General features: G+C 40.3%; 1 long non-coding RNA gene across 2 annotated transcripts; it reads left to right on the top strand.

Moving 5' to 3' along the window:
- Positions 1–31,188: 31,188 nt before the first annotated feature.
- Positions 31,189–62,798, top strand: LOC133537355 (uncharacterized). 2 transcript variants are annotated; one of them, XR_009802673.1, is made up of 4 exons: positions 31,189–31,319; positions 47,111–47,185; positions 58,964–59,034; positions 62,147–62,798. It is a non-coding gene; the product is annotated as an uncharacterized LOC133537355 (long non-coding RNA). The 2 variants fall into 2 exon arrangements; XR_009802674.1 differs by having other exon boundaries at positions 62,144–62,798.
- Positions 62,799–72,089: the final 9,291 nt, after the last annotated feature.

Raw genomic sequence — 72,089 nt, 5'->3', positions numbered from 1 at the left:
TTCTTCATTTAGCTATAATTTAACAATTTTAGTTCGCACTGTGTAATTGTATGCAAATGTAATTTTCATTAGTTTTTATGAGTCTTTTTATTTGCAGTACTGTATTTTACGGACCATAAGGCGCACCTAAAATCCTTTTTTTTTCTCAAAACCCGCCCGTGCGTCTTTTAACCCGGTGCGTCTAATGTACGGAATAATACTGGTTTTGCTTATCGACCTCAAATCTATTTTATTTGGTATATGGTGTAACGATAAGTGTGATCAGTAGATGGCAGTCAAACATAAGAGATATATGTAGACTGCACTATAATGGCAGTTACACACAAGAGATACGTGCAGACAGCAATATGACTCAAGTAAACAACACCAACATTTTATATATTCCATTGAAAATATAGAGCATTACACATGGCACTCAAAAATGTATCAAAATGTTTTAGTACAACTTTGGTAAGCTATGATACTGCACCATTCGATGGATTGTACTGTGCTTCAACATACTTAGACTTAAACAAACTTTAATGATCCACAAGGGAAATTGTTCCTATACGAGTATTATTAAGGTGTGTGTACAAGGTAAGACATATTTTCTGGCATTTTGTTTTGCAATATTATGCAAAAGCAACTTTTCTTACCTTCTGGTACCTGCTGATCTGTATTTGGGGTCTGCATGAGTCCTGAAAAAGTCTGTGCGACGCCGTAGTCGATAAGCCTTTTCTTTTTCACTATCTTCTTGTTATGGGACATTCCTTCTCCGCTGTTACCAATTTTAATATAAAGTAGTGTAAAGTTTTTACTTATATCTGTCAGTAAAATCGCCATGAAAGCGCTAAAACATAGTGAGTTTATATTATTCACCCAAGGAACTTAAGTTATTAGAGAGTTCTGGTCGGACGTTTTTTCACAGGACACATTTCTGGCGGATTAGGATATGCTGCTCCGTTATTTGACATTTCTTCCACTCCCGTCCTTGCACGCTACACCGCTACAACAAAGATGACGGGGATAAGTCGCTGTCGAAGGTGAGGCACGTAAATAAGAGCGCCCACAAAACGGCGCATCCGGAAGCAACTGTCAGAAAGCGGCTTGAAGTTGATCTGTAAAACATAATCTATGAAACATTTTGACCAAAGAACCACCATTACAGGTTATGTACACCACAAGAAGTATGATCTTTTTAATGCGCTTTATAATCTGGTGCGCCCTATATATGAAAAAAGATCGAAAATAGACCATTCGCCTTATAATCCGGTGCCCCCTATGGTCAGGAAAATACTGGATTAGTGTTTCATTTTATAATCAGCCTGAGTTAAAGGCCTACTGAAATGAGATTTTCTTATATAAACAGGGATAGCAGGTCCATTCTATGTGTCATATTTGATAATTTCGCGATATTGGCATATTTTTGCTGAAAGGATTTAGTAGAGAACATTGACGATAAAGTTTGCAACTTTTGGTCGCTAATAAAAAGCCTTGCCTGTACCGGAAGTAGAAGCCGATGTGCGCGTGTAGTCACCGGTGTGAGGGCTCCTCACATCCGCACATTTATTACAATCATAGACACCAGCAGCGCGAGCGATTCTGACCGAGAAAGCGACAATTTCCCCATTAATTGGAGCGAGGATGAAAGATTCGTGGATGAGGATAGTAAGAGTAAAGGACTAGAAGAAAAGAAATAAAAAAGACGAGGGCAGGAGCAATTCAGATGTTATTAGACACATTTACTAGGATAATTCTGGAAAATCCCTTATCTGATTATTGTGTTACTAGTGTTTTAGTGAGATTATAAAGTCATACCTGAAAGTTGGAGGGGTGTGGTGACCGCCAGTGTCTCTGAGTGAAGCCATGGAGGGGCCAAGAAAGTCGCAGCTGCCTCCTTGACAGCTGCTGCAGGAAGAACGACACAAGCTCTGCTCGTGTTTACGGTGAGAGCCAACTTATTACCACAATTTTCTCATCAAAACCTGCCTGTTGACATGTGGTAGAGAAACATGTTCTGTTCCATATTAAAGCTTCACAACAAACAAAGAAACACCGTCTGTGTTTGTGTTGCTACAGCCGGCCGAAATACACCGCTTTCCACCAAATGCATTCATCTTTGTAGTATCCATTATTAATCGAACAAATTGCAAAAGATTCAGCAACACAGATGTCCAGAATACTGTGTAATTATGCGATTAAATTGGACGACTTTTAGCCGTGAGTGGCGCTGGGATAAAATGTCCGCTACAACCAATAACGTCACAAGTACGCGTCAACATAAGCGTCATCATTCCGCGACGTTTTCAACAGGACACATCGCGGGAAATTTAAAATTGCAATTTAGTAAACTAAAAAGGCCGTATTGGCATGTGTTGCAATGTTAATATTTCTTCATTGATATATAAACTATCAGACTTTGTGGTCGGTAGTAGTGGGTTTCAGTAGGCCTTTAAGCCTTGATAACAATATTTGAGTATGGTATGGTTTTACATAATTTGACAAGAAGGTAAACTGTAAGTAGGTTATATATATATTTATTGAATACCATTAAAATTAAGAGTGAAATGACTATTTCTATTACTATATTGAATTACTAATTCAGCTTTCAATACAGCCCCTCTGTAGTGGAAAAGTTGGGCCCCAGAGTCAAAAACAACCCCTGATCTAATCCGATACCCATCAATGAACAATAATAATAATAATATGACATTGCGGCAAATTTGATCTCTTTCTTTGGACATGCTTAATCTGGGTTCAGTTGCTTGATTTGACTTAGTTACCGTGCTACAGCCACACAACTATGTGCAAGTGTGTGTCTGTCCCACAGCTGCCCTGCTGATGAAATACTACTCAGGGTTTACATATTGCCGTACAATTATGGGAGCGACCATTGAACAATCAGCGTGTTTGCTGTCACCCGCTGCCAGATAAATGTAATTGCACGCAGATGAACACATCCCAGCGCAAGAAAGTCACAAAGTTGCACAATTACAGAGTACAAAGTGGAGGAGGTGGTGCCCAACAGCTGTGACAGTCAGCCAGCCGCTGGAATTATCCCAGCTAAATATTTCATCAACACATTTGGCAGAAAAATATGAGTGTGCTGTCATTTCCGCTCAAATTGGATCCCGCCAGAGAGGCTCTGTGATTGGACGAGGCGTGTTTGCTTCAGCTGCTTCTGATGAGCGCACGCAGGCTGCTTGTTAACACACCAAGGGATAATCATATTGTCGAGCATGGTGACGGGAGCGTCCTGGCCTGAGCATGCATGAGTGCTGCCGGCACAGGGGCAGAGCTGCGGTTAAAGGGGAACATTATCACAATTTCAGAAGGGTTAAAACCAATAAAAATCAGTTCCCAGTGGCTTATTTTATTTTTTGAAGTTTTTAAAAACATTTTTTACCCATCACGCAATATCCTGAAAAACTGCTTCAAAGTGCCTGATTTTCACCATCGGTATATCCACCCGTCCATTTTCCTGTGACGTCACTGCGTGATGCAAATACAAACAAACATGGCGGATAGAACAGAAAGATATAGCGGCTTTAGCTCGGATTCAGACTCGGATTTCAGAGGCTTAAGCGATTCAACAGATTACGCATGTGTTGAAACGGATGGTTGGACTGTGGAGGCAGATAGCGAAAACTAAATGGAAGAAGGAACTGAAGCTATTGAGCCATATCGCGACAGACAGCGGCAACGAGGACTAATTTGGCGATTACCTTCTGATCAACGATTTCATCTTTTTATCACTGGTGCAACTTAAATCCGTCAATTGGTAAGTGTTTGTTTGGCATTAAATGTGGATGGAGGGAAAGGCTGGAGGCAAATATAGCTACAAATGAGGCATAATGATGCACTATGTACATACAGCTAGCCTAAATAGCATGTTAGCATCGATTAGCTTGCAGTAATGCCGTGCGCAAATATGTCTGATTAGCACATAAGTCAATAACATCAACAAAACTCACCTTTGTGATTTCATTGACTTCATCGTTGGAAATGCATCTGCTTTGAGTGTCGCAGGAAATCTACACAACTCTGTCGTAACATCGCTATCGTCGGTTCCAAACGAGGGACTTTCGCATCTTTTGACCACTGGTGCAACTTGAATCTGTCGATCGGTATGTGTTTGTTTGGCATTAAATGTGGGTGGAGGGAAAGGCTGTATGCAAATATAGCTACAAATGAGGCATAATGATGCACTATGTACATACAGCTAGCCTAAATAGCATGTTAGCATCGATTAGCATGGCACGCTAATCGATGCACACTCAATGTAGGTCAACTTGAATCCGTCCCTGTTCGTGTTGTTACACCCTCCGACAACACACCGACGAGGCATAATGTCTCCAAGGTACGGAAAACAGTCGAAAAAACGGAAAATAAAAGAGCTGATTTGACTTGGTGTGTGTAATGTGTTTGAGAAAATGGCGGATTGCTTCCCCTTTGTAACGTCACCGGTGAAAGGTCATCGCTCTGACAGCGAACAATTGAAAGGCGTTTAAATCGCCAAATTCACCCTTTTAGAGTTTGGAAATCGGTTAAAAAAACATATGGTCTTTTTTCTGCAACATCAAGGTATATATTGACGCTTACATAGGTCTGGTGATAATGTTCCCCTTTAACGGAGGCCAAACATGAATTCCAGCACATGTCACGTATAAACCACAGCTCACCAGTGACGGCAGCACTAATGCGGCCTCAGGCTATAACCTCGCTGACACCATGCTCGAATTGCTACTCTGTTTTGTTGTTGCCTATTTAGACCAAAATAGCTGTGTGTTAACTTATTTTCAGTGGAAAGTAAATGTATAACACACTACAAGCTGTACACTGACTACTCTGAAGTATCCATCCATCCATTTTCTACCGCTTATTCCCTTTCGGGGTCGCGGGGGGCGCTGGCGCCTATCTCAGCTACAATCGGGCGGAAGGCGGGGTACACCCTGGACAAGTCGCCACCTCATCGCAGGGCCAACACACGTAGACAGACAACACTCACACTCACATTCACACATTAGGGCCAATTTAGTGTTGCCAATCAACCTATCCCCAGGTGCATGTCTTTGGAGGCGGGAGGAAGCCGGAGTACCTGGAGGGAACCCACAGATTCACGGGGAGAACATGCAAACTCCACACAGAAAGATCCCGAGCCTGGATTTGAACCCAGGACTGCAGGACCTCCGTATTGTGAGGCAGACGCACTAACCCCTCTGCCACCGTGAAGCCCATTCTGAAGTATATTCAAGTTTATTTTTACTATACTGTAGTCCTTTGACAAGATATACTGGACCGAAAACTGCCACATGGCCTATTTTACCCAGGAAGGGGTTGTGTTCTACTTCACAGCCTTACAGAAAACTGATGTTTTCCCTCGACGCACCGCAGCTCCCAAGTGATGGCAGCACTCATGCGGCCCCAGACCATAACGCTGCTGACATCATGCTCAACTGTAGGAAACGTACTTGTGTTTTACCGTCTACTTATACAATGCTGCTATGTGTTGACTCATTTTCAATGTGTGGGAGATCTATATTGCTGTACAAGATGTACACTGGCTACTCTAAAGTTGTTTATTTTCTTTGACAGGATATAATGGACTAAAATTTGCCACACAGTGTAGTTCTCCATGAGTCTTAAAGTACATGCTGGAATTAATGTTTGCCCTCGGTGAACCACAGCTCACCGGTGACAGCAACACTCGTGCAGCCTCAGGCTATAACAATGCTGACACCATGCTAAAATTGCTACTCAGTGTTTTTGTTGCCCATTTGGACAAAAATGGCTGTCTGTTGATAGTAAACAGTAAATCTACAGTATACTTCCCTACAAGCTGTACACTGACTACTTTAAAGTAGTTTAAAGTATATCCGTGTTTATTTTATACTTGTCGCGTAGTCCTTTGAAAAGAGACAGTATAATGGACTAAAAGCTGCCACGAGGCTCTGTTTACTCAAGGGAGGGGTTCATGTTCGCCGTCTGTCTCACAGTACATGTTGGAATTCTTTATTATTTAATTTTTTTTCTGGTGAACCGCATCTCCCCAAAAACGGCAGCACTCATGCTCGGCTGCAACTTGCTTGTGTTTTTTATAAGTTATACAGTAAGGCTATGGGTTGACTCATCAGTGGATGGGTAATAGATATTGCTGTACAAGATGTACACTGGCTACTCTAAAAAAAAAATCTAATTTTCTTTGGCACGACATATTAATAATAATTATGATAATGGCTTGGATTTATATAGCGCTTTTCTCGACTTTCAAAGCACACTGAAAACCATTGGACTAAAAACTGCCACACAGCCTAATTTACCAAGGGTGGAAATCATGTTTTGTTGCTTATTTTGACAAAAATGGCTGTGTTGACTCATTTTCAGTACACTTCTCCACAAGCTGTACACGGACTACTCTAAACTATATCCATGTTGATTGATTTTATACTTGTAGTATAGTTCTTTGACAATATCATATAGTATACTGTATACTTTTTTTCTACCGATTATTCCCTTTGGGGTCGCATTGGGCGCTGGTGCTTATCTCAGTTACAATCGGGCGGAGGGCGGTGTACACCCTGGACAAGTCGCCACCTCATCGCAGGGCCAACACCCATAGACAGACAACATTCACACTCACATTCACACACTAGGGCCAATTTAGTGTTGCCAATCAACCTATCCCCAGGTGCATGTCTTAGGAAGTGGGAGGAAGCCGGAGTACCCGGAGGGAACCCACAAATTCACGGAGAGGACATGCAAACATATATATATATATATATATATATATATATATATATATATATGTGTATATATATATATATATATATATATATATATATATATATATATATACATGAGCGGTATTGGAAAAAATCGATTTGAATACGTTAAGCGATTCAGAATCGATTCTCATTTTTAAAAAATCGATTTTAATCAATCCAACAAAACAATACACAGCAATACCATAACAATGCAATCCAATTCCAAAACCAAACCTGACCCAGCAACACTCAGAACTGCAATAAAGACACAAACACGACACAGAACAAGCCAAAAGTAGTGAAACAAAAAAATTATCAACAACAGTATCAATATTAGTTATAATTTCAGCATAGCAGTGATTAAAAATCCCTCATTGACATTATAATGAGACATTTATAAAAAAAAAAAAAAAAGAACAATAGTGTCACAATGGCTTACACTTGCATCGCATCTCATAAGCTTGACAACACACTGTGTCCAATATTTTCACAAAGATAAAATAAGTTATATTTTTGGTTCGTTTAATAGTTAAAACAAATTTACATTATTGCAATCAGTTGATAAAACATTGTCCTTTACAATTATACAAGCTTTTTACAAAAATCTACTACTCTGCTAGCATGTCAGCAGACTGGGGTAGATCCTGCTGAAATCCTATGTATTGAATGAATACAGAATCAGTTTGAATCGGAAAAATATCGTTTTTGAATCGAGAATCGAATCGAATCGAAAAAAATCGATGTATTATCGAATCGTGACCCCAAGAATCGATATTGAATCGAATCGTGGGACACGCAAAGATTCACAGCCCTAATATATATATATATATATATATATATATATATATATATATATATATATATATATACATATATACAACTGCCACAAGGCTCGGTACATGTTCGAATTGATGTTTTCCTTTGGGGAACCGCATCTCCTCAGCAACGGCAGCACTGGTTAGAGTGTCAGCCTTGAGATCGGTAGGTTATGAGTTCAAACCCCGGCCGAGTCATACCAAAGACTATAAGAATGGGACCCATTACCTCCCCGTTTGACACTCAGCATCAAGGCTTGGAATTGGGCGTTAAATCACCAAAAATGATTCCCGGGCGCGGCCACCGCTGCTGCCCACTGCTCCCCTCACCTGCCAGGGGGTGATCAAGGGTGATGAGTCAAATGCAGAAAATGATTTCGCCACACCTTGTGTGTGTGTGTGTGTGTGACAATCATTGTTACTTTAACTTTAACTTTAACTTTAACTTACTTGTGTTTTACCTCCTATTTATATAATCCTGCTATGTGTTGAATCATTTTCAGTGATTGAGTAATCTATGATGCTATAAAAGCTGTACATTGACTTCTCTAGAGTAGTTTATTTTCTTTAACAAGAATTAATGGACTAAAAACTGCCCCACAGCCTAGTTTACCAAGGGAGATGACCATGTTCTACATCAGTCTCACATTATATATTGGAATTCAAAGTTTCCCTTGGTAAAGCGCATCCCACCCCCAGTGACAGCAGCACTCAAACCGCTGCCGAAACCATGCTTGACTGTAGGCAATTGCTACTTAATTGTCTGGACTATAATTGCTTTGTTGACTCATGGATAGTAAATCCAAACGGCTATACAAGCTGTAGACTGACTACTCTAAAGTTTATTTTCTATACTATCATCCTTTGACAAGATGTAGTAGAGCTACAACTGCGAAGTTGCCTAAATTACTCAAAGGAGGGGATCATGTTCTACTTCAGTCTCACAGGACATGTTGGAGCTCATGTTTTCCCTCAGTGGACCGCAGCTCCCCAGTGATGGCAGCACTCATGCGGCCTTAGACCATGACATAAGGGAAAAAATCCCGACTTACTTAGACAATAATGGCTTTGCGTGACTAATTTTTAGCGGAAGGGAAGTCTATACTGCTATGCAAGCTGTACACGAACTACTCTAAAGGATATCCAAGTTTAGACTAATTGAGATGCTGAAATGTGAGGGGTGTACGGACTTTTTTAAGTTTGTTTAGGACACAAAAGCGCGACTTTTAATGCACTGGGAAAAGGAAATATATGACGTTGTCGGCTAATCTCATACATCCTATATAGTTAACCTTTCACACTCTAGGAGAACCTCTCACATTTGGCGCTTATTGTGTGTGGGAGAGCGCTCAGCCAAACTAGAAAAGGTCACATTAAATCAGCCGTTGGTTGGAATGAAGAAATATCACATCCCTTTTGGGTCTGTTCATTTCGGCTTTTGCAGAGCCTCCATGGACTGTGAGTACAACACAGCATTTTAAAGATTATTCCAAAAACAAACAAAAAAAAAGCACAAACAAGAAAAGAGCCTTGTTTTCAGACATTCATTTTTACTACCAGATACTAAATTCTTCTGCATCCAGGACGGCATGGTGTTAATATTTTAAAGGTCCCTTGTATTTTAAAATTGACTTTTTGATGTTCTAACAGCGATATTTGGCACAAGAGCGTGTTTATGAGCACGAAACAAGAGAAATATCTATATCATCTCCCTCGCTTGTTTGCTCCTTTTTTAAGAAAACACTCCCTTTTGACGTGGCGGCTATCTTACCCTGCCCTAAGATAGAGGAGACCACAGAACACCTTTGGGGAAAAAAGGAGGCTTCACTACAAATCTTAAAACAATGGGCGCTGTAAATTTGATCGTATTCTTTTTCTCTTTTTTTTTTAGCAAAGAGGCTAACTAAGCATGATGTTCCCGTTAAAAATGAGGGGTTTCCCGATTTGATATCAAAGAGGCTAACTAAGCATGATGTTCCCGTTAAAAATTAGGGGTGTCCCGATTTGATATCGAAGAAGATAAAAAAAAACAAAAAAAAAACATTATCAAATATTTGCTTGCATTTTAATCTTCGATATGAAGTTCCGATACAATCAGTCCTGCAGTGCCTCCTTCACTTGTGCAAAGTTAACAACTAATTGTCCTCTAATGAGCACACAAGGTTGCATGTCTTTTAGTGAAGTCTTTTCGTCCTGTATTTGGAGCTAGCAGCTACACAACAACCAAGCACACAATAGCACACAAGCTAGACATACATAATAAGTGTCCCAAACTGTACAAAATTGCAGTCTAAAACAGCATATTTGTCAATATAAACAAATATCAAATCATTTTGGTTGCACAATAAATACAGCTGCAAAGTGTCCAAGGCAAAAAGCATGTTACAAATGCTCCAGTAACAAACGTGTTCGCATTAATCAACCTAAAGCGCCATGAGCTTTGTATTGCGGATTATATGGTTGGTTATGGTTATGGTTAGTTTGTATGTTTAGCACCTAGCAATGTTGCTGATGCTAGTTGTAGGAGCCTAAATGATGTTTAAGTTAATTTACATTTTATGTAAGGTGCTTTATGTTTATTAAGCCAAAATGGGACTATTTACTTTATTTGCATAATACAAAATTGTATATATTGCATGCTTAGAATAATTATACAGTACACTTTATTTGTAATTATCAAATGTGTCTGAATAATTTGATGACGCACTGTTTTATACTGCTTTAATACAGTGAAGATTACGTAACTGTTTGATTGCATGTATGGCAGAAGGATCTGTGTGGTAAAATGGTTTGGACGCAATGTATTTTGGCAGGGGTGTCCAAACTTTTTCCACTGAGGGCCACACACGGAAAAATTAAACCATGCAGGGGCCGTTTTGATATTTTTCATTTTCAAACCATAACAAAAAAAATGGATTCTTTTTTTTTTTACCTTTACGACTCCCAGGGACCATAGAGGGTCTACGTCATTAACATGTTAAAAATAAGTAAAATTATTATTTTCATTTTTATGTAATGCTTCCAGTAAATGTCTATATCAACTTCTGGTTGATTTAAAGTTAAAAAAAAAAAGAAAAAAAAAGGTTTTATGCCTTTTCAGTCAAAGAAAACTTTGTTTTTTATAGTAAAACTGAAGTATGCAGTATTTCCCTCATTGCCCAAAACATTCAGAAAGCAGTGTTTGATCTGAAGTAATTGGAACCCTAAAAACATCAATAATGCAGGACACCAATGATTTAAATGTATTATTATTTCTGAGTAATCGCAGTGAAAAAATCAATAAAATCCCACTAAATGTCTTTGGGATCCAAAAGGTCCCCCACTCATAAAGTGATACATTTTTATTATTATTTGTTTTACTTTCAACACTTAAGTTACGAGATCAACTTCAGATATACAGTATCTGTCGATTTTACGTTTGAACTATTATTTTGTTGGTTTTAAGCTCTTTTGTTAAAGTAAACACTGTTTTTATATGGCAACCACACAGTGTATGCACATAATATTGTCCACATAAAACATTATAAAGGGAAATATTCAAAGTAATTGGAGCCTTAAATAGGTCAATAATTTGTAGTACTTTTTTATTTTTTATGTTTTTTTAGCATTGGCAATAAGAGCAAAATAAATAAAAACAAACAGCCTGCATGGCAGCTTTGTGTCAACATTGCAACTTTTCCCCGTTAGAGTTCAGCTCATTCTCCATTTTTGTAGTGTTTTTATTTTTATTTTTGCAATAGCATTTCCAGAATGTGTGGCGGGCCACTAAACAATTAGCTGCGGGCAGCAAATGGCCCCCTGGCCGCACTTTAGACACCCCTGTATAATGGGTAATGGCAGTCAGGTATGGGGAGAATCGAGGCACACAGTTTTTTGACCTTACTCTTACATTTTCTAACTCTTTCTTACTGTAACAAACTCGTTTTATTTTGGCATTCATTTGTTCCCACATCGTTATTGTTTTACGTTTTTGAATTATTAAGTTCACAAGTAAACGATACAAAACGAAGAGGAGCGTCTGGAGTTTTGTTTGTTGTTGCCGCAGCAAGCGGAGCATGAGAAAGTGGAAGAGCTCCAAGCTAAGGCTTCATTAGTGATCTACACTAGTGTTGCAATTATACTGCATCCATCACTCGACTTCTCATCCTCTTTGTATTCAGGTAGAAAAATAGAAGATCCTTTTCCCCCCCAAAGTTATCGATGTTGGCTCTCACAAAGTTTGCTTGATTAGCATCGTTGTTGATGCGGATGGGCCCTGAGATCACGTGACTGGTTTCCTCATTAACTCTCAACATGGCTCGGATATCTCTGTGAGATTGATATTATTTTAATCGTATCTACAATTCCCGTTTCCATATGAGTTGGGAAATTGTGTTAGATGTAAATATAAACGAATAAAATGATTTGGAAATCCCTTTCAACCCATATTGAATTGAATGCACTACAAAGACAAGATATTTGATGTTCAAACTCATAAACTTGATTTTTTTTTTCCAATTAATAATTAACTTAGAATTTCTTGGCTGCAACATGTGCCAAAGTAGTTGGGAAAGGGCATGTTCACCACTGCGTTATATCACCTTTTCTTTTAACAACACTAAATAAACGTTTGGGAACTGACGAAACTAATTGTTGAAGCTTTGAAAGTGGAATTCTTTCCCATTCTTGTTTTATGTAGAGCTTCAGTCGTTCAACAGTCTGGGGTCTCCGCTGTTGTATTTTATGCTTCATAATGCGCCACACATTTTTGATGAGAGACCGGTCTGGACTGCAGGCGGGCCAGGAAAGTACCCGCACTCTTTTTTTTATGAAGCCATGCTGTTGTAACATGTGCTGAATGTGGCTTGGCATTGTCTTGCTGAAATAAGCAGGGGAGTCCATGAAAAAGACGGCGCTTAGATGGCAGCATATGTTGTTCCAAAACCTGTATGTACCTTTCAGCATTAATGGTGCTTTCACAGATGCGTAAGTTACCCATGCCTTGGGCACTAATACACCCCCATACCATCACAGATGCTGGCTTTTGAACTTTGCGTCGATAACAGTCTGGATGGTTCGCTTCCCCTTTGGTCCGGTTGACACGATGTCGAATATTTCCCCCCAAAATTTGAAATGTGGACTCATCAGACCAAAGAACACTTTTCCACTTTGCATCAGTCCATCTTGGATCTCTGGCCCAGAGATGCCGGTGGCGTTTCTGGATGTTGTTGATAAATGGCTTTTGCTTTGCATAGTAAAGCTTTAACTTGCACTTACAGATGTAGCGACCAACTGTATTTAGTGACAGTGGTTTTCTGAAGTGTTCCTGAGCCCATGTGGTGATATCCTTTAGAGATTGATGTCGGTTTTTGATACAGTGCCGTCAGAGGGATCGAAGGTCACGGTCATTCAATGTTGGTTTCCGGCCAATGCCCCTTTCGTGGAGTGGTTTCTCCTGATTCTCTGAACCTTTTGATGATATTATGGACCGTAGATGTTGAAATCCCTACATTTCTTGCAATTGCACTTTGAGAAACGTTGTTCTTAAACTGTTTGAATATTTGCTCACGCAGTTGTGGACAAAGGGGTGTACCTCGCCCCATCCTTTCTTGTGAAAGACTGAGCATTTTTTGGGAAGCTGTTTTTATACCCAATCATGGCACCCACCTGTTCCCAATTAGCCTGCACACCTGTGGGATGTTCCAAATAAGTGTTTGATGAGCATTCCTCAACTTTATCAGTATTTATTGCCACCTTTCCCAACTTCTTTGTCACGTGTTGCTGGCATTAAATTCTAAAGTTAATGATTATTTAAAAAAAAAAAGTTTATCAGTTTGAACATCAAATATGTTGTCTTTGTAGCATATTCAACTGAATATGGGTTGAAAATGATTTGCAAATCATTGTATTCCCTTTATATTTACATCTAACACAAGTTCCCAACTCATATGGAAACAGGGTTTGTATTTATCCGCAAACTTCGAAAGTATTTTGGTGTCATGAATTACATATATAGGATAATAGCTTCAATATAGAGGTAACTTGTTTTTCCACTCTACTGGTTCTTTAAAGCTACGGACGCACAAAACGGCGTGTTCCCAGTAGGTCTCATTAAAAACACGTTAAAACTGCCTAAATTCAAGCATCAAGGCTACATTTTGGACAATATATTCCTAATACACTACTGTGGGACCTCGGACACTTTGAGTTAGTTAATAGTTCAGTACATTATATCAATATTTGATGATATCCACCAATTAACCTTGAACTGTCTGCTCGCGGTAGACGAACGCTCCCTGATGCCCTCAGGACACTGACTGACTGGCACAGGAAGCTCCCTCACCCCCGTCCTCCATCTGTGATTGACAGTATTTTAAGAGTAGCGTTTGAGGCGGTAAACATGACTGAATATGTTTCATGCCTTTTGTTCATGTCGAGTGTTTCTCCTGGTAGCCCGCCCCCTCATTTTTTTTTTTTTTTTAAATACAGACTTGAGAGTGAAATGAGACGATACCGCTAACTGACAGTCTTTCTTTCATAGCCGTGTCTGTGCTCGCTCTCAGCCCTCAATTTGGAGATACATATTCCGCTCTTGTCATGGAACGACGGGAGGGAATATTTGGGTCTGGCGCAGCGTGACACAAAGACAGGATGGCGTCACGTCACACTGTCACTTTCACGGGAAACATGAAGGGAGACGCGGGACAAGCAGGGAGTCCATCAGTCTTTGGAAAGTGAGCCCGGACAAGTTGCTGTCTAAACTTGCATGGATATTAACCAACTGTGCTGTTACAGTCGGGAAGGGATTTACAAACCCCGTTTCCATATGAGTTGGGAAATTGTGTTAGATGTAAATATAAACGGAATACAATGATTTGCAAATCCTTTTCAACCCATATTCAGTTGAATGCACTACAAAGACAAGATATTTGATGTTCAAACTCATAAACTTGATTTTTTTTTTTGCAAATAATAATTAACTTAGAATTTCATGGCTGCAACACGTGCCAACGTAGTTGGGAGAGGGCATGTTCACCACTGTGTTACGTCACATTTTCTTTTAACAACACTCAATAAACGTTTGGGAACTGACGAAACTAATTGTTGAAGCTTTGAAAGTGGAATTCTTTCTCATTCTTGTTTTATGTAGCGCTTCAGTCGTCCAACAGTCCGGGGTCTCCTCTGTCGTATTTTACGCTTCATAATGCACCACACATTTTCGATGGGAGACAGGTCTGGACTGCAGGCGGGCCAGGAAACTACCTGCACTCTTTTTTTACGAAGCCACGCTGTTGTAACACGTGGCTTGGCATTGTTTTTCTGAAATAAGCAGGGGCGTCCATGATAACGTTGCTTGGATGGCAGCATATGTTGCTCCAAAACCTGTATGGACCATTCATCATTAGTGGTGCCTTCACAGATGTGTAAGTTACCCATGCCTTGGGCACTAATACACCCCCATACCATCACAGATGCTGGCTTTTGAACTTTGCGCCTATAACAATCCGGATGGTTATTTTCCTCTTTGTTCCGGAGGACACCATGTCCACAGTTTCCAAATATAATTTGAAATTTGGACTCGTCAGACCACAGAACACTTTACCACTTTGCATCAGTCCATCTTAGATGAGCTCGGGCCCAGCGAAGCCGGCGGCGTTCCTTGGTGTTGTTGATTAATGTCTTTCGCTTTGCATAGTAGAGTTTTAACTTGCACTTACAGATGTAGCGACCAACTGTAGTTTCTGACAGTGGTTTTATGAAGTGTTCCTGAACCAATGTGGTGATATCCTTTACACACTGATGTCGGTTTTTGATAAAGTACCGCCTGAGGGATCAAAGGTTCATAATATCATCGCTTACGTGCAGTGATTTCTCCAGATTCTCTGAACCTTTTGATGATTTTACGGACAGTAGATGGTAAAATCCCTAAATTCCTTGCAAAAACTTGTTGGGAAATGTTGTTCTTAAACTGTTCGACAATTTGCTTACAAATTGGTGACCCTCGCCCCATCCTTGTTTGTGAATTACTTAGCATTTCATGGAAGCTGCTTTTATACCCAATCATGGCACCCACCTGTTCCCAATTAGCCTGCACACCTGTGGGATGTTCCAAATAAGTGTTTGATGAGCATTCCTCAACTTTATCAGTATTTATTGCCACCTTTCCCAACTTCTTTGTCATGTGTTGCTGGCATCGAATTCTAAAGTTAATGATTATTTGCAAAAAAAATAAAAAATGTTTATCAGTTTGAACATCAAATATGTTGTCTTTGTAGCATATTCAACTGAATATGGGTTGGAAATGATTTGCAAATCATTGTTTTCCGTTTATATTTACATCTAACACAATTTCCCAACTCATATGGAAACGGGGTTTGTATGTGGATATCGCGTGAGAGGAAGAGGGCGGTGTTAAATCATTTTGCAATGCAGTCTGCTGAAAATGATGGAAAGCGCCACTCTACACAGTGACTGACACTATGGTCAAAGTTGGAATTGCCACAAAACCCATTTTAGAATATTCAACACTCTACTGCCATCTGACGGCCTACATGGATACCGCACCTCAGCAATTTGTCACGTTCCATGTGTCAGGTAAACCGTGATGTAAATGAAGCCACAGGAATCCCCCTTCCTTCTGTATACCATCTTAACCATTAAGGCAGGGGTGTCAAAGTCATTTTAGTTTAGGGGCTGCATGGAGGAAAATCTATTCCCAAATGGGCTGGAATGTTAAAAAAAAATGTCATGATAAATTACAACTAAAAACAACTCCAAATTGTTTGCTTTGTTTTACTTTGGCCAAAAATAAAACAAGCACATTCTGAAAAACGTACGTTCACAAATAATCCTCTGGACCAAACACTTCAAGTTTGTTGACAATTTTGAGGAAATTGGTGCAGCTTCAAAACTTCATGATCTTAGACCTTGTCTCAGTGTATCTACAAAGCCAGGATTAAACTTTAAAGGCCTACTGAAACCCACTACTACCGACCACGCAGTCTGATAGTTTATATATCAATGATGAAATATTAACATTGCAACACATGCCAATACGGCCGGTTTAGTTTACTAAATGACAATTTTAAATTTCCCGCGGAGTTTCTTGTTGAAAACGTCGAGGAATGATGACGCATGCTTGTGACGTTATTGGTTTCGAGGGGACATTTAGCACCACTTACGGCTAAAAGTAGTCTCTTTTCATCGCACAATTACACAGTAATTTGGACATCTGTGTTGCTGAATCTTTTGCAATTTGTTCAATTAATAATGGAGACTATAAAGAACAATGCTGTTGGTGGAAAGCGGTGTATTTCAGCTGTCTTTAGCACCGAGACACAGCCAGTGTTCCTTTGTTTGTTGTGAAGCTTTAACACAGAGCGGTCAAGCGAAAATGTTTCTCTGCGTCAACCAGCACATTTTTGGATGGGAAAATTGTGATATATATCTTACCGGAGACATCAGTGGATTATGCGTCCTCCTACAGTAGCTGTCAAAAAAGGCATCTGTGAGCTTGGCTCCTCGGCTTCTCTCTGAGACACTGGCGTGTTCACCGCAGCCATCCGACTTTCAGGTATGTCTTTACAATCTCACTAAAACACTGTTAAAACAATAAGCAGATAAGGGATCTTCCAGAATTATCCTAGTAAATGTGTCTAATTACATCTGAAACGCTCACACTGCCGCCGCCCGGAGCCGTCGCTTTTTATTTATTATTTTTTTTATTCTTTATTTTTCTAGTCCTTCAATATCAATATCATCATCCACGAATCTTTCATCCTCGCTCAAATTAATGGGGAGATTGTCGCTTTCTTGGTCCGAATTGCTCTTACTGCTGGTGGCTCACATTATAAACAATGTGAAGAGCCCTCACACCGGCGACGTCACGCGCACATACTTCCGGTAAAGGCAAGGCTTTTTTTATTAGTGACCAAAAGTTGCGAACTTTATTGTAGATGTTCTGTACTAAATCCTTTCAGAAAAAATATGGCAATATCGCGAAACGATCAAGTATGACAAATATAAGTGTGTCATAGAAGTGTGTTTTTTATTAAGTCTTTCTGAGATTGAATAAAAAACACAACATGTAGACACTTCTGGGGAACAAATTCCTCCCTTGTCATGTCCATGTATCAATTCAGTGCTAACTCAACAAACTGTAGGAAACAGATGTAAGAACTATTCAAAAGTGTTACGTTCACTTTTCTCCTGTTAGACATTTTGGGGCAAGGAGGGTGGCAAATGACGATGTGTTCGGAGCAGAGGACGTCACCCTTTACTGTGCATCTCCTACTTGGCCCCGGTATAAACCGTTTGCTTGCTTAACAGAATTGCTATTGTGACATCCAGTGGACACTTTTAGAACAGCAGTTTCTTTCGTTAAAAAAAAAAAAAAAAAAAAAAAAATAGCAGCTAATTTTTATAAATGTCAAACGCAGGCCGGATAAAACCTGTTCGGGCCGTACGTTTGACACCCTTGCATTAAGGTAATTAAAACTCCCATATGGTAGTATTCATCAACCTTTTTGAATTAGTCTCAAATAGTGGATTGTCCAAAATGGAGCCTTGATGCTTTAAAAGTATATTCAGTAAACCTGACGTCCGCTTTTAACATTCCACTCAAATCAGTGCCATTTGCATCCCATGGAAATGTATAAAAGCACAATAAAATGTAAATATTTTTTATTTTTTATTTAAGCATAGTATCCTGCACATTGTTCTGATTGCATATTTAATATCCACAGTTTAAAATATTATTTTATACTACCTTGAACACTCGAAAAATAACATTTGTTGCATGTCCTCAAATTAGACCTCGCCATGAAATATAGTCTCAGCCCAGTCCTGTTACCTTTTAATGTGATCTGTTTATGTATTAATTTTTTTCTTAAATCACTGTAATATGTTAAAGGTGCTATTTGCAACTTCCTCAAAGTTACATTTTTCAAAGCAAAAGCACCACCGGCTAGCTCATGTTACATTAGTGGTTTACCAGAAAACTCTTCATAGGTTTTTTACTTGTAAAAATTAGTTTTTTACTTCTAAATATTTGTTTTTTTTAACTTGCAAATCGTTTTTTTAATTACAGAAACTTGTTTTATTTTACTTGTGAATTGTTGGGCGTGAATAAAAACATTTCTGCGTGTTTGCGGAGATTTGACAATAATTTCACTCCATAGTTGCTCCTTATTTTTAAGCAACACATAAACACTGTTGCTTTAAAAAAAGACCCATTATGCAAAAGTGACTTTTTCATAATGTTTTAGTCCATAAGTTGTTTCCAAATTCCATTACAAAAATCCGGCTTCTCTACACATCTTAAAGCAAAGATAATTGTTTTTTTATTTTTTGGTTCCGAATCGTTTTTTTTACTTCTTTTTACTTGTAGAAATATTTTTTTTAACTTGCAAATCATTTTTTAAATTATTGATGATTGTTTTATTTCACTTGTGAATAGTTGGGTGTGATTAAAAACATTTCTGTGTGTGTTTGTGGCGATTTGGCAATAATTTCAATCCGTTGTTGCTCCTTATTTTTAAGCAACGCATAAACAACACTGTTCCTTTAAATAGATCCATCATGCAAAAGTGCCTTTTCTGTTTATAATGTGGTCCGTATGTTGTTTCCAAGTTCTGTTATACAATCAGGCTTCGCTACACATCTTAAAACAAAGAAAACGTTTTTTTTTTTTTTTTAGTTCCTAATAGTTTTTTTTACTTGCAGAAAACAGTTTTTTATACTTGAAAATCGCTTTTTACTTGTAGAAATATTTTTTTACTTCACACGTGAATCGTTGGGCGCGAGTAATAACATTTGTGCGTGTTTGTGGTGATTTGGCAATCATTTCCCTCATTGTCGCCCCTTATTTTTCAGCAACACATAAACAACACTGTTCCTTTAAACAAGATCCATTATGCAAAAGTGACTTTTTTGTTATGTTTTGGTCCATAAGTTCTGGTATACAATCTGGCTTCGCTACGCATCCTAAAACAAAGAACATTTTTTTTTTTACTTGCAGAAAATTGCTTTTTAACTTGCAAATCGTATTTTTATTTGATTTTAAATAAAGTAAAAGGTTTTTTTGGGGGCGGGGGGTGTAAAAACTTTGTGCGTTTGTGGAGTTCTGGCAGTAATTTCACGTGGCTCCCTATTATTATCAATTCATGTAATTCAAGTTGAATTGTGATTAACAATAAACTTTTATAAACCAGGCTAACCAGTTTGCTGTAGCGTGAATGGTATGTCAATAACCAAACCCCACCCTCATTATCCATACACTTTTGGAGGATGCTAACTCCCCCCTCAAAAAAAAAAAGAAGCACAAAGTAATTATTAGATTTATGCGCGAGTAGAGAAGGAATGCCGCTATCGCATCATTGCAGCATCGCCCCACGGAAACACTGAACATGTATTATGGAGAAGATCGGCCGTTAATACCCTCCCAGCATTGAAATGAGATGGAAAACAAAACAATATTCCAGTCCAGAGGTTTCCAGTGACACAAATCAAGACTGCATTGTGAGTGCAGACTTTTAATGAGCTCTGCAGGGATTCTTTATTATTTGTCTTAATGCAGGAGAGCACAGAATAGTCCCAATCATGGCACTTTTTTTTTTTTGGTGGTGTTGTTGTTTTTTGTGCGAGTGCGCTGCTGGGGAGTTGTTATTCTTGTAATCCAGCTTCTGGAAACGTCTCTCGGATATGTTGCGCTGTCCTGAGTAGGATTAGCTGACGCTACAAGTCTGCAGAAGGCGAGACCGCAGGGAAATGAGCTCAACTGCTTTCGTCTACTGTCAACATCGAAGGAAAACATTAAGAAGACAGTGTCCATCGTCTCTAAAAAAAACACTTAACCAAGCAAAGAGTCCACAAACATTCACTGTTGGCTTGGAAAATGATGTAGCACATTTTGGCTGGGTACAGTTTGATCCAAAAGGAGAAAATAAACCCCTTTCATGATGAACATTCATCCATTTTCTACCGCTTATTCCCTTTGGGGTCGCGGGGGGCGCTAGTGCCTATCTCAGCTACAATCGGGCGGAAGGCGGTGTACGCCCTGGACAAGTCGCCACCTCATCGCAAACAGAGAAAATTAGCAAGGGGAAATCAAAACATATTTATGTAGTAACAAATGAAAGAGCTACAAAAACATTAGTTGCGTAGTATAACTAGCCTTGATATGGCGCCCCCTTTATTGTGTGACATCATCTACAGCAGCGTTTTTCAACCACTGTGAGATATTGTCTGATGTGCCGTGGGAAATTATCCAATTTCACCTAATTGGTCGGAAAAATATTTTTTGCAAACCAATATTTAGAAACCGCAAATAATGTGCCGTTGTAAAGTGTCTGTGCTGTCTGGAGATCAGCAGAGTAACTATGTAATACTCTTCTGTGTATATGCATGTGTGTATGTATGTGATTATGTGTGTATATGTATGTATATATATATATATATATATATATAAATTGTACATGTGTGTATATATGTGTGTGTTGTGTATATATGTGTGTGTACATATGTATATATGTAAGTGTGAGTGAATTTAAATGTATTATATATAGATAATATATAGCAGGGGTGCCCATTACGTCGATCGCGAGCTACCAGTCGACCGCGGGGGGTGTGTCAGTCGATCTCCAGCCAGGCTTTTAAAAAAAATAGACCTAAAAATTAGTGATCATCAATCTTCACCAAGACGTCACTTAAATGACATTCACGGTACTGGAGGGTCTTGTGAGATGACGCTGGCTGCTGCAAGATCATTATTATTAAAATATGACCGAGAGGAAGGCGAGAAACACTTTTTATTTCAACAGACTCTCGCGCCTTACCTTCCGTCAAAACTCTAAAGGCCGACTGCACATTTCCTATCTTCACAATAAAAGCCCTGCTTCATGCTGCCTGCGCTAACTAAATACAGAGTCTCGGAAAACTGGCGTGCACAAGCGATCCCTCAGAAAGCTGGCGTGCACATCACTTGTGCACGCTAGCCTTCCGAGACTCTTATTTTGTTAGCACAGGCAGCATGAAGCAGGGCTTTTATTGTGAAGATAGGAAATGTGCAGTCGGCCTTTAGAGTTTTGACGGAAGGGACGGCGCGAAAGTCTGTTGAAATAAAAAGTGTTTCTCGCCTTCCTCTCTGTCATTTTTTCATAATAATGAACTGGCAGCAGCCAGCGTCATCTCACAAGACCCTCGGGTGCCGTGAATGTCAGTCAAGCAAGCTACGGAATTTGCCGCCAATGTTTTTCTTGTAAAGTGTATGGAAGCTGGATGAATTAGATGCCAAAAACCAACCACTTTCATGTGGTATTGTACAGAAAGGACAACTTTTTTTCTCCTCCATTCGAAAATGTGGGCGTTATCATCATTACTGTCTGATTCCAATCAATGCAAGTCATCAGAATCAGGTAATACACCAACTTATATTCTTGTCTTCGTGAAAGAAAGACATCTATATGTGTTACACATGCTTGTATTATCATTAAACACATTTAACTTGTTTACAAAAATGTCTCTTTCATAAATAAATAAGTATAAATGATATATATAAATGAGGTAGATCCCCTCGAGTTGGTCAATTGAAAAGTAGCTCGCCTGCAGAAAAAGTGTGGGCACCCCTGATATATAGCATCTACGCAGCAACCACTGAATTGAATTATATTATATATATTATTGTATTATATATTGTATATATATATTGTATATGTATAGGGGTGGGACTTAATAAGTTTACTTCTTCCCACTCCCTTTTGAGCCAATCTTGACATCTACAAAAGATTAGTCACACGTAATGTTTTCAATGTAGGTGTAAAAATAATGTATGAATATATTTCTTTTGTATTTTATGTCATTCTCTTGTTTTGTTTGCATGGTTCAAAATAAACCATTCATTCATTCATTCTGTACAAGTAGGCGGCAGCAGGTAGCTAATTGGTTTTTTAAGTGTAAGAGTTAGTTTGTGACGAACCCCAAGATGCAGAGAAGGAGGCAGGCATTTTGCAGGTAAACATGATTTAATCTTTAAATACTAAAACAAAACCAAACAAAGAGTACAAACAAAAAGCACGGACGAGCCGGATGACAAACTAGCCTATGAACAAACAAAACTGGAGGCAGGGAACAAAAGACAGTAAGCTACACAAAGCTACCAAATATAGCTTACCGCTACACTGCAACTTCACGGCACGACACGAGCGACAGGAGCGACAATACATGACAATAATCCAGCACAGACTGGAGGAGAAAACCGGTCTAAATAGGAGCAGGATGATTGACACCAGGTGTGGCCAGGTGCCAACCATCCGTAGCTGTGGGGACACACCACTCAGGGAGAAAGACAGGAAACCAACAAAATAAGAGCGCTGACAGGAAACACTACACACACAGAGGAAACAGAGGAAAAAACTAAAACATAGTCAAACTGTCAGGGACAAGCCGGACAGTAAGCCTACTTTGAGACAGGAGAATTAATGATGGTTATGGTTTGAAGTCATATCAAACATTTGCGTCAAGTATTTGATGAGAACCACTTTGTATTGTCGATATAGGCTATTGAGTTTCGTTTTTAACATTTTCTGCTGGTGGTGTCTGTCATGTATTGGTTTCTCGGGTCACAGGACAATACCAGAACCATTGTAAGGGGAACTTAAGGATATGAGGACATGTATTGTGTGTTGGACACCTGGAAGTGGAAAAAGTAAGAGTGGGAATTAGTGTTGTAAGGATAACATTATTTTGGTACCGGCACTAAAATGTTTTCGGTACATTTCTAAATGAAGGTGACCACGAAAAAAAATGCATTATTGGCTTTATTTTGACAAAAAATCTTAGGGTACACTAAACATAGGTTTCTTATTGCAGTTAAGTCTTTAAATAAAATAGTGAACATACAAGACAACTTGTCTTTTAGTAGTAAGTAAACAAACAAATGCTCCTCTAATTTATTAGTCTGCTGACATTTGTAGTAACATATTGAGTCATTTTCCATTCTAACATTTTGTCAACATTATTAAGGACAAGTGGTAGAAAATTCATTATTAATCTACTTGTTCATTTACTGTTAATATATATATATATATATGTATATGTATATATGTGTGTGTGTGTGTGCGTGTGTGCGTGTATATATGTGTGTATATATGTGTGTGTGTGTGTGTGTATATATATATGTATATGTGTGTGTATATATGTACATGTGTACATATATGTATATGTGTGTATATATGTATATTTATGTATATGTGTGTATATATATGTATATTTATATATATATATATATATATATATGTGTATATATATGTATATATATGTATATATATATATGTATATATATATGTGTATATATATATGTATATATATGTGTATATGTCCAGCTCGGCTCGCAGCCAAATTTTTTCAAACCAATGCGGTCCAAGAGTCAAAAAGTCTGGGGATCCCTGTATTAGCCGAACCGGACTATAAGCCGCAGATATACGCAACAAGATTTTGTAAATATTTATTTACATACCTTAACTGTCTCCAAACGGTGTCTGTAACACGGCAGTAAAACGGCTGACCAAACAAAACAGAAGGCATTGTCATAGACCCACTAGCTGCGGAAGCTAGCTCTCCAATCACCTAAACAGGCTCAATAACTCTACGGTGATGTCTTGGTAAATTTACTGAGGAATTTTTGAAACTGAAACAATACAAAAAGACACAGACACTCGTAAACGTGTTAGCATATTAGCTACTGCAAATGGCGCTAGCTCCATTACATTATGATAGCATATTCAAATATGCATGAAAACACCCTTACAGACATCCAACTTGGGGGGACAGTTTTGTAAGTGTATATAGTTTTAGTTATATTGCAAAACTTACTAATGTTGCTTGGAGTGATGAATGAAGAATCCATATGAGCAGCAACGCTATGGAAGGCTAGAAGACCGAACTATTGTACTTCTGGTTGAATGCTTAGGAAGGCAATGCAGGAACTGCAGCACAGGGAACAAACCCGTTCAAAAGATGTCCCCATAGCACAAACAATAGCACATCTATTCATTGTATTTGCTTTGTTTTTTTTTAACCTTTTTGCATTATTGGTGTCAGCGAAGAAAAATCCATAAATTTGCTGCACCATTTTATAAGCCACAGTGTTCAAAGCACAGGAAAAAAGTAACTGCTTGTAGTCTGGTATTTACGTTACTTCAAAACTGAAATGGTTAGCACAACATTTTTATATATGTAAAATAATCACCATTTTCGGACCTCCCTGCTTTTCCATAGACCCCATAGCCAGTTTCCTCATGGTCTTCTAGCATTTCCTCAAGTGTCTGCTGGGAACGTCTGGCAGAGTCTCCTGTCAGACAAAGTTTCAATTCCCACCTCCGGAAGAACTTTGAACATGTCACGAGGGAGGTGCTGGACATTGAGTCCGAGTGGACCATGTTCCGCACCTCTATTGTCGAGGCGGCAGATCGGAGCTGTGGCCGCAAGGTAGTTGGTGCCTGTCGGGGCGGCAATCCTAAAACCCCTTGGTGGACACCAGCGGTGAGGGATGCCGTCAAGCTGAAGAAGGAGTCCTATCGGGTCCTTTTGGCTCATAGGACTCCGGAGGCAGTGGACAGGTACCGACAGGCCAAGCGGTGTGCAGCTTCAGCGGTCGCGGAGGCAAAAACTCGGACATGGGAAGAGTTTGGGGAAGCTATGGAAAACGACTTCCGGACGGCTTCGAAGCGATTCTGGACCACCGTCCGCCGCCTCAGGAAGGGGAAGCAGTGCACTATCAACACCGTGTATGGTGCGGATGGTGTTCTGCTGACCTCGACTGCGGATGTTGTGGACAGGTGGAAGGAATACTTCGAAGACCTCCTCAATCCCACCAACACGTCTTCCTATGAGGAAGCAGTGCCTGGGGAATCTGTGGCGGACTCTCCTATTTCTGGGGCTGAGGTCGCTGAGGTAGTTAAAAAGCTCCTCGGTGGCAAGGCCCCAGGGGTGGACGAGATCCGCCCGGAGTTCCTTAAGGCTCTGGATGCTGTGGGGCTGTCTTGGTTGACAAGACTTTGCAGCATCGCGTGGACATCGGGGGCGGTACCTCTGGATTGGCAGACCGGGGTGGTGGTTCCTCTCTTTAAGAAGGGTGACCGGAGGGTGTGTTCCAACTATCGTGGGATCACACTCCTCAGCCTTCCCGGTAAGGTTTATTCAGGTGTACTGGAGAGGAGGCTACGTCGGATAGTCGAACCTCGGATTCAGGAGGAACAGTGTGGTTTTCGTCCTGGTCGTGGAACTGTGGACCAGCTCTATACTCTCGGCAGGGTTCTTGAGGGTGCATGGGAGTTTGCCCAACCAGTCTACATGTGCTTTGTGGACTTGGAGAAGGCATTCGACCGTGTCCCTCGGGAAGTCCTGTGGGGAGTGCTCAGAGATTATGGGGTATCGGACTGTCTTATTGTGGCGGTCCGTTCCCTGTACGATGAGTGCCAGAGCTTGGTCCGCATTGCCGGCAGTAAGTCGAACACATTTCCAGTGAGGGTTGGACTCCGCCAAGGCTGTCCTTTGTCACCGATTCTGTTCATAACTTTTATGGACAGAATTTCTAGGCGCAGTCAAGGCGTTGAGGGGTTCCGGTTTGGTAACCGCAGGATTAGGTCTCTGCTTTTTGCAGATGATGTGGTCCTGATGGCTTCATCTGACCGGGATCTTCAGCTCTCGCTGGATCGGTTCGCAGCCGAGTATGAAGCGACCGGAATGAGAATCAGCACCTCCAAGTCCGAGTCCATGGTTCACGCCCGGAAAAGGGTGGACTGCCATCTCCGGGTTGGGGAGAAGACCCTTCCCCAAGTGGAGGAGTTCAAGTACCTAGGAGTCTTGTTCACGAGTGAGGGAAGAGTGGATCGTGAGATCAACAGGCGGATCGGTGCGGCGTCTTCAGTAATGCGGACGTTGTACCGGTCTGTTGTGGTGAAGAAGGAGCTGAGCTGGAAGGCAAAGCTCTCAATTTACCGGTCGATCTACGTTCCCATCCTCACCTATGGTCATGAGCTTTGGGTCATGACCGAAAGGATAAGATCACGGGTACAAGCGGCCGAAATGAGTTTCCTCCGCCGTGTGGCGGGGCTCTCCCTTAGAGATAGGGTGAGAAGCTCTGCCATCCGGGAGGAACTCAAAGTAAAGCCGCTGCTCCTTCACATCGAGAGGAGCCAGATGAGGTGGTTCGGGCATCTGGTCAGGATGCCACCCGAACGCCTCCCTAGGGAGGTGTTTAGGGCACGTCCAACCGGTAGGAGGCCACGGGGAAGACCCAGGACACGTTGGGAAGACTATGTCTCCCGGCTGGCCTGGGAACGCCTCGGGATCCCCCGGGAAGAGCTAGACGAAGTGGCTGGGGAGAGGGAAGTCTGGGTTTCCCTGCTTAGGCTGTTGCCCCCGCGACCCGACCTCGGATAAGCGGAAGATGATGGATGGATGGATGGATGGATATATATATATATATATATATATATATATATATATATATATATATATATATATATATATGAGAACGTTATTTTTGTCTTTTGTAGGTGAAGTAAGCAGCACGCCAATGCAGGCCTGCCCACATTTTGGAACTAAAAGTGGGCATATATGAAGTGAAGTGAATGATATTTATATAGCGCTTTTCTCTAGTGACTCAAAGTGCTGTATCCATCCATTTTCTACCGCTTATTCCCTTTCGGGGTCGCGGGGGGCGCTGGCGCCTATCTCAGCTACAATCGGGCGGAAGGCGAGGTACACCCTGGACAAGTCGCCACCTCATCGCAGGGCCAACAGCTGTATAGTGAAACCCAATATCTAAGTTACATTTAAACCAGTGTGGGTGGCACTGGGAGCAGGTGGGTAAAGTGTCTTGCCCAGGGACACAACGGCATTGACTAGGATGGCGGGAGCGGGAATCGAACCTGCAACCCTCAAGTTGCTTGCACGGCCACTCCACCAACCGAGCTTTATATATATATATATATATATATATATATATATATATAATACAGTGAAAAATCCATATGAGTAAAAATGCTTTGGATGATTAGTAGGCGGAACAGCACTTGTACTTCCGGTTGAAAGCACAAAACAAAAGGTATATGATCACCCCGCAGCACCTTCAGTGAGCGAACTTGTACAAAAGATGGCGCCAAAGCACAAACAATAACACTCCTGTTCAGTGTCCTTGCTTGTGTTTTAATGAAAACTAGTTGCATTATGGTCATTAGCGACGAAAAATCCTAAAATTCGCCACACAGTTTTATAAGCCGCAGGGTTTAAAGTGCAGGAAAAAAGTAGCAGTTTGAAGTCCAGAATTTATAATGATAGTTTCAAAAAATGCAATAGTAATAGTAAGAGCAGTCTACAAATCATGTGTACCTTTCCACACCTCAATCTGATTTTTAGATCAGTACTGATGCAGTGTTCCTGGAGAATGTTCCAATACCTTTAAAAAAAAAAAAAAGTAGACAAAACTCTCTTCTCTGCTTTTGTTCTACCTTCATCTACTTTTCCCTTTGTCTCTCACCTTCTGTGACCCCCAGTCCAAATAAGTTGGCGCTGCAGGCGTTAAATCTCATGTTGTTCTCAAACAACAAAAAGAGAGGTGTGCACGGAGTTCTCGTGTGCGAGATGTATTCTTGGTTAACACAGTGACAGCTGCACCAGCTCCTGGGCAGCCGAGAGGTTCTGAGGCGGAGGGCAAACACTAACCTCAGGCGGCAGCTGGCGGGGGGGAAACAAACCAACGGGGCTTCAATTTAAAGCTGGAGGAGATGTGAGCGTGAATATAATGTCGGGATGAAGTGATGGCGTATTAGAAGTGTGCTGCAGTGTATTAGAACGTGACCTGCGGGGTGTGCTCACACACTGTATTGACATTTTAACGGGGGCGACCTCTGACCCTTCTCCACACGGACTAGGCAGTAATGAAATATAAGGCGTCCTCTCAACAGCTCATGAATGTCTCCATGACTCCATGGGCAGTATAGTGTACTCCAATATACTGTAGCCTACTTCATTTGATACAGTACATATTATTAACACACTCATTCTGCTTCCCACTAACAATAACTATTTATGTCAAATAACAGAAATACATTTTTTTAAATTCCTGCAGAAATGTTGTTTCATTGTATTAATCATGTCCATATCAATGTAGTATTACTATTGTGTTGTTGTTTTTGCTGCTGTTGATGTTATTATTATTATTATTGATGCTGATGATGATAATAACAAAACATTTGAATGAAATAAAATCGTTGATGTTAAAAAAATAAAAATAAAATACTACTACTACTACTGCCAATAATAATAATAATCATAATGATAATAGTAATTATTGCGTCATCTTACCCAGGACCCTAGTGAGAAGAAGTACTCACACTATAAAAATGGGACCCATTACCTCCCAGCTTGACACTCAGCATCAAGGGGTTGGAATTGGGGGTTAAATCATCAACAATTATTCCTGGGCGTGGCCACCGCTGCTGCCGACTGCTCCCCTCACCTCCCAGGGGGTGATTAATGGTGATGGGTCAAACACAGAGAATAACTTCGCCACACCTCGTGTGTGTGTGACAATCATTGGTACTTTACTTTACTTTACTATGGAAAATGAATTGATGAAAAAAAAGCAAACTAACAAAAAACAACTTATTCAGGAATTTCAAAGTGATCTAATTTTCAATAATAAAAAATAAAAACATTGTTCTACACATTATTCAATACCAATGTAGTATTACTATTTGATCGATACACCAGCGTTGTTATTTTTGCTTCTGTTGATGTTATTATTATTATTGATGATGATGATGATAATAAAACATTAAAATGAAATAAAATCATACATGATACAAAAATAAAATAAAATAAAACACTACTACTACTAATACTATTATTACCAATAATAATAACAATAACAATTTCGCCATCTTACTTGGGACTTTAGTGAAGATAAGCACTACAGAAAATAAATGGATGAAAAAAAAAAAAAAAAACTTGTTCATGAATTTTTAGGTGATATAATATTCAATAATATAAAATAAACACATTTTAATAATTATTAATGACATATTGTGTTGTTTTACTTGTCTTATTAATTTATTAAAATTTTAGGTTTTATTATTTAGTTGCCAAAAAAGGCATGAAAATACTGATAAACCATTTTAATTTTACATTATCATTAGCATATTTTCTAATAGTTTTGCTATTTATTTATTTTGCTTGAAATATTTGTCCAGTGTCTTGTTGCGATAATAATCATGGTCAACAAATTGAAGGCAAAAATGATTTAGAATAAAAGTATGTGAGTTTTTAAGGGACGGCGTGGCGCAGTGGGAGAGTGGCCGTGCGCAACCCGAGGGTCCCTGGTTCAAATCCCACCTCGTACCAACCTCGTCACGTCCGTTGTGTCCTGAGCAAGACACTTCACCCTTGCTCCTGATGGCTGCTGGTTGGCGCCTTGCATGGCAGCTCCCTCCATCAGTGTGTGAATGTGTGTGTGAATGGGTAAATGTGGAAGTAGTGTCAAAGCGCTTTGAGTACCTTGAAGGTAGAAAAGCGCTATACAAGTACAACCCATTTATCATTTATCATAATTGATATAATTGTCAATAATAAAACATAACATGACGTTTACAAATTTTGTTGCTATTACTCATCTCAAACTAAAGTTTTTTTTTTAATGGCTTCTGTATTTATTTGCCGAAAATCTTTGTTCATGGTTTTATTCCACCCCAAGAAGAGACATGAAAATACTAGATAAACCATTGGAATTTTGGATTATTGTTTGCATGTTTTCTAATGGTATGGCTATTTATTTATGTGCCTAAATTATCTCCAGTTGCACTTGGGTGGAAGGCAGGGTACCTGCTGGACAAGTCACCAGTATGATGAAGGAAAAAAAAATCTATTTTTGCTCAAAACAATTAGAATTCTATATATTATACAATATCGTAGATAAATGACACTTTCCAGGCCAGCTCAAAACTGTTGATACTTATGCTACATTCAAATGAACTGGGAAATTGGAAATTCCAGATTACTTCCGAAGAACAATGGCACCACCCAAGTAAAGGCAATAAAATACTATATGATGCATTTTAACTGCATTATTTGGTTATACTTGATCGTAATTGAACATAAACTTAACATTTAAAAATCGTTTAAATCCATTAATCCAGTGTTTTTCAAACTGTGGTACGGTCCATGTAGTGGTACGTCAAATAATCACTTAATTAAATATTCAAACAAAGTGTTACTGTTCAAACGATGTGTAACGTTAAAGTGGCCAAAAACATTAAATATACTTGTTCAATCAAACTTTTGCCTTGTTTTGAATGAATATTTAGGCCTACTGCGCTACTGTAGTTTATTGTCGGTTATTGTGGTTGTATTTGGAGAGCCAAGTGTTTTTTGAGCTGGGATTTGGTGAAAAAAGTTTGAGAACCACAGCATTATTTAGTAAGATAGAATTAAAAAAAAGATATGTATACTGTAGTCTCCTAATAGGAAAGCAAGCAGAAACAAAACTGTTTCATAAATGTCAGCAATGTTTTTTGTTTATGTTTGACTCTGATGCGTTAGTTTGTAAATTCTAGGAGGGATGTATCAAATTTCCCAGCTGCACTCAAAGCAGGGTAGTTTTAATTGTGAACTTCCTGTTTGACAGGAAGTCAAAGAGGAAATGGAGTCTTCTACCCATCAAACGTCCTAAAAGAGCATCCCTTGCTGGCCATCTTTCATAGCAGCCTTAAAGAAAACTTCATCTGTGAGTAAAATCTTTCATCTCAATATCAATTTACATGTCGTGGGTTTGGCAGCGTGGGTCAACGGCGGCCATTTTGTTGATCCCAAGTCTTTTAGCATACAGCATTGCCACATGCTGCCATATTTTATCTAACGCTGCAATGATTTGTGTGTAGTGTTTATACAATTGATGTTTTACTATTCAATGTTTACTTGTATCACCACAATACCAAGTACCAACAAGGCCGATATTTTGTCTGTCTCCTTGGACAATCTTCAAGATTTTTCAATGATTTTGTGATTTGTACCTTTTAATTTGTGCACTGACCAGTATTGTGTGAAATAATCTACAGATGTTAAGCGATATGTGTACGTATTTATTTTCTTACAAAAGACATGCACCTGGGGATAGGTTGATTGGCAACACTAAAATTGGCCCTAGTGTGTGAATGTGAGTGTGAATGTTGTCTGTCTATCTGTGTTGGCCCTGCGATGAGGTGGCGACTTGTCCAGGGTGTATCCCGCCTTCCGCCTGATTGTAGCTGAGATAAGCGCCAGCGCCCCCCGCGACCCCAAAAGGGAATAAGCGGTAGGAAATGGATGGATGGACAGAGATGCTCGATAATGGCTTTTTGCCGATATCCAATATTCCGATATTGTCCAACTCTTAAATACCGATTCTGATATCAACCGATACTGATATATACAGTCGTGGAATTAACACATTATTATGCCTAATTTTGTTGTGATGCCCTGCTGGATGCATTAATCAATGTAACAAGGTTTTCCAAAATAAATCAACTCAAGTTATTGAAAAAAAAGCCAACATGGCACTGCCATATTTATTATTGAAGTCACAAAGTGCATTATTTTTTTTAACATGCCTCAAAACAGCAGCTTGAAATTTGGGATATGCTCCACCTGAGAGAGCATGAGAAGGTTGAGGTGGGCGGGGTAGAGGTAGGGGGTAGCAGGGATGTATATTGTAACATTCTGTAATAGTTAGTGCTGCAAGGGATTCTGGGTATTTGTTTTGTTGTGTTAATGTTGTGTTACAGTGTGAATATTCTCCCGGAATGTGTTTGTCATTCTTGTTTGGTGTGGGTTCACAGTGTGGTGCATATTTGTAACACTGTTAAAGTTGTTTATACGGCCATCCTCAGTGTGACCTGTATGGCTGTTGACCAAGTAGGCCTTGCATTCACTTGTGTGTATTAAAAGCCGTATATATTATGTGACTGGGCCGGCACGTAAATACAGTGCGTTTAAGGTTTATTGGCGCTTTCTACTTCTCCTTACGTCCGTGTACACAGCGGCATTATAAAGAGTCATAAATTTTACTTTTTGAAACCGACACCGATAATTTGGAAACAGATACCGATAAACTCCGATATTACATTTTAAAGCATTTATTGGCCAATAGTATTGGCGGTCCGATATTTTCGGACATCCCTACTTACTAACTTAATGTGCCGTCAGCCAGCAGACATACGTCATGTAGCAAAAACATGGCCTATCAGTCCTAGTGAACACAGGTGTTAGCTGTACTGCAGTATTATTGCTTTCATTTTAAGACTTACTTAATTAACTTTGTAAAAAAAAAACGAGCCGCTCGCTGCTCTGGTGGCTGACTTAATGACTTAACTTAATGATGAAAACAAATCTAGCTGTTTATGGAGCTCTTTTTAAGGACTTTATGCAAACACACTAGTCAAAGATCCACTATGTATGAGAGGAGTGCTGTGCATTTTTCATAAATCTGCTACAAATACAGTAATATTAATCGCTCCGAAGTTTTGAACGCGACATTTTGATGTCATTCAAATGGTGGATTTAGCTGGTTGGCTGTTAGTTGAATATCCCAGCCTTTGAGACCGTAACCATGGCGATGGTGAATAACCTTTTTAAATTAGAGATAGGCAATGCCACAAAGTTTGGTTTCGATCCAACACAATGGGAATGCACGATACAGATACATTTTACGTGGATGTTTTTCCAGATCCTAAATTAATTTCTGATTTTCGTCTTTAATTTGTTTCTCGTGAATGTTCTATTCAGAATAAAACACCCTTTTCCATGTTTAGTTATTTTGTTGTATGTTATGAAAAATGTATGTTATGAATATACATATAGCTAGTCTTCTGAATTAAACAAAAAATGTAGTGTTTAGTGTTTATTGTTTATTGAAGATACCCATTAGCTGACACACATACGCCAGGCTAGACTTCCTGGGGTCCTTTTCAAAAGTTCAAAGTAAAAATAATAATACACAGATCGAGGTCCAAAACTTACACAAATCCAATTACAAATAAAAGAAAGGAAAAAGGAAATGGAAAAAGAAAATTCTCAAATAATAAATTAAAATAACAATGCAGAGATACAGTAACAGAACATGCGCAAATCCAGTTACAATAAAATAAAATAAAAAGTGAATTAGGAAATAAAGTTTCTCAAAACTGATAACATGAAATGGAACTGTATAAATAGGAGGCATATATTAACAATTTTACTTATTTCTGTTCCTTTTTGTTCATTATCTATTTCAAATGCTATTTTGATTGTTTTTTATTTTATTTGAAATTAATTAAATAAAACAAACATAAAAAAAGCTTAAGGCAATCAAAATACATTGTATACAAAACAAAACACAACATTATAACATCACTGTTAAAGCTCGATTTATGAACCTAAAATGTTCTTGAACAGGATGTGTGACTAGAAAAGATAATTAATTGAAGCAAATTTCACAATGTAAACATGAATAATTATATAAAATATAATATCAATCAATCATCAATCAATGTTTACTTATATAGCCCTAAATCACTAGTGTCTCAAAGGGCTGCACAAACCACCACGACATCCTCGGTAGGCCCACATAAGGGCAAGGAAAACTCACACCCAGTGGGACATCGGTGACAATAATGATCCAGTGGGACGTCTGTGACAATAATGATTATGAGAACCTTAGAGAGGAGGAAAGCAATGGATGTCGAGCGGGTCTAACATGATACTGTGAAAGTTCAATCCACAATGGATCCAACACAGTCGCGAGAGTCCAGTCCAAAGCGGGTCCAACTCAGCAGCGAGAGTCCCGTTCACAGCGGAGCCAGCAGGAAACCATCCCAAGCGGAGGCGGATCAGCAGCGCAGAGATGTCGAGGCGGATCAGCAGCGCAGAGATGTCCCCAGCCGATACACAGGCAAGCAGTACATGGCCACCGGATCGGACCGGACCCCCTCCACAGGGGAGAGTGGGACATAGAAGAAAAAGAAAAGAAACAGCAGATCAACTGGTCTAAAAAGGGAGTCTATTTAAAGGCTACAGTATACAAATGAGTTTTAAGGTGAGACTTAAATGCTTCTACTGAGGTGGCATCTCGAACTGTTACCGGGAGGGCATTCCAGAGTACTGGAGCCCGAACGGAAAACGCTCTATAGCCCGCAGACTTTTTTTGGGCTTTGGGAATCACTAACAAGCCGGAGTCCTTTGAACGCAGATTTCTTGCCGGGACATATGGTACAATACAATCGGCAAGATAGGATGGAGCTAGACCGTGTAGTATTTTATACGTAAGTAGTAAAACCTTAAAGTCACATCTTAAGTGCACAGGAAGCCAGTGCAGGTGAGCCAGTACAGGCGTAATGTGATCAAACTTTCTTGTTCTTGTCAAAAGTCTAGCAGCCGCATTTTGTACCAACTGTAATCTTTTAATGCTAGACATGGGGAGACCCGAAAATAATAAGTTACAGTAGTCGAGGCGAGACGTAACAAACGCATGGATAATGATCTCAGCGTCTTTAGTGGACAGAATGGAGCGAATTTTAGCGATATTACGGAGATGAAAGAAGGCCGTTTTAGTAACGCTTTTAATGTGTGCCTCAAAGGAGAGAGTTGGGTCGAAGATAATACCCAGATTCTTTACCGTGTCGCCTTGTTTAATTGTTTGGTTGTCAAATGTTAGAGTTGTATTATTAAATAGAGTTCGGTGTCTAGCAGGACCGATAATCAGCATTTCCGTTTTTTTGGCGTTGAGTTGCAAAAAGTTAGCGGACATCCATTGTTTAATTTCATTAAGACACGCCTCCAGCTGACTACAATCCGGCGTGTTGGTCAGCTTTAGGGGCATGTAGAGTTGGGTGTCATCAGCATAACAGTGAAAGCTAACACCGTATTTGCGTATGATGTCACCTAGCGGCAGCATGTAGATGCTGAAGAGTGCAGGGCCAAGGACCGAACCCTGGGGAACTCCACACGTTACCTTAACGTAGTCCGAGGTCACATTGTTATGGGAGACACACTGCATCCTATCAGTAAGATAAGAGTTAAACCAAGACAGGGCTAAGTCTGACATACCAATTCGTGTTTTGATACGTTCTAATAAAATATTATGATCGACGGTATCGAAAGCAGCGCTAAGATCGAGGAGCAGCAACATAGATGACGCATCAGAATCCATCGTTAGCAATAGATCATTAGTCATTTTTGCGAGGGCTGTCTCCGTCGAGTGATTTGCCCTGAAACCGGATTGAAAGGTTTCACATAGATTGTTAGACGCTAAGTGTTCATTTAACTGCTCCGCAACAATTTTTTCGAGGATTTTTGAAATAAAGGGAAGGTGAGACACCGGTCGGTAGTTTACCATGAGGTCAGGATCGAGGTTAGGTCTTTTAAGAAGAGGATGAATAACCGCTTTTTTGAATGCTAGGGGAACAGTGCCCGAGGAAAGTGATAAGTTTATAATATTTAGCACTGATGGACCTAATAATACAAAGAGCTCCTTGATCAGTTTCCCAGGAAGAGGGTCAAGTAAACATGTTGTTTGTTTTATTCCATTTACACGTTGTAACAATTCCTCTAATGTTATTTCCTCAAAACGAGAGAAACTATTTTGGAGGGCAGTATCCGCCGTATATACAATCGTGTCAGTGTTAATAGAACCCCGTTGTAGCTGGGACGCATTGTCTTTAATCTCCTTTCTAATGACTTCAATTTTCTTACTAAAGAATTGCATAAAGTCATCAGCTGAGTGGGTGGAGCTACTGGAAGGAGTCCCTTGTTGGGTTAGCGATGCTACCGTACTAAACAAAAATTTAGGATCGTTTTTATTACGGTGGATGAGATTTGAGTAATAATTAGCTTTAGCTAAGGTAAGCATGCGTTTATAAGTTATTAAACCATCACTAAATGCTTGATGGTGCACCTCAAGTTTAGTCGTGCGCCATTTGCGTTCAAGCTTTCTGCATAATAATTTCTGAGCTCTAGTTTCTTCTGTAAACCACGGGGTGCGCTTTTTTGGAGCCTTTTTTAACTTTAGCGGTGCTATGTTATCAATGGTTTCGCGCAGGGCGTCGTTAAAGTTGTTAGTGAGGTTATCAATAGAGCCCACATACTTTGGGAATGGTGCCATTACCGAGGGCAGTAGGTCAGCAAGAGTTGTCGTTGTGGCCGTATTAATGTTGCGGCTGCTATAGCAGTTATTATTATTATTAGTTTGACGAACATGCGTCTGAACCTCGAATTTTATAAGGTAATGATCGGACAATACTTTAGTATACGGGAGTATCGTAACTTTGGAAGCGGTGATACCCCTGACAAGCACTAGGTCTATCGTATTACCGTTGCGATGCGTGGGTTCATTTATTATTTGTGTGAGACCACAGCTATCAATTATAGTCTGGAGCGCTACGCACGGTGGGTCCGATGGGGTATTCATATGGATATTAAAGTCCCCCATTATGATTATATTATCGGCGTGTGTCACTAGATCAGCAACGAACTCTGAGAATTCATTGATAAAGTCCAAACAGGGCCCTGGGGGGCGGTAGATAACAGCCAGGTGTAGAGGCAGCGGTGTGACAGACCTCATAGTAAGCACCTCAAACGATTTATATTTATTATTTATGTTAGGACTAAGGTTAAAGTTTTCGTTGTATATTAGTGCGACCCCCCCCACCCCTTTTAAGCGGACGGGCAATATGCGCATGTGTAAAGTTAGGAGGACATGCCTCATTTAGCGCAAAAAAGTCGTTTGGTTCAAGCCAGGTTTCACTGAGACCGATGACGTTAAGATTGTTGTCTCTGATGATATCATTAACTAACAACGTTTTGGGAGACAATGATCTTATGTTTAAAAAAACCTATATTATAGGTAGTGGGCTGTTTTAGGGAATTTTTGATCAAATTATCCGTAGTAGCAATATTAATAATGTTGTGTTTATTATGCCCAGTGCATTCAGTATAATTACGACCATATCTAGGAATTGATACGACGGGAATGTTCCGATTGTTTGATTGTTGCTTTGATAAACTGCACGCATCATGGTTAGCCTCCTCAGTAACGGGGATTTTCCGATTGTTTGTTTGTTGCTTTGATAAACTGCACGCATCATAGTTAGCCACCTCAGTAAAACACATGTCCAACTCTGAAACACTCAAAGCAGAAAAAATTTGTTCTAATTTAACTGACTCCTTACCCAGACCAGTAGTCTCGCATCCTTTATTTAAATCCGTCTTCAGGGTGGAGGGAAGTGGTGTTATACAATATATATATATATATATATACAATATATATACAATACACAATATAATATGAAATATAGAACATTACACGGTGCTCAAACATCTATCAAAATGTTTTAGTACGACTATGGTAAGCTATGAAGCCACACCGCTTGATGGATTGTACGCTGTTTCAACATATGAGTATTATTATGGTGTATGTGGATAAGGTAAGACACATTTTCTGGCGTTTTGTTTCACATTATTATGCAAAAGCAACTTTTCTTACTTTCTGGTACCTGCTGATCTGTATTTGGGATCTGCATAAGTCCTGAAAGATTACGCATGTCCGTCTTTGTAGTCCGTGGGGACACCCTAGTCCATAAACTTCTTCTTTTTCTTCATCTTCTTGTTATGGGACATTCATTCTCCGCTGTTGCCATTTCTAATATAAAGTAGTGTACAGTTCTTACTTATATCTGCCATGAAATTGTTAAAACATACCGGTATAGTGAGTTTACATTATTTACCCAAGGAACTTTAGTTATTAGAGATTTCCGGTAGGACCGGTTTTCACGGGACACATTTCCGGCGGGTGAGGAGATGCTGCTCCGTTATTGATTGAAGTAAAGTCTGAATGTCATTAAAACAGTCAGCTCCATCTTTTGACATAGTTTCCACTCCCGTCCTTGAACGCTACACTGTTACAACAGTGTAGCCAGAGGTGAGCCACGTAAATAAGACCACCAACAAAACGGCACATCCGGAAGCGACAGTCAGAAAACGGCTTGAAGAGGATCTGTAAAACATAATCCATGCAACATTTTCACCAAATAACCACCATTACATGTTATGTACACCACAAGAAAGGGTTTTACATTGAGGAAAAAAAAAAAAAAGACTCCTTTTATATGTCCTATAATCCATATATGATTTTATAATCTTGTATATGAAAAAAAAATAAAAATAAATAGACCATTCATACGGTATGTAGTTAGCATTGTTTTTTGCTTGAAAACAATAATTATTTTCTTTACATTGTGTTCCGTGTTTATATTTTTGGGAATCTGTAATGGATTTTTTGGATTACATTATTTCTTATGGGAAAAATGTATGAGGTTTTGGTCTGACTTTTTGGAACGCATTACTAACTAAAATGGATGTACTACTGTAGGAAATACAACAATATAAATAAGACAATTGCTTCCTTTTAGTACATATACTTTGGTGAGCAAAATAAAAACAACAGTACAAAACAAGTAAACATAATAATTTCTCATTCAAATCCCTGTCCAAATACTTACTCCCTGCATTGTTAAACAATTAAAAAATACATACAATACACACAATATTTTTTAACAACACCGCAAAAACAGTTATGTTTGTGAAAATAACACATTAAAATTATTGATCTTTTCGCACGACTTTAATCGAAAACCTGGTATCCATCATATCGATATTTGAATCGATCTGCCCATCTCTACCTAGTATTGCCCTGAGAGCTGTGCTTTGTTGCAGATGTATTCAAATACTTAAAATGTGTGTGTGTGTGTGTGTGTGTGTGTGTCTGTGTGTGCGTGTGTGTGTGTGTTTGTGTGTGTGTGTGTGTGCGTGTGCGCTGCGTCTCCATGGCAGCTATCCAAGACGTTACCGTCATTGTGGACGCAGGTGAGGGGGAGGAGAAGGTTGCATTTATTAGCCGTAATTAACATCAAGCTATTGTTTGAGGCTCTCCCAGACAATATCAAAGCTTTCATTACACGCATCCTGGAGGTCTCGCTGGATTAGAGAAGACGTGACACCTTGGTTATTCAGGCTGGTTGCTGCGGGGGGCTTGAGGCCTCGTTTTCCAGCCCACTGGTGGAACTTTGGAAGCCTTGTGAGCTGCAGAGTGGATGTGTCTTATGATGGGATATGAATATGTATGCGGGTTAACTCAAGTGCTACTTCTTAATTGCGATGGGAGGAAGGATGCCTGCAGTGCTTTGTGACTGGGCGGGGCTTCATCTTGTCCTGTATAATCGCTATATCTGGGGTCGGCAACTCAAATGTTGAAAGAGCCATATTGGACCAAAAATACAAAAAAAAAATTTGTCTGGTGCTGCAAAAAATTAAAAGCCTTATATAAATGTTATAAGGAAGGCAAAACATGAGGTAAATGTTTATAATATTTATATTTATCGTTGACAGAAATGTATTAACATTTTTATTCTACACATTTTTGCAACAATGGAAATCATTAGCAAAATGGAGACTTCTCACGAGATGAGATAACTTCTGGAAATGACTGGCTTAGAATGGCCAAAGGTATAGACGTGTGTGCATGTGTCCAAGTTTAAAGAAATGGCAAGCTGTCTTCTTCTAATGGATTTATTACAATATTTACAATCTGGGTAACGTTTGCTGTGGTCTGGAACAACATGGCACACAAACAACTATGAGAAATACAGCCAATACAGATAGTGTCATGAGATGCACGTATACATTAAACACACAGAAGACATTAGTAAAGGACATTAAATAAGGTCAAATAAACATACAAACGAGGCATAATGATGCAATATGTACACACAGTTAGCCTAAATAGCATGTTAGCATCGATTAGCTTGCAGTCATGGATTGACCAAATATGCCTGAGAAGCACTCCAGCGAATCAATTAAATCAACAAAGCTCACCTTTGTGCGTTAACGACAGCATACAATGTTTGGTGGACAAAATAAGACAAAGTAGGAGTGGCATTAAACAAGTATTTTTGTGGCAGCATCGGAGAAAGTTGTACATTTAAACAAACTACGATGAGTTCAAGGATCGCTGAAATTAGTAGGACAAAACGGTGCTTGCCAAATACACATCAGTGAAGTATGTTTGATATAAATAGTGGGATTTCTAACGATTAAGAAGGTTTGGGTCAAGGTTTGTCATTCGACAGAATCCATAGTCAAACAAAATACCTTTTATTTTTTTCATCTTTTTCCATTTTCACACATCTTTGAAAAAGCTCCAGGGATCCGCGGGTCTCTGACCCCATCGCTATATGCTGAAAACAACTATTGTTTCTTTAAGTGGTTTTAGCAAACAATGACCACCATTTGCAATTTGGAAATAGAAAATAAGCAAAGTTCGGAGCGAGGGAACTTTGTCGTCATTGCTAGGCCTTGGGGGAGGTTTGCTCTCCCCTCCCCTCTTTATGTATGCATCTTTGCCTCCAACCAATTAAGTTCTTAACCAAATGTGATGATGAAGAATAAATGCTGACGTTCAGCTCCACTAGAGGGTGTCCCTCTTCACCCAAGGCCAGCCTTTCAAGTTAGGTGGGGAAAACAGACCAATAGAGCTCATTTTCAGGGATGTGCTTTTTATTTTTAATTTTTTTTAATTCAGCGTAAGTGCGCAGTGCTGCTTGAAAATGAACCATGCAACCATGAAATGACTGAAACGAGGCTCGCGGACGAGCCATTCGACAATGGATTCTAATGAAATCCAAACAAACAATCATCTTTTGTATTCAGTCGCTCGGACTTTATTAAGAGCAATCAAAAAATCCAGTCATAATGGTAGAAAAGAAAATCAAGATCCTTTACCTGTGTCAGTGTTTCTTAATTAGTTTGGCTGCGGGACCACCATCACGCTTTAAAGACAAGCGGCGACCCAATTTGTTCATCTCAACACACAGAGGGAAATCATTTAAGAATGTAATTCTCAATTTCTTATCAATTTTGATTTTACAACTAACCAAAACTTAGTGTCTTGTAAAATAGAACAATTGTCAAAAAGTTCAGTATGCACGCTCCAATCAAAAATGAATTGCTTAAAATTCCCAAGCCTTTGTCTTATTTGAGCGCCTAAAATCAAATGACTTTTGCATGATTGTCATTTATTGAGATGCACGTAAGATGGGCTCACTAAACTCCATCCATCCATTTCCTACCGCTTATTCCCTTTGGGGTCGCGGGGGGCGCTGGTGTCTAATCTCAGCTATTGGGCGAAAGGCAGGGTACACCCTGGACAAGTCGCCACCTCATCGCAGGGCCAACACAGATAGACAGACAACATTCACACTCACATTCACACCCTAGGGCCAATTTAGTGTTGCCAATCAACCTATCCCCAGGTGCATGTCTTTGGAAGTGGGAGGAAGCCGGAGTACCCGGAGGGAACCCACGCATTCACGGGAAGGACATGCAAACTCCACACAGAAAGATCCCGAGCCCAGGATTGAACCCTGACCACTCAGGACCTTCGTATTGTGAGGCAGACGCACTAACCCCTCTTCCACCGTGAAGCCCCGGCTCACTAAACTCGCTTCTTGTTATTCACTTCAAAGAGTCGTTTAAAAGTCTCGACCCGTTTGCAAACGTCACATCTCTACCTTACAAAGACCCGCAACCCACCAATTGAGAATCACTGCTCTACATTAGCCATATGTCAAAGATCCTCTATAAGACAGGAGTCATCTGGTGTTTGTAAGGACCTACTGCAAAAGCAGAACGGGTTTGAGCTGAAAACAAAGTTTTGTTGTACTTGTGCAATGACAATAAAGACCTATCCTATCCTAACTAACACTTGTCAAAGATCCTCTATACAACAGTAGTACTTTGCTCTTTTTAAGAACATATCGCAAAAGCACTAGTCAAAGATCCTTAAATATGCCAGAAATAGTACTGTTTTGGAGGGCAAACAGCAAAAACACTAGTCAAAGATTCTTAATAATAGCAGCACTCTACTGTTTTCAAGGACATACTGCGAAAGCACTAGTCAAAGAGCCTCTATACAACTGTAGTACTTTGCTCTTTTTAAGATTATACCGCAAAAACACTAGTCAAAGGTTTTCTATAGGAGTGGTTATCAACCTTTTTTCGGTGATGTACCCCCTGTGAACATTTTTTTAATTGAAGTACCCCCTAGTCAGAGCAAAGCATTTTTGGTTGGAAAAAAAGAGATAAAGGAGTAAAATACAGCACTGTGTCATCAGTTTCTGATTTATTAAATTGTATAACAGTGCACAATATTGCTCATTTGTAGTGGTCTTTCTTGAACTATTTGGAAAAAAAGATATGAAAATAACTAAAAACTTGTTGAAAAATAAACAACTGATTCAATTATAAATACAGATTTCTACACATAGAAGTAATCATCAACTTAAAGTGCCCTCTTTGGGGATTGTATTAGAGATCCATCTGGATTCATGAAATTAATTTTAAACATTTCTTCACAAAAAAAAGAAATCTTAACATTAATATTTATGGAACATGTCCACAAAAAAATCTAGCTGTCAACACTGAACATTGCATTGTTGCATTTCTTTTCACAGTTTATGAACTTAGATTCATATTTTGTTGAAGTATTATTCAATAAATATATCTATAAAGGATTTTTGAATTGTTGCTATTTTTAGAACACTTTTGAAAAATCTCACGTACCCCTTGGCATACCTTCAAGTACCCCCAGGGTTACACGTACCCCCATTTGAGAACCACTGCTCTATAGGACCGTAGTACTTTAGTCTTTTTAAGATTATACCGAAAAACAGTATTTTAAAGATCCTTTATAATAGCCGCACTTTACTGTTTTCAAGGACATACTGCAAAAGCACTAGTCAAAGATCCTCTATACATATGTAGTACTTTGCTCTTTTTAAGATTATACCGCGAAAACACTAATCAAAGATCCTCTTTATAACCGTAGTACTTTGCTCTTTTAAATATTATGCCGCAAAAACACTAATGAAAGATCCTCTATATGCCAGGAATACTGTTGATTTCAAGGACATACAGAAAAAACACAAGTCAAAGATCTTTTATAACAGGCGCACTCTGTTCTTTTTAAGAACATACGGCAAAAACATTAGTCAAAGATCCTCATATATACCAGAAATACTGCTGTTTCTAAGGACATACAGCAAAGAAACACTAGTCAAAGATACTGTAACAGGCGCACTACCATTTTTAAGGACACACAGCAAAAACACTAGTCAAAGATCCTCTATAACAGTGCACTCTACCGTTTTTAAGGACATACAGCAAACAAACTAGTCAAAGATCCACTATATACCAGGAATATTGCTGATTTTAAGGACATGCAGCAAAAACACTTGTCAAAGTTCCTCTGGAGATAAATGGATTGTTCTTTATTGATTCCTTCAGGAAAATTAAAATATATCAGGAATAATGCTGAGTTTAAGGACATACAGCTAAAACAATAGTCAAAGATCCTTTATTTATATGACAGGTCATGTCTAGTTTTACAAAAGTTTTGTGGTTTTCCTGTGTTTAAGATGTATTTCTGTTTTAGTGTGCCTTTCCGTGGTTGCCTCTGGTTGCTAGGGGCGCTGATCGAACACTCCGGCCTCTGTTTTGTTGATTGGGACTCACACCTGTGCCCAATCTCAATCATGCCTGTATTTAGACTCTTCTCGCCGTCCAGTCGCCGCGGGATCAATGTTTGCCACCGGCATATTTGTCATCTCTGCTTTTTAATTTATTTTGCTGGCTTCACTCTACCACCTTCGTCCTGGTTCACTCTGTGCAATGCTAAGTTGTTCTTGTATTATTGCCTTGTCTTTGGAATTAAGACTCTTACCTGCAGGCTGCTTCTGTCACTTCTAGTCCTTCCGTGTCCTGGGAACACAACAGTTGTGATTATGGGACCAGAGCGTAACACACAAACATACTACAAAACAAAAAAAAAGAGTAGTCAAAGAACCTCTATATGACAGGAGAAGTCTGCTGTTTTTAAGAACACACTGCAGAAACACAAGTCAAAGATCCTATGTATGACAGGACAGCGAGCCGCTGCTACGCCTCACTCTAGCAGTGTTTTTCAACCTTTTCTGAGCCAAGGCACATTTTTTTCATGGAATAAATTCTGAGCCACACCACCAGCAGAGAACATAAAAAATGAAACTCAGTAGCCGATATTGAGTTTTCGCAATTGTTGGATATGAATTCAAACCATAACCTACCATGCATCACTACAGGTCTTGTCTCAAATGTCTTGTCATGACCTTTCACATCGCGTGTGTTAGTTAATGTCTTGCGCTCCTATTTTGGTGGCTTTTCCTCTTTTGTTGGTATTTTCCTGTAGCAGTTTCATGTATTCCTTGAGCGCTATTCCCTGCACCTGCTTTGTTTTTGCAATCAAGAGTATTTAAAGGGGAACATTATTACAATTTCTGAAGGGTTAAAACCAATAAAAATCAGTTCCCAGTGGCCTATTTTATTTTTCAAAGTTTTTCTCAAAATGTTACCCATCACGTCATATCCCGAAAAACGGCTTCAAAGTTCCTGATTTTAACTGTCGTTATATCCACCCGTCTATTGTCTTGTGACGTCACAAAGTGACGTCACAGCGTGAAGTCACCAGAAACAAACATGGCGGATAGTACAGAAAGGTATAGCATAGTAGCTCGGATTCAGACTCGGATTTCAGCGGCGCAAGCGATTCAACAGATTACGCATGTATTGAAACGGATGGTTGGAGTGTGGAGGCAGATAGCGAAAACGAAATTAAAGAAGAAACTGAAGCTATTGAGCCATATCACAATAGACAGCGGCACGAGAGGAAGCGCGGACGAATTCGGCGACCGCCTTCTAACCGATTGGTATGTGTTTGTTAGGCATTAAATGTGGGTGGAGGGAAAGGCTGGATGCAAATATGTACATACAGCTTGCCTAAATAGCATGTTAGCATGGATTAGCTTGCAGTCATGCCGTGACCAAATATGTCTGATTAGCACACTCCACATAGGTCAATAACATCAACAAATCTCACCTTTGTGATTTCGTTGACTTTATCGTTGGAAATGCATCTGCTTTGAGTGTCGCAGGATATCCACACATTCTTGCCATCTCTGTTGTAGCATAGCTGTTGTCGGTACAGTGTGCAGAACAAACGAGGGATTTTCGCATCTTTTGGCCACTGGTGCATCTTGAATCAGTCTCTGTTAGTGTTGTTACACCCTCCGACAACACACCGACGAGGCATAATGTCTCCAAGGTATGGAAAACAGTCGAAAAAAAGGATAATAACAGAGCTGATTTGACTTGGTGTGTTTAATGTGTTTGAGAAAATGGCGGATTGCTTCATGTTGTGACGTCACGGGTGAAAGGTCATTGCTCCGACAGCGAACAATTGAAAGGCGTTTAAATCGCCAAATTCACCCTTTTAGAATTTGGAAATCGGTTAAAAAATATATGGTCTTTTTTCTACAACATCAAGGTATATATTGACGCTTACATAGGTCTGGTGATAATGTTCCCCCTTTAAGTTGTGCGGAGGTTATCCTTTCTTTGTGGGGACATTGTTGATTGTCATGTCATGTACGGATGTACTTTGTGGACGCCGTCTGCTCCCCACGCAGTAAGTCTTTGCTGTCGTCCAGCATTCTGTTTTTGTTTACTTTGAAGCCAGTTCAGTTTTAGTTTTGTTTTGCATAGCCATTCCTAAGCTTCAATCCCTTTTCTTAGCAGCACTCTCCTTTTGTTTATTTTGGTTCAAGTGTTAGATACCTTTTTACCTACACGCTGCCTCCCGCATATTGTGATCACGACAAACCATGTTACCGACATCTACAAAGCAATTATCTACCTGGTGCCACCTACTGATATGATAGAGTGTTACTCTACCACAGGGGCAGGGAACCTATGGCTCGAGAGCCAGATGTGGCTATTTTGATGACTGAATCTGGCTCTCAGATAAATCTTAGTGGACATTGCTTATTACGGTGCGTAATGAATAATTCCTCTGGTTATCACAGTGTCAACAATAACGTTCAAAATATAAAACATTCTCATGCATTTTAATCCATCCATCCGGTTTCTACCGCACCTGTTCAAGAAGTCGCATTAATGGTAAGAAGTTTTTTATTTATTGTTGGTTAGCTTCAGAATAACAATGTTATAAAAAAGAATAAGAGACTTATTATACTCAAAAAATGTTGGTCTTACTTAAAAATGCACGCATTTAGTTGTATTCAGTCTTAAAAAAATATTATATGGCTCTCATGGAAATACTTTTAAAAATATTTGGCTTGTATGGCTCTCTCAGCCAAAAAGGTTTCCGACCCCTGCTATACCATATCAGTTACTCACGGTTACTTTGCCGAGCTTTAGACGGCACAGACACTCAACGGCGGCACATTCGCGGATTATGAGTACTGGTTTGCAAAAAATATTTTTAACCCAATTAGGTGAAATTACATAATCTCCCATGGCACACCAGACTAGTGTGCCGCGGCACAGTGGTGGAAAAACACTGCACTAGTTCACACAGGTTCCTGGTTGCTCAATGAAAATCTTTGCATTGAATTTCAGAATAAAAGCGCTGTGGAAGAGGAGGCTTGTGGCGAAACAACAAGAAGGTCGACAACTGCCACATTGTGAGCAAAGGTCAGTGCGTCGCAACTCTGCTTTTCAGCAAGCAGCTGTGATAATTGCATAGATTTATCACTATTCATGTTCGGGGGGTCCAAATGCAGCAATACTACTGGCCACAGAGCACACGCCACAGCCTGAAGACGCCGTATTGTTCTCTTACATTTATGATCCAAGTAGGTGACTTTCAATTCCCGTCAAAGAAGGACGCTCACAAGCCGTGCACACTTTAATTGAAATCATCCGTCCATTGTTCAGACCGACAGTTTTAATCTAGAGAGCTTTGGTCGTGACCTCCCCTCCATCTAGACACGGCTCGCCGCTTCGCCACCCCCCACCGCACCTTCTGAGGTACCTTCGATCGACCGAACCATATCATCTTTTATTTGCTTTGACGGCTGCGGCGTGAGAAAGGGGGCGAAATCTATGTAAACATCAGTCCAGTCAACAGATCACCACCTCTTCCGCCGCTCGTATCGATTACATAATGCGTTGTTCAGCCGCCATTATCCTGTTGGCCATGCACGTGACGGACTAAAGTTCACCTTTGCAATCATGAGGGAGAGCGGCAGCGGCGGCGGCATTTCACCCTGGCAGTCGAGGCTTAAATCCTGCCTTTAAGAGACTTTAGTGGAGTGTGAAATACAGCACGTTGGACTCCATTTATATATGGGCTCCATTTGCGAGGCGGCCTGTGTAGATTTAGTGCACGGAGCAAGGAGACGACACTCGCACGGCGAAGTCACTTTCACACACTTTACTACGCTAATTGATATTAATCGCCGGTCACCTTCCTGCCGTCGGCTTCTGCACGCATGACGACGCCGAAACTTCATTAGGCAAACACCGTGAGTGACTGCCTTTGCGAGCGGTCCACAAATGATGACAGGTGCAGGTACGTAAATGACGACGGGTCCCTGAACACAACACAAAGCATTTTTTTTTATTTGTTTGCGCTCTCCGAGGTCCTGTTGGTAAACAAACAGTTTTTCAGCATAAAAACCCTTAAGGAGAGAGGAAATATGCAGTTGGCGTGGCCTCGCTGCAGGCAAATATGCCGCATGAAAGCAGCACACTCCGAGTATTAAGTGTCTCCTTCTGAATATGTGCCACTGGTGTTGATTGGGGTTTTAGCCCCGTTTCCTTTTCAAGAAGAGATATAATGGAGGTGGAAAAAAGGCAAGAACACATCTTAAAAAAAAAAAAAAAAAAGGCCCAATATTAAACATTTTTCAATCAATCAATGTTTATTTATATAGCCCTGAATCACAAGTGTCTCAAAGGGCTGCACAAACCACAACGACATCCTCGGTAGGGCCCACATAAGGGCAAGGAAAAACTCACCCCAGTGGGACGTCGACTATGAGTCCCCAGGGGACCGAAAGCAATGGATGTTGAGCGGATCCAACATGATATTGTGAAAGTTCAATCCATAGTGGATCTAACGTAACGGTGAGAATCAAGTCCAAAGTGGATCCAATATAGTAGCGAGAGTCCCATCCAAAGTGGAGCCAGCAGGAAACCATCCCAAGCGGAGGCGAATCCGCAGCGCAGAGATGTACCCAACCGATACATAGGCGAGCGGTTCATCTTGGGTCCCGACACTGGACGAAAGGTCCATCCTGGGTCCCGATTTTGGACAGCCAGTACTTCATCCCTGGCCACTGGACCGGACCCCCTCCACAAGGGAGGGGGGACATAGGAGAAAATCAGCTAGCACACCATTTTGATGGCCGTGCCATGTTAAAGGCCTACTGAAACCCACTACTACCGACCATGCAGTCTGATAGTTTATATATCAATGATGAAATATTAACATTGCAACACATGCCAATACGGCCGGTTTAGTTTACTAAATTGCAATTTAGTAAACTGATGATGATGCCTATGATGACGCGTGCTTGTGACGTTATTGGTTGGAGCGGACATTTCAGCCCAGCACCACTCACGGCTAAAAGTCGTCTCTTTTCATCGCATAATTACACAGTATTTTGGACATCTGTGTTGTTGAATCTTTTGCAATTTGTTCAATTAGTAATGGAGACTAATAAAGAAGAGTGCTGTTGGCTGGAAGCGGTGGATTGCAGCTGCCTTTAGCAACCGAAACACAGCCGGTTTTTCTTTGTTTGTTGTGAAGCTTTAACGTCAAGCGAACATGTTTCTCTACCACATGTCCACCAATTATGATATTAAGTCGGCTCTTACGGGAGACTTGAGCGGATTATGCGACCTCCTCCTGCAGCTGTCAAAAAGGCAGCTGTGATCTTGGCTCCTCCATTGGCTTCTCTCAGAGGCACTGGTGTTCACCGCAGCCCTCTGACTTTTAGGTGATGTGAATTATATTTATATAGCGCTTTTTCTCTAGTGACTCAAAGCGCTTTACATAGTGAAACCCAATATCTAAGTTACATTCAAACCAGTGTGGGTGGCACTGGGAGCAGGTGGGTAAAGTGTCTTGCCCAAGGACACAACGGCAGTGACTAGGATGGCGGACGCGGGAATCGAACCTGCAACCCTCAAGTTGCTGGCACGGCCGCTCTACCAACCGAGCTAAACCGATTATAAAGGTATGACTTCATAATCTCACTAAAACATTATTAACACAATAAGCAGATAAGGGATTTTCCAGAATTATCCTAGTAAATGTGTCTAAAAACATCTGAATCGCTCCCACTGCCGCCGCCTGGAGCCGTTGCCTTTTTCATTTTTTATTTTTATTTTTTAGTGCTTCACTCTAACTTTCCTCATCCACAAATCTTTCATCCTTGCTCAAATTAATGGGGAAATCGTTGCTTCCGCGGTCCGAATTGCACTTGCTGCTGGTGGCTATGATTATAAACAATGTGAGGATGTGAGGAGCCCTACAACTCGTGACGTCACGCGCACATTGTCTGCTACTTCCGGTAAAGGCAAGACTTTTTTGTTAGCGACCAAAAGTTGCTAACTTTATCGTCGATGTTCTCTACTAAATCCTTTCAGTAAAAATATGGCAATATCGCGAAATGATCAAGTATGACACATAGAATGGACCTGCTATCCCCGTTTAAATAAGACAGTCTCATTTCAGTAGGCCTTTAAAGGAGAACTTGACTTTTTGGGGGAATTTTTCCTACCGTTAATAATCATTATGAGATACAAGATTACACGTCACATAGGATTTAAAAGATGATAAAAAAGAACGCTTAGAAGATGCGGCTATCTCTCAAAGCCATCTAAAACAAATTCAAAACTCTCAAAATTTTATATACACACAGCAAGTCTGTATATAATGTAGTAACATACATCTTTATTACAATATGTAATATGTACAATATTTACCATATTTTGGGCATTGTAATCATTGATGTGTTCCTCGCATTGATTTCCATTTCCATAGCGGCGCATTTCTGACTTCCGACAACAAATGTGTGGTCCTACTTCCGGTGTTGTGTACGCGAGTGGAAGGAGAAGACACCACAAAAAAGCTCAGGTTTCCGGGTTTATTGTAACCTTTGATGAGTGTGTTGGAGGTGTATGCTACCTTTGGGTTTGTTGCGAGACTTTGTGAGATTTTCACCATGTGGATAATACCAGACGATGTTGTAGGTGAGTGATGGATGAATTCTTCGTCAGTCCAGAGGGGCGAGGCAAAGAGGGTATCCGTGGGCAGGCGAGGGTGGGGGATCGGGAGAAACAGTCCAAAGTCCGGAGGGAGGTCGAGATACACAACTCAAGCACACAGAACAGGGATGGTACTGTGGGAAGCACAAAGGACATGAGACGCTGAAAAAACAAGGAGGACAGGAAGAGCAAGTACACGAATGAAGCCAGAGACGGAATGCTTGCTGCGAAGAGATAACAACGTTCCAGCGTAGGCTCCAAGGGTCCACTGGCTTTTATGCTGCAGTACTGATTATCTCCAGTTGCGCTGATTGCTGATAGTCTGCAGCATCGTCTTTTTGTGGGAGTGAAGTGACTGGTGCGTACGGGGGCGTGTCCTGGCATACTGCCAACATGAGCGCTAGAGAAACTTGCTGCAGGAGAATTGCAGGTTCGAGACTGTGCCGTGACATCCTGAGTGTGTTTTCTAATCATGGCAGACATGGTAATAAACAGCGAACACAACTTTTTTTTTTCACAAATGAGGGTAAACAACCTTTTTTTTTTTTTCAAACTGAATATACGAAGGATGAACTACTGGTTATAGAAACCAGGCCAGCACAAAGCAATGGTAAAACGTTGGCGCAGACGGAAGCCGAGAAAGTGAGGTCGGCGTGACTCGAAGCTGCAAATGTGGTACTTAAAGCCAAATTATTTCGACATAAATGGAGTACCTACCCAAATAAACAGGGGAAAACGTCGCCAGCTAGCTGGACCAAACGCACAACTGTCCATCGAGTGAGTAATACTTGATATCATACCATATCATGCACACAGCACGTCACGCATGTTTTTACAACTACAGTGCATACATACGCTGTCTGGCTATCTGTGTACAAACAAAACATGAAATGTGGCCTAATACTTTACAGATACTGTAATATAATTGTTAATTTTTTTCAGTCAGTACAGATTGCCGTCTTATCCCATTGTGTTGTGCATTAAAAACGCAAACGCGTTTCGTGTTGACGTAGAATCTAGCTTATCTCTTTCGGTAGTTGGCTTTTAAGGCTCACACCGAAACAAGCTGATGTTTTAGTATGCTAGAAAAAGAGTTCCTTAGTGTTTGCTCTAACAAAAACAATGAGTTGCTATAGCTGGGTTAAGATACAGGTTACGGAATGTAAATTAAGTATTGGTGACGGCTTTTGAATGCATTTTTAAAGCGATTTAGAAGTAGAATGAATTGCTCCCATTAGCTGCATTGCGAGCCACCTTGAACAAGACAATAATTAAAAATTCAAATGCAAAAAAAAACAACATTTGTCTTCTTGTCTCCCATAAGGAATGTGAACGATTGGCAAAATTCCCCCCAAAAAGTGCAGTTCCTCTTTAAGGAGGCATGGTTTATCCGACAGTAAACTGAGGGCAGCGAAAAAAAGGAGTGCTGCAGCCATGTGGAGACTGTGGAGCAAAGGTTTTTAAAAGGGCGTCCGCAGAGGTACTGTAGGGGAAGGGATGTACCTTTCACATTTGAACCGATACAACACCAATTTACCAGTACCTGGGAATCAATACCAGTATTAAACAGTATCAATTGCCGGTACTGTTGCATGTGTTAATAATTGTTAATTGTTTATTAATAACATTTAATTTTGTTTTTTAAGATTTAAAAGTAAGCTGACATTTGTGCTATTTAGTCTGTGTTGGACCTGCGATGAGGTGGCGACTTGTCCAGTGTGTACACCGCCTTCCGCCCCAAAGCACCTGAGATAGACTCCAGCACCCCCCGTGACCCCGAACGGTACAAGCGGTAGGAAATGGACGGATGAAGTACACCTTTGACTCTCATTCACAAGTATTATGTAGTAGACTTTGCATGCAGTTGCATTTCCAAGACTTTAGATGCCAGTAGTGTACATGCTACTGTCGCTAGGAAGTAGTATTTGCCATTGAGTTGAATATGGCAGTCTAAACCTTAGTTGCACCCTACAAAGTGTTTGTACTGTTAGTACTACTGTTTGATTGTAACTTGCATATTAGTATTAGTTGCCATTACCAAATTTGGAGGTGTAGAATTTTGTGCTGTTTGAGTGCTTGTTTCCCTGCTAAATGTTTGAGCCGGTGTATAATCTGCAGCTGGAAGGGACATCATGGGCAACAAAGGTATTAAATTATGGCACCGTTTGATTTTACGTGAATCGATAACTGGTAGTACAGAAGGAATTTGGTCGGTATTATTAAATTAAAGTACCCAATTCAGTACCCATCCCTATAGGCATGGGGTGTGTGGAATTTTTGGTTATTTGACTTTAAAACATTTTTATTTTTGTAACATTCCCATTGCATTTTCTACAAATTCAAAAGTCTTTAAAAACACATTAACATTGGTCCAACACACTTTAGTGGTGTTTAGAAATGTCAGTGCATGGCCAGCGTTCTCACTGTACCTTGCAGGTTTAAAACGAAAACATGAATACATAATTATACTACATATTCATTTGTCAGCTAGCGATTAGCGGCGCCATATCCATCCATTTTCTACCGCTTATTCCCTTTTGGGGTCGTGGGGGGCGCTGGCGGCTGGCTCAGCCATATCGTATCATTTAAATATCTTAGTATTGTACAATAAAGAGTTACCATTAGAATCAGATTAATGCAAAACACAATCACAAAAAGATACATAGGTAGGGGGTGCCTGCTCCTTCTCTCCATCAGTCCATCAGGGTCCTTGGCTTGTATCGTAGATGTGAATTGAAGTGAATTATATTCATATAGCGCTTTTTCTCTAATGACTCAAAGCGCTTTACATAGTGAAACCCAATATCTAATTTTTACATTTTAAACCAGTGTGGGTGGCACTGGGAGCAGGTGGGTAAAGTGTCTTGCCTAAGGACACAACGGCAGTGACTTGGATGGCGGAAGCGGGGATTGAACCTGCAACCCTCAAGTTGCTGGCACGGCCGCTCTACCAACCGAGCTATACCGCCCCCATATACAGTATATATGTATAGTACTTGGTATCATATATATATATATATGTGTGTATATATATATATATATACATATTAGAGATGCGCGGTTTGTGGTCTCATCCGCGGAGTCTGCTGATAAACCGAGGGTCGGGCGGTTGACATGACGAAAAAATAGATTTTAATTAGATTCGGGCGGGTGGCGGTTGAAACATCCGGAAATATTTGATATGCATGGTTCTGTGATCGGTATCCTTTGCCATTCAAAGTGCCATTTAAGAACCGTGTCATAAAGTGAAGAAGATAATAAGAGACGCTATTATTTTCCTGAATGACTGCTGGTAGTCACCCAGATAATAAGTATTAGGGAGTGCTATGAAGCCATTGGCTTTGTCGCCTACTACAACATGTACGATCTGCTTGTCAGTCCAGCATCATGTTGTGTGTGGCTTCCGCTGCATCACGAACACGACTGCAAGGCATACTGGGTGACACAGAGTACACTAATGGTTGTGATATAAACAATTTTAACACTCTTAGCAATATGCGCCACGCTGTGAAGCCACACCAATTAAGAACGACAAACACATTTCGGGAGAACATCCTCACAGTAACACAACATAAACGCAACACAACAAATACCCATAATCCTTTGTATTGATGACACTTCCTGACTATTTTATACACCCCACTGATTGAAATGCATGAAAATGTTTAATATTTTGAACGTTATTTTTAACACTGTGATTACCAGCGGATTTATTCATTACTTATCGTGTTAAGCAATGTCTGCTCAGATTTATCTGAGAGCCAAATGCAGTCATCAAAAGAGCCACATCTGGCTCGAGAGCCATAGGTTCTCTACCCCTGGTGTAGTAGCTCGTAATACCTGGTATGTTAGGTATTCGTATTTAGAAGACTACCGTAGATATCGGACCAGAGTGCACCGGATTATGAAAAGCACTGTTGATGAGTTGGTCGATTTAGGACTATTTTGATGTGTTTTGACTACAACATGCTTGCACAGAGGTAATAACCGGTATCAGCCTTATGTGAAATAGAGACGTCCGTCAGCTGGACAATCCATCTTGTTTGATTTTGGGGGTCCTATGCAGAGGGTCATTGGCTACACACTGTGGTGTGCAGACAAATGTGAGTGTTTGTGTTGCGAGCATTCAATGAAAAGAACGCATCTGCTGCTGCCTTGCTTGCTTATTGACCCTTTTGATAGTAAAAGTAATCCATGAGCATATTTGCCTGTCAAGTCGTGAAAAATGTGCAGTGGGGAACAGGCTCTTTGCGTTTCTCTGTTTTTTTCTTGTCACTTCTTGTTTGATTTATTGCATCCAAATATAGGTGATATATAAAGTGTATATATGAATACATATTTTGACTCAAGGTTGCCAGCTTGTTGGCTCGCAGGTCCTAAAATGGCTTCAATCCATCACAGCTGAGTTGTCTTTGATTAAAACTTTCTAAGGAGTCTCTTGTGGTGTTTGGTTGTGGTCTGGCGAGTGTACTGATCGGGGATATGAGAGGAAACACACCATCACCAAACATTAAACCAAAGATGAGGTGTGACCGTAATGTCAACAGCAACGTGTAGCTTAGATCTTCTGATGTGTTGTCGTTCTACTGTATATTAACAAGCATCTTTGATTGATTGATTGATACTTTTATTAGTAGATTGCACAGTTCAGTACATATTCCGTACAATTGACCACTAAATGGTAACACCCGAATAAGTTTTTCAACTTGTTTAAGTCGGGGTCCACGTTAATCAATTCATGGTATCTTAGTTATATATTTAGTTTTAATCCCCTTCCAAATAGCTTCTGCTTACAATTGAGCTTTATGTAAGTTGTATGAGTGAGTGGTTTTCAATCATTTTCTGTCATAAACCCCAGATTTTTATTACTTTGCCATTGAATTGAAATACTTCATTACCTACCATATTTATAGACTTTGTAGTATGTCCTGGTCAGCCTGTTGATTCATTCACGCACTGCTGTCACTTCGCTGGAGGCTTTTGTGGAATGTGGAAGTAGTGTCAAAGCGCTTTGAGTACCTTGAAGGTAGAAAAGCGCTATACAAGTACAACCCATTTATCATTTATTTATTTTGTATTGTTCAGGCACAAATTAAGACACTAATACTGGAAGTCCTCATGCATTTCTACAGCGTTGCCAGATAGGAAATAAATAATCATACCAGAAGCTAAGAATTTTAGTATACTGAGGAAAATAATGCATACCCGATTTTCCTTTTTTTTTTTAATAAACACTTTTTTCACATACAGCTCAGAAATACAATTAAACACATGTCAAAAGTTTTTTTTATCTCCCCCCAAATAGGGAACCCACAAAAATTATATATAAAAAACAAAAAACAAACATGCACCAGTCAAATAAGCAGAGGCAAATTTTGACGTGAAGCCACGACAGCTGCAGTCCTCAATGTCCCCAACACGGTGCAGCACTACACAAAAGCAGATAAAAGGCATTGAAAGGCCTACTGAAATGAGATTTTCTTATTTAAACGGGGATAGCAGGTCCATTCTATGTGTCATACTTGATCATTTCGCGATATTGCCATATTTTTGCTGAAAGGATTTAGTAGAGAACATCCACGATAAAGTTCGCAACTGTTGGTGTTAAGAGAAAAGTCTTGCCTCTACCGGAAGTCGCAGACGATGACGTCGCAAGTGTGGGGACTCCTCACATATTCACATTGTTTTTAATGGGAGCCTCCAACAAAAATTGCTATTCGAACCGAGGAAACGACAATTTGGAGCGAGGATGAAAGATTTGTGGGCTTCACGGTTGCAGAGGGGTTAGTGCGTTTGCCTCACAATACGAAGGTCCTGCAGTCTTGGGTTCAATCCCAGGCTCGGGATCTTTCTGTGTGGAGTTTGCATGTCCTCCCCGTGAATGCGTGGGTTCCCTCCGGGTACTCCGGCTTCCTCCCACTTCCAAAGACATGCACCTGGGGATAGGTTGATTGGCAATACTAAATTGGCCCTATTGTGTGAATGAATGTGAGTGTGAATGTTGTCTGTCTATTTGTGTTGGCCCTGCGATGAGGTAGCGACTTGTCCAGGGTGTACCCCGCCTTCCGCCCGATTGTAGCCGAGATAGGCGCCAGCGCCCCCCGCGACCCCAAGAGGGTATAAACGGTAGGAAATGGATGGAGGGATGAAAGATTTGTGTTTGAGGATATTGATAGTGACAGACTAGAAAAAAAAAACAAACGCTATTGCATTGGGACGGATTCCGATGTTTTTAGACACATTTACTAGGATAATTATTTCTATTGTGTTGCTAGTGTTTTAGTGAGTTTAATATTACCTGATACCACGGGTGTCTTGACGCCAATGTGTCAGGGGAGTCGACGGCAGCTTCATGGACGGCCCAAGCTCAGCTTTTGTCCGGTAAGAAGCGACTTTTTAACCACAATTTTTCTCACCGAAACCTGCTGGTTGACATTTGGTCTGGATTCATGTTCGCTTGACCGCGCTCTGATACATAATAAATTTTCACCTCCGGGAATTTTAAACAAGGAATCACCGTGTGTTTGTGTGGCTAAAGGCTAAAGCTTCCCAACTCCATCTTTCTACTGTGACTTCTCCAATATTAATTGAACAAATTGCAAAAGATTCAGCAACACAGATGTCCAAAATACTGTGTAATTATGCCGTTAAAGCAGACGACTTTTAGCTGTGTGTGCGTAGCGCTCATACTTCCTAAAAACGCGTGACGTCTTGCGTACACGTCATCATTCCACGACGTTTCCAAGACGAAACTCCCGGGAAATTTAAAATTGTAATTTAGTAAACCAAATAAGGCCGTATTGGCATGTGTTGCAATGTTAATATTTCATCATTGTTATATAAACTATCAGACTGCGTGGTGGGTAGTAGTGGGTTTCAGTAGGCCTTGAAGCACACTTTGAAGGCACACAGCTTCAGTCCAGAGTATACTAAAGCTTTTCAATCGGGGTTGAATTTAAGATCAGTCTCTTTTACATATTCTAGGAAACCACCCCATATTTTCTGAAAGTTCACATTACAACCGTTCAATTCAAACCTAATTTTCTCCAATCTAAAAATATAAATAATATATCTATTCCAGTGAGTGTGGCTAGGAGGTGCTGCACCTTTATAATTTAACACAAAGAGTCTGGTCACTCCGATTTTTGCTTTTTTAGGAAACTAGTAGCATTGTTGGAAAAAAAACAAAAACTTCCCATGCCCATCCTCATGCTAAAATGTCTATGAATTGAGCAACTGATTGTTTTTCAGTAGTTGAGCTTTGCCCCTTTATTTCCAGTGAAAGTAACTTTAAATGTTCCAAGATACCAAGACATTTTGGACAATTCCATGCTCCCAAACTCGTGGGAACAGTTCGGAGCGTTCCCCTTTCTCTTCTGTCATGACTGTGCACCAGTGCACAAAGCAAGGTCCATAAAGACAGAGTCTGGTGTGGATGAACTTGACTGGCCTGCACAGAGTCCTGACCTGAAACCGATAAAACACCTTTGGGGTGAATTAGAACAGAGACTAAGAGCCAGGCCTTCTCAACCAACATCAGTGTGTTACCTCACCAATGCGCTTTTGGATGAATGGTCAAAAAATGCTATAAAATCACTCCGCAACCTTGTGGACAGCCTTCTCAGAAGAGTTGAACCTGTAATAGCTGCAAAAAGTGGGCCAACATCATATTGAAGGCCTATTGAAATGAGATTTTCTTATTTAAACGGGGATAGCAGGTCCATTCTATGTGTCATACTTCATAGTCATTTCGCGATATTGCCATATTTTTGCTGAAAGGATTTAGTAGAGAACATCGACGATAAAGTTTGCAACTTTTGGTGCTGATAAAAAAGTCTTGCCTGTTCCGGAAGTCGCAGACAATGATGTCACAAGTGTGAGGGCTCCTCACATCCTCACATTGTTTTTAATGGGAGCCTCTAGCAGCAAGAGCTATTCGGACCGAGAAAACGACAATTTCTCCATTAATTTGAGCCAGGATGAAAGATTCGTGGATGATGATATTGATAGCAAAGGACTAGGAGAAAAAAAAATACAGTTAAAAAAAAAAAAGGCGATTGCATTGGGACGGATTCAGATGTTTTTAGACACATTTACTAGGATAATTCTGGGAAATCCCTTTTCTTTCTATTGTGTTGCTAGTGTTTTAGTGAGATTAAATAGTACCTGATAGTCGGAGGGGTGTGTCCACAGGTGTCTTGACGCCAGTCTCTGAGGGAAGTCGACGGCAGCTGCATGGACGGCACAAGCTCAGCTGATCTCCGGTAAGAGGCGACTTTTTACCACAATTTTCTCACCGAAACCGGCTGGTTGACAAGTGGTCGGCCACCATGTTCACATGACCGCTCTGATCCATAGTAAAGCTTCACCTCCGGGAATTTTAAACAAGGAAACACTGTGTGTTTGTGTGGCTAAAGGCTAAAGCTTCCCACCTTTGTCTTTCTACTTTGACTTCTCCATTATTAATTGAACAAATTGCAAAAGATTCAGCAACACAGATGTCCAGAATACTGTGTAATTGTGCCATGAAAAGAGACGACTTCTAGCCGCAAATGGTGCTGCGCTAATTTGTCCCCTGCAACCCGGTACGTCACGCGCACTCGTCATCATTCCGCGATCTTTTTCAACAAGAAACTCTGTGAGTAATGTAAAATTGTAATTTAGTAAACTAAACCGGCCGTATTGGCATGTGTTGCAATGTTGATATTTAATCATTGATATATAAACTATCAGACTGCGTGGTCGGTAGTAGTGGGTTTCAGTAGGTCTTTAAACCCTATGGGTTAGGAATGGGATGGCACTTCAAGTCCATATGTGAGTCAACGCAGGTGGGCAAATGCTTTTGACAATATAGTGTATTTGAAGCTGAATTTAAAAGCACATGGCTAAATTAGAGCTACTGAATAGGTTTACGTATCATAATCTGATTAGCCGATAATTTGTTAAGGTAATCATTGACTAGATGACGATCAGAACAGTCGTTGGTTGCAGCCCTACTCGAAAGTTGAGATAAAATTGTTCTTAAAGTTAGCTAACAGAAATGTATTAGCATAAAAGCTTATGAGGACCTAAAGGTTAAAATATGTATATGCTGTTTATAGCAGTAGACTTTTGAATAAATACAATGGTAGGACATGAATGGTCCTCCTATGTCTGTGAACATCAAGCAGTGCCACCAAAGTCATTGTGGTCTTTGTGGAAAAGGAGTAGCTGAGCGAGCACACAAGCCTTTGTGAAGTCTTTGGTTCGACGCCGACACGCCACTCTCGCAAGCTCCACTTCCACCTTTCCCGTTCAATTACCATCCCATCTGGCCGTCGCTACTGCTGCCGCCGCAATGACGGACGAAGTCACTTTTGAGGACTTGAAAGCTGATAGGAGCGCTGCAGTCGCTCAAAGGACGGCGTCTGCGGCGACTGCCAATTAGACCTTCAACGAGGGCCCTTCCGTCCCCGGGAAGAAATGGACGTTTCAAAGCGGAAAGGTGTGCAAGGAAAGCACAGATTTATGAAGGCCACTAAAGCAGTTTATGCCACCGCACAGTAATGTGTCTGGACAAACTCTTCTTTCGGAGTGAAGTGACTCACCTGCGTAATGTCAGCCATGATACTTCCCCAATAAACCCGTCTGCTGCACCTTTCAAATACAGTCATCTCAATCATGGCTGCAGAGGCGAGGGGGTGGAGGATGAGAAGACTGGATGAGCCCCAGTAGCGCACTCAACAATAAAATATTGTAACAAGGTGCTTTTACACCACTCCAGTGCTGAATGCCTACTGGTTTTATTGCTCCATTTCTGCCAAATTGCCAAAAAAAATGCTAGTTGTAGGCTTGGCTTAGGTGTCCAGGGAGTACATTTCAGTGTTTTTCAACGGTACGGTTTGAAATGAATGCAGGGTCTGGACAGAAAGTAAATGAATAGTTGTAGTTCCACATAATTCTTGCAAAGAGCAATAACCTTTGCATTCTCATTTCCTCAAGTTATGCATCTTTGCCCTTGGGTCTGGACTTTTTAGACACCCTAAGTCGTCCCTCGCCACTTTGCACCTAGAATATTAACCTACGCTATTTTTAACCTACGTTATATTCTCTTCTACTTCAATTGGAGACGTCAGGCTGTAGCCATGGCGATCAAATGTTCAACATATTTGGAGGTTATTATACACATTAAGATAGACCCTATACTGTATGGACCTGAAAATAAGACGACCCATCTTTTATAAGACCAGTTTTGAAGGAATATTTATTACTTTAAACATCAATATTACTTAAAAATCGTTTTAAATCATGTTGTTTTCAATATCAGTGAAATAATTTCTGGTATACTACAAGATCAAAGTGTCAATTGTTTGGTGAATTATTGCTAAATCTCTCTTATTCAAGGTATGGAAATATGGCAAATCACAAATCGTTACCCGGTAGTACCGACTGAATTTGGTAGGTGCTTATAAAAGTACCCAATTCAGTTCCCATCCCTAGTAGTGACATCATAGCACTAAAAATTTTCTGTCGACCAGCTTATTCAAGTCGAGAGGAGACTGAGGGCAGCAAGGAAACAGAGCGCTGCAGCATTGCAGCGACTGCTATAGCACAGGGCTAAGACATAGCAACAGGACAAGCTAACATTAGAATGTTAGCATCTGATAGTACCTGGTACGACATGATTCTGTCTAATTGAAGCATCAATAGACGTTGGGACGATGGTAACGAGGCATTGATGCTAATTTCTCGGAGAGAAGCTTGTTTATTTTGAACGCTGTTTTGACCCAACATTACCAAAATATCTCGGTTCTCAAGTTAATTAGTTTTTCAGGCTGAAATTTAGACATACAGCTCAAATATTTACATACAGTGGCAGAAGTATTCTAACTTCACAAGGCCCGCTAGCCCTACTCATTTGTCATTACGATTTTTTAGTCCCTCAAAAAGGCACAAATTGTGAACATGACTTTTCCAGATATTGTTCTAATTGGATTTTATCTATTGAAGAACTGATTTTACCTTATTTTACAAAATGTTTTAATCCTTATGACTGGCTTTTATCTTTCTGTTCTCATCCAACAAGTCGACCTTGGGTCAGACATATTCAATTAGTAGCTTCATCAATGCTGGTGAAAAAAAAAGTGTTTTATATTTCTATTTTTAATATTCAACCTCACCGAGGCTTGGAATTAATCATTTAAATAATAGAAATCTCCTTCTTAAACTGGATCTTGTGAGGATCTGGGATACATCTACTGAAACTGACTGTGGTAGGGGCGTGGTCCACGTGTCCCCTGTGGGCAGGGCATGCGCAGGAGCCGGCTGTGAAGCAACAACAGGTGAGGAGATTTCTCTGCTGGAACGAGTTATCTAATCACCTGTCTCTATTAGCAGCATCGGAGACCATGAATGGACGGGCTGACAGACTGAGGAAGCTGAAAGCACGAGAGGACATTCGCGGAAAAGAACAAAAAGGACAATTGCTGAAATGCAGAAAAAGAACATTGAAAAATAAAAATCATTGTAAACCCTGAACAAGGGCGTGTGGTCCAAAAAGAACCCAGCAAGAGTAGAGACGTTTACACTGACATACTTGTCTTGTCTGAAACCCAGCTTAAGAGATCCATCACGGACAAAGATATTACAATTAGGGGCTATGATTTAGGAGGCGGAATTGCAATATATGTAAAACATATATCAATTCCTGCTCACTTATTGTCTGTATCCTGTAGCAAACAATTTGAATGAATTGCACTTAAAGTGGAAGTCATTAAGGACAGTTTTATTACTGTTATTGGTTGTTACAGACAACAAGTAGTAAGGCCTTTGTTGATTGATTGAAACTTTTATTAGTAGACTGCACAGTACAGTACATATTCCGTACAATTGACCACTAAATGGTAACACCCGAATAAGTTTTTCAACTTGTTTTCTTAAGTCGGAGTCCTCGTTAATCAATTACTGTCACTGATCAATCAGCTTCCAACCCTGAATTTTAATAAGATTCTTCTTATTGGGGATCTGAACTGGGTCTGGTTGTCTTCTTTCTCTGATGGTTTTAAATCAAGCTGTGACTCTTTTAATCTTACACAGCTCATTAGCAACTCAACCTGCCTAAATCTTATACAGCATTCCCATAGAAATATTTTCTTTTTCTGTAGATCTTTTTTTAACAAATGCCCCTCATAAATATTCTGATATTGGTATCTTTGCAGATTATTTGAGTGACCGCTGTGGTATCGCCACTGTTAAGCAAGCTAACTTACCAAAACTGTGGCCTTAAAGGCTTACTGAAATGAGATTTTCTCATTTAAAAGGGGATAGCAGGTCCTTTATATGTGTCGTACTTGATCATTTCGCGATATTGCCATATTTTTGCTGAAAGGATTTAGTAGAGAACATCCACGATAAATTTCGCAACTTTTGGTCGCTAACAGAAAAGCCCTGCCTTTACCGGAAGTCGCAGACGATGACGTCACCCGTTGATGGCTCCTCACATCCTCACATTGTTTATAATGGGAGCCTCCAACAAAAAGAGCTATTCGGACCGAGAAAACGACAATTTCCCCATTAATTTGAGCGAGGATGAAATATTCGTGTTTGAGGATATTGATAGCGACGGACTAGGAAAAAAAAAAAAAAAAAAGGTGATTGCATTGGGATGGATTCAGATGTTTTTAGACACATTTACTAGGATAATTCTGGGAAATCCCTTATCTTTCTATTGTGTTGCTAGTGTTTTAGTGAGTTTAACAGTACTTGATAGTCGGAGGTGTGTGTCCACGGATGTCTTGACGCGCAATGTCTCAGGGAAGTCGACGGCAGCTTTATGGACGGCGCAAGCTCAGCTGATATCCGGTAAGAAGCGACTTTTTTCCACCATTTTCTCGCCGAAACCTGCTGGTTGACATTCGGTTGGGATCCATGTTCGCTTGACCGCTCTGATCCATAGTAAAGGTTCACCTCCGGGAATTTTGAACAAGGAATCACCGTGTGTTTGTGTGGCTAAAGGTTAAAGCTTCCCACCTCCATCTTTCTACTGTGACTTCTCCAATATTAATTGAACAAATTGCAAAAGAGTCAGCAACACGGATCTCCAAAATACTTTGTAATTATGCGGTTAAAGCAGACGACTTTTAGCTGTGTGTGTGTGCAGCGCTCATATTTCCTAACAGTCCGTGACGTCACGCGTACACGTCATCATTACGCGACGTTTTCAAGAAGAAACTCCGGGGAAATTTTCAATTGCAATTCAGTAAACTAAAAAGGCCGTATTGGCATGTGTTGCAATGTTAATATTTCATCATTGATATATAAACTATCAGACTGCATATTAGGTAGTAGTGGGTTTTAGTTGGCCTTTAAATTATTTTTAAATGTGACTTAAGCATTTTTATGACCAAACTTTTTATTATGATTTATGGCTCTTTGATTGGTCCGAGATCACTCTTTTTAGTGATGTTGAGTTGGCTTGGAAATTTTTTCATGATGCAATAACAAACATGTTTCTCTATGTAAATTCAGAGTGAAAGGTAGAAATAATCATTGGTTCTCTTTTTGACTGTCCAACCTACTGAAATCAAGGGATGCTGCCTGGGCCAAGCCTAGAAATCCCAAATCCCAGGCTGACTGGAAAAAAGCTCAGAAATTGCTTTACTTCTCTTGTCAGGAAGTCAAAGTCTGAGGTTTATCTTTCGCAAACCACCAGTAGCTTAATGATTTCAGGAAATTCTGTAAAGTTATAAAAACATCAAATGGAAGTGAAATCACTAATGATCTGCCTTCTTGCATGGTTCTGGTTCTTTATTAGACTCATTATCTCCACATCCAGTTCAGCCAAATGTTCAGAAGGTTTGCATGTCACCATTCCTTCACACCTCCATAACTAATGCATTTAGTGTTAGTTCTCTAGATGTGTTTGAGGTCAAGAGACCCTTAAAACAAGTGGATCCTGGTAAATCTGCAGGACCTGACAAACTTGAGCCCCTCTTTTTAAAGTCAGTCGTGGATTTTATTGCAGAACCTCTTACCTATATTTTTAATCTTTCTTTGCCCAGTAATGAGATTCATAACATTTGGAAATCAGCCCATGATTTCCCGTCAGTGAAAGGAGGTGAACCCGCAGCTGTTAATAACTAAAGACCCATCTCTAAGTTATGCGTCCGAGCTAAACTTCTTGAAAAGTTTGTTGGTGAAAAAATTAAATAATTCTTAGACACCAATGGTCTGCTTTCTGAACATCTCCCAGGTTTTAGAGAGAGACATAGCACCATAACCACTGCTATAAAAGTTGTAAATGACATTATTGAAGCATTGGATTGCAGAAAATATTGTGCAGCTCTGTTTATTGACCTGTCAAAAGCATTTGATACGGTTGACAATATCATTCTGACAGACAGACTGCCCAAAATTGGTCTATCTCAGCATGCTCTAAAGTGGTTTTCTAATTACCTGTCCGATAGAACCGAATGCGTCCAATTTCCTGGATCTTCTTTGTCTTTCCTCCCTGTAATTAGAGGTGAACCGCAGGGTTCCATATTGGGCCCCTTGTTGTTTTCAATCTATGTAAATAATCTCTGTGATAATGTGTCGGATGCTGCGTTCCATTTTTATGCGGATGACGCAGTCATAAATTGTTCATCCCTCGCTGTTGTGTGAACCTTTGAGCTCCTGCAGTCAGCTTTTGTTGTTTAATCCCAGCTGATTTAGATGAGACTAGTACTAAATGCACAAAAATCTATGGTGGTGAGCGTTGAGCATCCCAAAAATATTAACTGCTCATAAGGTTGAACTTGATCTGGTCACAACATTTAAGTACTTGGGGATTGTCATTGATGAGAACTTGTCCTTTAAATTTCACTTTGACAAACTTGTAGCTAAACTTAAAATTTAATTGAGATTTTTCTTTAGAAACAAATCCTGTTTTTCCCTTCAAATTAGATAACACTTGGTTCTGACCACTTTTAAGCCTTTGCGAGATTATGAACGCACTCGACTCATGTTTGACAAAACTGTATAATTTATATCACTGTGCCTTACGTTTTATTACTGGTTGTGGCAACCTTGTCCACCATTGCACTTTGTATGCAAAGACAAATTGTCCACCTATATCAGTACGCAGATTTTTTTCGATGGTCGTGTTTTATATAAAAATCCCTTCTTGATCTGGTTTCCCCTTTTTGGTGTTCTTTTATGTCTAGAGACTCCAGTCGCTACAGCTTAAGTTCTCAGGACATACATAGAATGTTTGTTCCTAGAGCCAACATAAATCTTGGGGAAAAAAAGCTTTCAGATATGCTGCTTTATGGTCTTGGAATAATTTACATAGGTATCTGAGGTTAACTGAGCTGATCACTTCTGGGAATTTTAGGCCATTTTAAAGGATCAAGCAACTGTTTCTATTGGGCATTGTTCTTGTTTTTAAGTTGTTTCTACTGAAACATTTTATAAAATGTTTTTATTACAATATATTTGGCCACCTGCCTCGACTCAAATATGAACTAGTAGTCCCATCCCATTGGGTTCAATATGATGTCGGTCCACCTTTTTCAGCTATTACAGCTTCAACTCTTCTGGGAAGGCTGTCCACAAGATTGCGGAGAGTGTTTATAGCAATTTTCGACCATTCTTCCAAAAGCTCATTGGTGAGGTCACACACTGATGTTGGTCGAGAAGACCTGGATCTCAGTCTCCAATTTATCCTAAAGCTGTTCTATCGGGTTCAGGTCAGGACTCTGTGCAGGCCAGTCAAGTTCATCCACACCAGAGTCTCTCAGCCATTTATTTATGGACCTTGGTTTGTGCACTGGTGCACAGTCATGTCGGAAGAGGAAGGGGCCCGCTCCAAACTATTCCAACAAGGTTGGGAGCATGGAATTGTCCAAACTGTTTTGGTATCCTGGAGCATTCAGACTTACTTTCACTGGAACTAAGGGGCCAAGCCCAACTTCTGAAAAACGACCCCATAACATAATTCCTCCTCCACCAAATTTCACACTCAGCACAATGCAGTCTGTAATGTACTGTTCTCCTAGCAACCTCCAAACCCAGACTTGCCCATCAGATTGTCAGATGGAAAAGCGTGATTCATCACTCCAGAGAATGCACCTCCACTGCTCTAGAGTCCAGTGGCGATGTGCTTTACACCACTGCATCCAAAGCTTTGCATTGGACTTGGTGATGTATGTGGCTTAGATGCAGCTGCTCGGCCATGGAAACCCATTCCAAGAAGGTCTCTGCGTACTGTATGTGGGATAATTGGAATGTCACATGATGTTTGGAGCTCTGTAGCAACTGACTGTGCAGAAAGTCGACAACCTCTTTGCACTATGCGCTTCAGCATCCGCTGACCCCTCTCTGTCAGTTTACGTGGCCTACCTCTTGGTGGCTAAGTTGCTATTGTTTCCAAACTCTTCCATTTCCTCATAGTAAAGCTGATAGTTGACTTTCGAATATTTAGGAGCAAGGAAATTTCACGACTGGATTTGTTGCACAGGTGGCATCCTATGACAGTTCCACGCTGGAAATCACTGAGAGCGGCCCATTCTTTCACAAATGTTTGTAGAAACAGTCTCCATGTCTATGTGCTTGATTTTATACACCTGTGGCCGGGCCAAGTGATTAGGACACCTGATTCTGATCATTTGGATGGGAGGCCGAATACTTTTGGGCGAGACAGTGTATGTATGTAATTTATTTTCTGTGTGACTGCTACTATTTTCTGTTGTTTTAATATGTATTTCTGTAACTTTTTTTTTTGCTGCCCTCTTGGAAAAAAATATTTTAATGTAATGCGGACGTAGTACCAATTTGTTGTGGTAAAGAAGGAACTGAGCCGGAAGGCAAAACTCTCAATTTACCGGTCGATCTACGTTCCCATCCTCACCTATGGTCATGAGCTTTGGGTCATGACCGAAAGGATAAGATCACGGGTACAAGCGGCCGAAATGAGTTTCCTCCGCCGGGTGGCGGGGCTCTCCCTTAGAGATAGGGTGGGAAGCTCTGCCATCCGGGAGGAACTCAAAGTAAAGCCGCTGCTCCTCCCCATCGAGAGGAGCCAGATGCGGTGGCTCGGGCATCTGGTCAGGATGCCACCCGAACGCCTCCCTAGGGAGGTGTTTAGGGCAAGTCCAACCGGTAAGAGGCCAAGGGGAAGACCCAGGACACGTTGGGAAGACTATGTCTCCCGGTTGGTCTGGGAACGCCTCGGGATCCCTCGGGAAGAGTTAGACGAAGTGGCTGGGGAGAGGGAAGTCTGGGCTTCCCTGTTTAGGCTGCTGTCCCCGCGACCCTACCTCGGATAAGCGGAAGAAAATGGATGGATGGATGGATGGATGGATTTTTTACATGGTTAAATAAAGGAAAGAGAAAAGAGAGAGAGTTAGTGATAAGGATTGACTGCAGTACAAGGATTTGTTTGACAGCACAACACACTATTAGACTGTCCAAAGAACTGTATGCGTGTTTGTGTTCTGTGCTTAGACAGCCGTATGGCTTTGACCCAAACTGGGGTTAAAGTTCAAGCTGCTCGGGGCATGTGCTCTGAATTGCACAATCCACCCCGTTGTGTTGTCTTGACAAGGGCTAAACTACAGCATTTTTGAGTTAAAAAAAAGCACCCAATGGACTTGAAAATGTTGTCTGTGCATGTATACATATTTGGTGTCCACCTGCTGCACCACTTAAGCTTCTTTCTCCCCACAAGCTGTTTTCTGCAGTCATGGTGGGTGATATGTATTTTATTTATTTTCTTCTATTTTCTCCTCATCTATTGCATCAGCGTGAAAAGACTGGCTCAACCTCCATCACCGAAGCAATCAAACGCTAGCCCACGTCTATCCTGTCAATAATCCGATGGCAATTTGTTGCCACTCGGCACACAATCCAGGCTTGAACCTCTGTTTTATTTGACCCCTGAACCAGCAAGGCCGTGGCATCCTTGACGCAACCTTTTTTAATGGATTCTGCTCAATCGGCTGTCAGTGTATTTATTTTTTGACGGACGAGTGGAAGCATCATCACAATGCATCACCATTGAATTCCCATACTTCCTCCACAGGTCAATTCTGGTTGACAGGTGCTTTGCTCTGTACCTGTGACCTGATGGTAGTGTCAGCACAGGCACTGGAGCAGGTGTGTGGGGGCGCACTGACAGGGGGGTCGGAAGGTCAATTTAGGCTTTGCATTATTTCTACTAAGAACAATCTTTAAAGCAATAGCTGGAACGACTAAAAGTTTTTTTCAGAATAAAAAATATTATTATTATAGATCCATCTGTTTACTACCACTTGTCCCTTTCATAATAATAATTAGTATTATCACAAAAGAACACAAATACTATCATACTGATTATAATGTACGAGATACTGCGTACAGAATGTTGTCAAGTTAAAGTTAAAGTACCAATGGTTGTCACACACACACAAGGTGTGGCAAAATTATTCTCTGCATTTGACCCGTCACCCTTAATCACCACCTGGGAGGTGAGGGGAGCAGTGAGCAGCAGCGGTGGTCGCGCCCGGGAATAATTTTTGGTGATTTAACCCCCAATTCCAACCCTTGATGCTGAGTGTTAAGCAGAGGTAATGTATCCCATTCTTGTAGTATTTGGTATATGCATTATTAGGTTTTACTAGATGAATGTAAGTATACATATACCGTAATTTCCGGACTATAAGCCGCACCAGTTAAATTTAAGGGAAAATACAGATTGCTACATATATAAGCCGCACCCGACTATAAGCCGCAGGCGTTTTGATGTTCCTGCTACCACGGAAGGGATTGTCGGGACAGAGATGACTGTTTGGGAGCGCAAACATTTATTAACAATAAATCTTTCAATCATTCAATCAAACTTTCACATCTTTGACATGGCGAACAGCATTCGTGCAGAGTACAAATAATACAACGGTGCAAAGTAATACAAAGTCCTCACCTGTAACACGGCAGTAAAAGTGCAGTCCCGCGGCCGTTTACGTTACCTCTAAAATCTTCAATATTCATTTTTGTTTTGGCTTTTAGTCGGATCCGCACGGTGGAAACACCCCGGCCGTCTGCTCTCTGTGTGTTCACCCAGTCCTCAAGAAAGTTTTCAAGTTCTGGTCATCTGCTTTTATTACCTCTGAAGGATTTTTTTGTCTTTTTGCATTGAATCAGTTCTTCATGCTGCCGTCTCCAACGTCTCACCATTGATTCATGGATGTCAAGGGTACGTGCAGCAGCTCTATTTCCGTCTTTGACAGCCAGATCGATTGCCTTTAACTTAAAAGCAGCATCTTATGCACTTGTCCGTTTGTTTTCCATATTGAGGGTGTTTGCAAACTGTCGCCGACGCTCTCCTACTTTTTGTTTTGCTCTCGTTACCTGGCGCTGTCACGCTGAATTTCTTCCCCCCTACTAAACCCCCCCCCCCCCCCCCCCCATTTACTTCCGGTGTCATGATTAATACAGACATTTTGTCAACGCTACATTATAAAAATTAAACGCTATTTTATAAAAAAACAGACCTTTTGTTAACGCTATATTGTAAAAAAATGAAAAAAAAATTATAAAAACAATTTACAAGCTATGGGATGACGCGTTTACTTCCGGGGTCACGTTTCCTCACGTTTCCTCTTACGTCATCCCATAGCTTGTGTTTGTAAATTGTTTTTTTTTTTTTTTTTTTTATGACATAGCGTCTGTATTAATCATGACCACGGAAGTAAATGGCGGGGAAGGTTTTTGTAGGGGGGAAGAAATTTGGCGTGACAGCGCCAGATGTCTGCCTCGGTCTCGCGCATCCTCGGTAGTGCGCGCCCCTGGTTACCGTAAGCCGCACCGTTTTATAAGCCGCAGGGACCAGAACGAGGGAAAAAAGTAGCGGCTTATAGTCCCGAAATTACGTTATATATATATATATATATATATATATATATATATATATATATATATATATATATATACATTTTATGTAGGTGTGGGAAAAAAATCACAAGACTACTTCATCTCTACAGATCTGTTTCATGAGGGGTTCCCTCAATCATCAGGAGATTTTTATTATTATATATACATTTTATATCATTTACATACATATTTATAGTCAATAGAAAATCCCCCAATATTAATACATTGCCAAAACGTTGCAACATTGATTGTGAATTGAAAAAAATTATAATAATACTAATACATTGTTAAATATACATTTCAGTATTTATACACATTCGTTAGATGTATTATGTAATATACTTATTACTTGTATAAAATAATACAGTAGATTTATCCTAGGCACTATTTTAGTAGGATGAAATAAATGTTAATCATCAACAGTAAAAATCTTCTCTAATAAACATATTTCACACGACGTAGTATTGAAGAGCCTACTGTATTTACATAGTCATCCCCCAAACGTTGACATTGGTACACGTGCACACTGTAAATTTCTTCAGACTCGCGCGCCCGCATGAGCAATGGTCGCCTGGTGTCTGCACGCGCCATATTCCTGCGTCCAATTAACGCTGATCTATTGTCTCCGTGTTGTCTTTTAACGACCACAAAGGGCGCCACATGATTGACCCTAATGTGGTTTGTTTCCTCATCATGTGTTCATCCCAGGGCGCCCTGCAGAGCCTCTCTGCTCTGACTCTCCAAAGGACGCCATTAAAATTCCCCCAAGAAGTGCGTGTCAAGTCGTCATGACTCATCATGAAAAGCAGACAAGCGTATAAAATCACATTTGCCAGTTTGAGTGATTAGAGCGTCACTCTGCGCATTGAAAGAGACAGAGCTTCACTAACTTTTAACATTTGTTCTGTTTATCATGTTTATCACCTCAGTAGAAGGTTAATTGGCTTGTGGCGGAGCCAGGAAATCCAATTAGCTAGTTTCCTTCCATGTCCTGCTCATTGATCCTCTTTGTTTTCATTGTAAAATACTACATTTTACAAATAGGATCAAGACATCCAATGTGTTGTCTCTCTTTAGCCTCTTCATTTGAATCCACTGAAAGTGACTCGATGCACTTTGTCAGACCTTTTTAAAGGCCTACTGAAACCCACTACTACCCACCACGCAGTCTGATAGTTTATATATCAATGATGACATATTTACATTGCAACACATGCCAATACGGCTTTTTTAGTTTACTAAATTACAATTTTAAAATTCCCGGGAGTTTCGTCTTGGAAACGTCATGTAATGATGACGTGTACGCAGGATAGAGACGCGCGGTTTGTGGTCTCATCCACGGAGTCCGCGGATAAACCGCAGGTCGGGCGGGTGACATGACGAAAAAATAGATTTTAATTAAATTCGGGCGGGTGGCGGTTGAATCATCCGGAAATATTTGATATACATGGTT

Source organism: Nerophis ophidion, linkage group LG18, assembly GCF_033978795.1.
Source record: "Nerophis ophidion isolate RoL-2023_Sa linkage group LG18, RoL_Noph_v1.0, whole genome shotgun sequence".
Taxonomy (NCBI): domain Eukaryota; kingdom Metazoa; phylum Chordata; class Actinopteri; order Syngnathiformes; family Syngnathidae; genus Nerophis; species Nerophis ophidion.
This window is presented reverse-complemented; position numbering and strand designations above follow the sequence as displayed.